The sequence below is a fragment of the Perca fluviatilis genome, chromosome 8, assembly GCF_010015445.1.
Source record: "Perca fluviatilis chromosome 8, GENO_Pfluv_1.0, whole genome shotgun sequence".
In the NCBI taxonomy this organism is placed as follows: domain Eukaryota; kingdom Metazoa; phylum Chordata; class Actinopteri; order Perciformes; family Percidae; genus Perca; species Perca fluviatilis.
In genome coordinates this window covers 29,487,994-29,541,882 of record NC_053119.1, presented here as the reverse complement: position 1 = coordinate 29,541,882, position 53,889 = coordinate 29,487,994, and the positions used below count along the sequence as shown (strand labels likewise).

The 53,889-nt window shown below is 39.7% G+C and overlaps 2 protein-coding genes across 6 annotated transcripts in view; both read right to left on the bottom strand.

The window, feature by feature from the left end:
- Positions 1-11,553: 11,553 nt before the first annotated feature.
- On the bottom strand, positions 11,554-49,457 carry LOC120563327 (aminopeptidase N-like). Of its 4 annotated transcripts, none has more exons than XM_039807424.1 (24): positions 49,432-49,457; positions 49,081-49,220; positions 45,899-45,996; positions 44,509-44,625; positions 41,861-42,047; positions 41,594-41,736; positions 35,142-35,278; positions 33,558-33,684; positions 32,515-32,669; positions 32,305-32,418; positions 32,049-32,192; positions 31,720-31,785; positions 31,500-31,565; positions 25,647-25,819; positions 24,735-24,814; positions 24,403-24,533; positions 24,249-24,304; positions 20,192-20,339; positions 19,884-19,975; positions 17,479-17,589; positions 17,234-17,401; positions 16,204-16,344; positions 14,825-14,906; positions 11,554-12,662 (listed from the first exon to the last, which is right to left on the bottom strand). In XM_039807424.1, exons 2-24 carry the CDS (start codon positions 49,212-49,214, stop codon positions 12,507-12,509), a joined length of 2,826 nt encoding a protein of 941 aa, XP_039663358.1. In that variant the 5' UTR covers positions 49,215-49,220; positions 49,432-49,457; the 3' UTR covers positions 11,554-12,506. The 4 variants fall into 4 exon arrangements, with proteins under 4 accessions (XP_039663358.1, XP_039663356.1, XP_039663359.1 ...); XM_039807422.1 differs by lacking the exon at positions 49,432-49,457 and adding an exon at positions 49,364-49,431; XM_039807425.1 differs by lacking the exons at positions 41,594-41,736; positions 41,861-42,047 and having other exon boundaries at positions 49,081-49,455.
- Positions 49,458-52,589: 3,132 nt separating this feature from the next.
- Positions 52,590-53,889, bottom strand: part of LOC120564649 (aminopeptidase N-like) — a 21,199-nt gene continuing 19,899 nt past the window's right edge. For both annotated transcript variants that reach the window (XM_039809810.1, XM_039809809.1), the window contains one exon: positions 52,590-53,195. In XM_039809810.1, coding sequence (XP_039665744.1) covers positions 53,037-53,195 — 159 coding nt within the window. In that variant the 3' untranslated portion in view covers positions 52,590-53,036. The remainder of the gene's footprint in view (positions 53,196-53,889) is intronic.

The window sequence follows — 53,889 nt, the reverse complement described above, 5'->3', positions numbered from 1 at the left end:
AACCCAACAATTTATAATAACCTAACAATTCCAGTGATTCCCCTCAAGAGCATGCATAAATGCGTAAAAGTGACAGTAGTGAGGAAAAACTCCCTTTTTAGGAAGAAACCTTGGACAGACCCAGGCTCTTGGTAAGTGTGTGTGTGTGTGTGTGTGTGTGTGTGTGTGTGTGTGTGTGTGTGTGTGTGTGTGTGTGTGTGTGTGTGTGTGTGTTGCTGCACATACTTGTAAATATGTATGTGTCCTATGTGTTTATCTTCTGTAAACCTCAATAGTGCCCTATTGCACTACCAGGTTAAAATCCGCCCGGGAAGACCATAACTGCTATAAAATTGAATAAAACACCCCAAATTGTATGAAATGTGTGAATATTAATTTACTTGCAAAGAGCATGGAAGGGAACAATGCATTTTATTTTTGGTTAATTTGGTTGAAAGAAACCCATATTTCTTATAAGAAACTTTGAAAACATGACACATTTAACACGAAGACAACACAAGTGTTAGATGCCTTTTACTGGCTGGTGTAAGATTAGAGTAACTAGTCAATAACTGCCACACAGGCTAATAATAGATGAATGTAGATTTCATGTGATTTTAAAATTATTATTAAATAATTAAATACTTTATATAACCCTAAATAGCTAACTTTAGCCTAATCTGACAAGCTACAGGCAAACAATGTATTCATAAAAAGCCTCGTTCTTCTGGCAGTTATTACAGCTCTCATGCTTTTATTTTGACACGTTAATGTTACTTCCTGTCCAGAGCGCATGGGTTTTAGTCAACTTTTGACTTAACACGTAAGACCAAAATAACATTATAAACGAGACCTGTGTTCCATCAGATTTTCAATGATTATGCAAATTATAAAAATGAGCCCATATTCTCGCTCTTGGGTTAAAACGGAAAAATGAATAACAAAAAAACAACAGTTCAAAAACGAGCAGTTTTCCAGTTAATTTTTAATTTGTATGGACATTGGAAAAACGAGAAAACGGAGCTCATAGTTTTGTTTTTCCATTTTTGGTTTGAAACCAAAAACGAAACATCGACCCGTTTTTTTGTTTTTTCGTTTTTGGTTTAAAACGAAAAACGGATTATACTTTAGGGCCCTGACCTAGGTACAGACTAGTGTTAGCCTACATTTAATCACCATGGTCCAGGTACCGTTCGTTCATTTGTTTTTGCTGTCACATATGAAATCGAAAAAACAAGAAAACAACTCCTTTTTCCGTTTTTCCGTTTTTTTAGAAAAACGAAAAATCGAAATTATGACTTGATTTTTGGTTTTCCCGTTCTTGCATGGAAATCAGAAAAACCACTTGATATTCCGATTTTCCCCTGTGGGTGGTGCTAAATCTGATTGGCAGGATATGCATTTATTGTTTTTCAAATTAAGAGTTTACTCACACTTTATTTGTTAGCCTGTAAAATTAATAGTCTATATGCATGCTTTTTGTCACCCAATTATTTGGATTAACTGACTGAAAACATCTATTGAAATAGCCTAAATGTAAACATGTTCACGCAGTGACAGACAAAAGGCACAATCTATTTTTGTGTAAGATAGATAGATAGATAGATAGATAGATAGATAGATAGATAGATAGATAGATAGATAGATAGGATAGATACTTTATTGATCCCCAAGGGGAAATTCAAGTTTCCAGTAGCTTAAAGACATCACACACAACATACACATACATCACTAACAGGATCATAAAAAAAGCAACTCCACATGAATAGCATGGACAATGAAATAAAAAATACTAAATAAATAAAAAAAATCCACACGAATGTACTAAGGGATGAATAAGCATGAGACGCTTGCAGTGATAGGGCAGGGACTGACCCTGTGATTCAGTATGAGAGTGTGTGTCATGGTGGTAGTGCAAATAGGTCCAATAGTGCAAGGATAAAGTCTAGAGACCAGCATTAAATATGGACAATATAAGAGATCAAAAGTCAATATTAGAGGTTTGAAGTAATAGGGTTACAGCCATTGTTCATGTATTAAGTTATGTTAGACCTCAGTCCAGGCTGGCGGGAGGAGGGAGGGAGGGATTGTGCATATATGGGCTAATATAGCCAGTAAACAGTGTAAACAGTAAACAGTGGGCCAGTGGACAGTCAGTACATAACTGTTATTGTAGGAGGTAGTGGAAGTGGTGGAGAGGGAGGAGAGGCAGACAGACTATGCAGAGAAGTCTCTCTCTCCTCTTCTCTTTAGTGAAGCATTGTAGAGTTGTCTGGCCCTGGGGACAAATTACTTTAATGCGTTAGCATACAGCTACATAATAGTTATAATAGAGTATGTTAGATTGTAGTGGAACAAAGCAGCACTTTCTAAGGTCAAAAATCACAGATAAAGGGTTCTGAACCAAACACTACACAATCGGACATGTTTCAGCAGGAATGTGACCCGGAATTGGGGAGAATTTAACAACACTACCAGCTAAGATGACATGTTTACTGTAGCATGTAGCTACTATAGTGGTATACAGCAGTGGTCGTTGGAAGAGCTGTCATTCCGTCTTCGAAAGGACACTTATGTACGTTTACACTTCATCGCATTAATAATATACAGTCTATGGTTAATAGTCTTGATTGTTTGTATGACTATTGTATAAGAAAGATTTAATAAAAAAATAAAGTTGTGATGTTTGCTCGCTGTTGGTCGTCAAGTGTTTCAACGCATGCGTGGTAAAGTCAAAGTCAAGTTTATTTCATCCATAAAAATGGAAATTACAGTGCTCACACCCGCCTAATACAATACAATAAATACAATATAATACAATACAAAATTTATAAAAATGTATGTTTAAAGTGCTTGTTGTGCTGTCTGATAGCCTGAGGTATAAAAGAGAGAGCATACCGCTTAGTTTGTGTCACGGGAGGTCTTAGCCTACCACTACGTTCTATAACCCTAACAGTCAGATTATCATGAAGAGGGTGACCCGGTTCCCTCATTATTTTCTGTGTCATTTTTGCCAGACGGTCTTCATATACTTGATCCACTGTATTTAACTCTCCTACCATTTTTCCAGCCCTTTTAGTCACTCTATCAATCCTGGCCTTCTCGGTTATCCCAGCATTCCCCCCCCAACCCACCACACAGTAGCTCCAAACACTACATATAACTGACATAAAAAACATTCTCACCACATCTGTATTCACCTTAAAGGACTGCAACTTCAAATTGTACAAATTGCACAGGGACTGAGCCCTGTTCCACGCAAGCCCAACACAGTCCAACTTTTTCCTGAATGCAGATACTTTATCATGTACCAAAAAGACATAGATCATTTTATTATTTTTAATATTTTGTAAATATTTCCCTGCTTTTTTCACGCCTACTACACTAACCTTTTCTCAGAGTCTCTCTCTTTTTCCAAAGTGACAGATAAAATCTCTTACTTTTGACCTAAACAGGTTTTACTTTATGTGAATGTATACATTTTTAAATGGTTTCTTAACAAATGTCCTTGGTAACTTTGGCCCAAAGTAATCTGTGATAAACAGTATTAGGTTTCATCTGATTATTTATTATCGTCAAATTAATCCAGCAATTATGTTTTTTAGTTCTCGATCGAATTTAAGATGTATAAGCTCAGATCAATGAGGCATGTGGGCCATAAATAACAAATAGACAAAACAATTGTATTATTCATAAGAATTTAAGTTAATAAAAACATCTAAAACAAAGAATAAATGTATTATTTAAATTGGTATATGAGTATTAATGGAACGGTCATTTTGTCAGTCATGACAGACTGAGAAAGTAATTTGTCCCCAGGGCCAGACAACTCTACAATGCTTCACTAAAGAGAAGAGGAGAGAGATACTTCTCTGCATAGTCTGTCTGCCTCTCCTCCCTCTCCACCACTTCCACTACCTCCTACAATAACAGTTATGTACTGACTGTCCACTGGCCCACTGTTTACTGTTTACTGGCTATATTAGCCCATATATGCACAATCCCTCCCTCCCTCCTCCCGCCAGCCTGGACTGAGGTCTAACATAACTTAATACATGAACAATGGCTGTCACCCTATTACTTCAAACCTCTAATATTGACTTTTGATCTCTTGTCCATATTTAATGCTGGTCTCTAGACTTTATCCTTGCACTACTGGACCTATTTGCACTACCACCATGACACACACTCTCATACTGAATCACAGGGTCAGTCCCTGCCCTATCACTGCAAGCGTCTCATGCTTATACATCCCTTAGTACATTCATGTGGATTTTTTTAATTTATTTAGTATTTTTTATTTCATTATGCTATTCATGTGGTGTTGCTTTTTTTATGATCCTGTTAGTGATGTATGTGTATGTTGTGTGTGATGTCTTTAAGCTACTGGAACCTTGAATTTCCCCTTGGGGATCAATAAAGTATCTATCTATCTATCTATCTATCTATCTATCTATCTATCTATCTATCTATCTATCTATCTATCTATCTATCTATCCTACAAAAATAGATTGTGCCTTTTACATTTAGGCTATTTCAATAGATTTTTTCAGTCAGTTAAGCCAAATAATTGGGTGACAAAAAGCATGTATATAGACTATTCATTTTACATATAGACTATTCATTTTACAGGCTAATAAATACAGTGTGGGTAAACTCGTAATTTGAAAAACAATGAATGCATATCCTGCCAATCAGATTTAGCACCACCCACAGGCGAAAATCGGAATATCAAGTGTTTTTTCTGATTTCCATGCAAGAACGGGAAAACCAAAAATCAAGTCATAATTTCGTTTTTTCGTTTTTCAAAAAAACGGAAAAACGGAAAAAGGAGTTGTTTTCTCGTTTTTTCGATTTCATATGTGACAGCAAAAACAAATGAACGAACGGTACCTGGACCCACCATTTAATCAGTGAAGGGAAACGTTTAGCAAGATTTTCATATTCAATCATTGTCCCTGCCCCTTTTAGCAGACTTAACAACAGATGAGTCAGCAGCACCCCAGTCCCCCCCTAACTGCCCCTCCCTTTCCCAGTGAAGAAGGCAGTGACATTAGCCAGTTAGCATCATTGCGGAGTCTGTGGGGATTTCTCTGTATCTCTTGCTCTTTTACCATTAACAAAAGAAAATGAAATATTTGTTAATGAAAAAATTCAAACACATTAATAACAATTATTTTATCACATAATGATCATTATGAAATAAAATTAAAAACAACAACCTACTGTCTGTACTGGATGCTGGACTGTTGGAAACAGTGAGTAGCTTACCTGAGCCTGCATGTAAGATACAGACAATATTAAAATAATCCAGTTTGATAAGTTCATTTAGATTGAATTATGGAATAGACATCTATAGATACAGACTTTATTATTCCCATCATGAAGGACAAGTTATTTGAGAAGCTTGCACACACACACACACACACACACACACACACACAAACACAAAATAATCTACGTGATCTAATGTATGTAATAAAGTGGTGGTGATACAGAACTAGGTAATTTGGGTCAATGTTCTGTAGTGTTAGTGTTATTTATTAGTATATGGCAATCTTGCATCAAATAGTAAATACATACTAGACTTGCATGCAGGGTTAAGTTGGGCGGGCTGGGGCTCAGCCCCAGCACATAAGCCTACTGGTCTGGATGTGCGCGCTTGCAGTCTAAATATGTCACAAAAAATATGATGAAAGTGATGCTTTTGAAAACATGATATTTCTGACACTAAATGAAAGATGTTTGAAGATGCATGTCTATTTTGTCCCTAATGCCCTAATACCTGATGATACTACAACAACGCAAAATGTAGACTCTTAACCTTGAAGTTTTGCACATATCATGTAAGACTCTATTTCTATTTCTTTGCACAAAACTCTCCAGAAAGTGCCATTTAATGGTTTATTTTTCAATTTTTTTTGAAGGGAGAGCCCGCCCACATAACAAATTCCAATTTAACCCCTGCTTGCATGCATGTACAAATCACCAGCAGCAAATATTGTGCTAGTACTAGTATTGAACTACAAAAAGCAAGACAGTTGCAAGCCTTTAATTAGAGTTATGTAAAGCTTTTGATGGGACAGTTAGGTCCTAGAGATGTGGTGACAACAGCTGCGCAGAGGGGGCCCAATTAGATTTTTTGTCATGGGGGCCAAAATTCCTGGCGGCGCCCCTGGACATACATATAAGCTCAAAATCCCATTGACACCCCTTTACTATGAAAATCATATTTTGAAACTGCCGCTGAAAACGGGCGAATCTCAACAAAGCTAGTTGCTTGCGTAAGCATCTCAAAATCGGAACCTTTGTACAGCCATGGGTGTATTAAGAGCAGCCCCAAAACATTTGCATAGGCTACACAACTGACCTGAGATCAGTTAGTTCTATTAGTGTGCAGATTCAAATGTATACATTGTCTATGCTATTTTACATTAAATTCACTTCTGAGACTTTTTCAGAAAAACTACTAGAGGTCATGCGTTTTGAAAATTATGTCTATTAAAGTCCTGTGTGTCATGTGTTGCTGCCTCGCCGCCTGGCCTGCCTTCCTCCACCCACGCTTGCTGTGAGCTCGATTGAGCTCCGGCCCGCTGCAAGCCCACAGCACCTCATACCAGCGCAAAGTCACCGTTTGGGCTATTGGACTACTATCAAACGCGGCTCTGACAGAGCTCCAGGGCCTGCAACTCCCCTTCCTGCTAGCTAGCTAAATGCCCGGTGTATGTGAGTGAAAGCGCGGTCAGCGAGCTTGTTACGCCAGCATTCTCTTACCACAGATTCTAGTTAATCTTATAATGTGTGTAATTATAATGTGTTGAGTTATTTAAACAAACGATTGGGAAAATAAATGCCGCTTGTCCATGAGTCTCATTGATAGAGCCTGCGGCTGGATGGAGCTCTATCAATGAGAGCTAGCTAGCCTCCTCTTAGAATTCCTCTGGAATTCACAAATATTCTAGCCTGACGTGGTCATACTCAGATTATAGTCAGAATGTGAGTCTGAAACCGCTCCATTGGGCTGCGATTATGGGGCGTGTTCCAACCGAACCAGGAAAAAAAATGCCTCTGCATTCATTGGATAGACCTACAACCAATCAGAGCAACGGAACTCAACTCAGCTGTCAACAGAACTCAACACTGTGTATCGTCTCCATAGCAACCACTCTTTGCACAATGCATTCGTTCTAACTTCCGACTTTTAGACCTTTTTGAAGCTGGATATATCATTTGTTGCGTGTAAATATAAATGTGGATAACGTTAGTGATAGTGACATGCTCGCTACAGTCGCATTTCTAGAGATGAATCGGCCAAAACACCGCGTTTTATTTCTCTGATTCACGGCTTTGTTCTACCGCCGGGCGCTCCCTCTCTTCAGTCTCTCTCTATGTCTCTCCACCATATAACGCTCTCTCTCTCTTCAGTCTCTCTCTATCTCTCTCCCACCATATAACGCTCTCTCTCTCTTCAGTCTCTCTCTATCTGCTCTCCACCATAAATAACGCTTCACCTTGCTTTCGGGCAGTTGTTGAGGCGCCTCGCTGAGGATTTTAAAATTAATGCGCTGTCGATATCTTCTGTAACAGACCGATGGTGGAATCTACACATCTCAACAAATTCAACCCAAGCGTTCTTTGGTGACGTGGTTGATTCTGTTACTGTTGATCATCTGTCCGACAATCTGATTGGTCCGAACAGATCCTGTTCGGGCAATAATTTCTTCTCAACGGAGCGACTCCAGACCGAACTTCCCGACCTCGAATTTTGTGGGCGGGGCTAAGTTCGGCTGGCATCCAGGCTACAAATATTCATTAACTTGAAATCGGACACCGTTGTTAGCTTTATAAAACATATAGTTAGATGTTGTATAAGTGGCGTGACGAAATTCAAACTGTAAATATACTCGAATTACGACCAAAAATGAAGCTAACTAGCCGCAATCTGTACACATAGGATTGAAGGGTCAGTCGCAGCTAACGAAACCCTTACAGCTCACAAATATTCATTAACTTGAAATCAGACACCGTTGTTAGCTTTATAAAACATATAGTTAGATGTTGTATAAGTGGCGTGACGAAATTCAAACTGTAAATATACTCGAATTACGACCAAAAATGAAGCTAACTAGCCGCAATCTGTACACATAGGATTGAAGGGTCAGTCGCAGCTAACGAAACCCTTACAGCTCACAAATATTCATTAACTTGAAATCGGACACCGTTGTTAGCTTTATAAAACATATAGTTAGATGTTGTATAAGTGGCGTGACGAAATTCAAACTGTAAATATACTCAAATTACGACCAAAAATGAAGCTAACTAGCCGCAATCTGTACACATAGGATTGCAGGGACAGTCGCAGCTAACGAAACCCGTACAGCTCACAAATATTCATTAACTTGAAATCGGACACCGTTGTTAGCTTTATAAAACATATAGTTATATTTTGTATAGCTAAGTGGCGTGACATGTGTGTAACATGTGGTAAGAGATTGCTGGTGTAACAAGCTCGCTGACCGCGCTCTCACACACGGGCCATTTAGCTAGCAGGAAGAGAGGAGATGCAGGCCCTGGGGCTTTGTCAGGGCAGCGTTTTGGTAGTAGTCCAGCAAGCCCAAACGGTGACTTTGGCGTGGTATGAGGTGCTGTGGGCTGCAGCAGCGTGCGGAGCTCAATCGAGAGCTCACAGCAAGCCGGGGTCTGTGGAGGAAGGCAGACCGGGCGGCGAGGCAGCAACACAGGCAGCTGAACTCTGACACACAGTTTTACCAAATTTGCAATTAGCCATCCATTTTCATAAAACGGCCCATATTTGAGCTTTATATAGTTGATTTCTCGCATAAAAAAGTCTCAGAAGTGAATTTGGTAAGGAAACATTGCAGTGTCTTGAATATGAGATTCTGTCGCGTTTCTAATGTCTGTGTATTGGGGATTCGCTCAACCAATCAGCACACGACCTCTAATGCGTGTGTACGTGCGAATGCGCAACTCAACCAATGCGGCGTCTATGTGTGTGTGTACGGGGCTAAGGCTCAACCAAGCAGCGCGCAGCTCATCTAAATATTCATGACCATACCATATTTGGAAGAAAAGCCCTTGTTACAAATAGGGCCAAAACACAGGGATGCATAAGGGCCAATAAAATATCAACCAGGCCATTTTCTTTCTTCATCCTCTAGCTAACTTTCTTCTCGGTTCTTGAACGTGCAGTACCGACCGGAGCCTCTTCCAGCTTAACAGACTGTTATGCTACCTGGCTAGCTAGGCTAACAGCTGTAATGTTACCCAGCATGCCGTTCGGCGGTGTAGCTACATTTGTAAATGTAAAATTATTAGTGTTAGAAACGGTTTAAGTCACAAATTGTTATATGCTATGGTGTTTTATCCTTTTAAAGAGAGTTAGTTGTGGGTTATTAATTGTTGTGTTATAAAGTTACTACCATGAGTGAGAAGGGTACACAGTTAACAGGGGTCCCGGTGCTGCGACGGAGGAAAAACAAAACAAAACTCTGGATCTGTTAATTTTTCCGATCCCCGATCCAGTTATTTTTTCAATATCGGGGCCAATATCTGATGTTTCATTAGCAAATTGTCAGTAGTAGCGCGTTACACACAACACTGCTTAGGACTGTAGGGTCTGGACTAGATGGGGTTGTGGTTGGGATTAGTGGGTAGGATGAGGGTGGTGTGGGAAGTAAGGTGGGTGGGTGGTTTGATTACTGTTATACCACTTATACTACACTTTTGTACAACTAAGATTTAAACAATTTTTTATTGGCAAAAATCAATAAAATGTGTTAAAAAAAGTAACATACACAATATCATTATCACGTTATAACTAGTGCTGTCAAACGATTAAAATATTTAACCGTGATTAATCGCATTAATGTCATAGTTAACTCGCAATTAATCGCACATTTTTACCTATTCTAAATGTCCCATGATTTATTTTTGTCCCATTATTTTTTCTCATTTTAATGCTCTTATCAACATGGAATAGTGGATTGGCTCGCTTTGTGCTTTTGTCACCTGGCTTTGACGAGGGGGCGGAGAATTCACATCAGCTGTGTGCTTGGCCATAAGTGGTATTTCAGACTGGATGTGCTGCGATGATAGCTCATAGCTCAACGACAAAACACACAGATCACTTTGGTCTTGTCAATGGAACCATTTGGCAACTTTTTAAAAGTAAACTTTACATTCAGAATCTTATTGGCATCCATTTCGGCGTCTTGTGCTCGCCATCCGCTCAAAACATAACGTTAGCCTACTACTCTTTGGCCGGCTCACAAGCCCAAACAAGTGTGTGCCTGTTGTTTTGTTTCCGGTCTAGCTAGATCCGGTGTGGTGTTGTAGTTTTTCTAACGTTACTAGTTGTTGCAACAGCATGTGAAAAAAACTACAAAGTTTGCTAGGCCAAAAAGAACATTAATCTCACGATAAAACAATTGACGCCGTTAAAATGGGTTTGCATTAACGCCGTTAATAATGTGTTTAACTGACAGCACTAGTTAAAACGTGAAATGTTTCGTGAAATAACGTGATCATTTATTGTTATAACATAAAACTTCACGTTATAACATAATAAAAAGTATATGGTAATACTTGATCCGTTTTTAAGTTGTAATAATGTAGAAATATACAATAAACTTTTTTACATAATAACGTAATACTGATCTGTTTTTGTTTTGGGGCGGGGCAGCAATACGCTTCCGTATCATACTGTAGTTCTTCCAAAATATTAAAATACAATGTAGCTATTTAAAAACCACAAGTGTAACACAATACCACATTCACTTTGGAAGGACAGACCTTTGTATTGATCATAGTCAGCAATCACTCCCTCTGACAGATGAAGAAGGTTAGATGTTTATGAATGGATGTTAATTAGTCTCAGAGTAATAGTCGGAAATCAGTTATTATGACATGCTTTGGGGAAAAAAAATACATGTATGTATAACTTCAGCTACAGGATGTGTGAAGCATTGGTGTTCAAGGAAAACAATGATTTATTACAACGCTTTAATTTTAGTAGCTCTGGCCATTGTAGAACTCACAACTATAAATTAGGATCTGGGACATCACTAAAAATAGGTCCAACTGAGCAAGAAACATTAGTGGTTTTAGGTATTACCAAATTGCTTATGAATGACCAATTTCTTAAGTCATTAAGTCGGTATCACTAGGCATTTTTTAATTAACGTTAACCACATAAAACTGACGAGGTGGTTATGAGCGTTAAATTAATCATTGTATATCGTACGAAAACTTATGCACAACAAGTCGTATGATATCCTGCAAAATTAGGCAACCACCTGATTGTCATGTGACAACTGGTCACATGACCGTTAGGTTTTGTGGTCTTTACAGTTAAATTTAGGCGAGAAAAGGTTGCTGTGAGCCACATATAGATCACTGTGAAGTGCTGGTTGTTTCAGAGGCCGTTGCAGTTGAGTTAAGCAGACAAAACGTGACTGTGACCCGGCTACAGAGCACAGCGAGCTGACGTTCATTGAGTTTTGTGTCACGGGAGAGGGGAGGCTTGGACCCAAATGCAGAGAAGACGGAGCAGAGTAGAGTTCAAAGATTTAATAAAGCAAAGGCTACAACAAAAAGAGTCCTGAAGAAACAGGCAAAATATTTCCAAATATACTGAGGATAACAAAAGACCAGGAACACGGAACAAACTGGAACACCGACAACATACCATACCAGACAAGAGAAGCAGGAAACGACAGTACACGACAGAACAGAACAATGATCCGACAAGACACAAAGAAAACACAGAGACTAAATACACAGGGTAAGAGGGTTAAACAAGGGACAAGTTACACAAGGAATGAGGAACAGGTGTAACACATCAGGGTGGGGCAGACAATCATACAGGAGGGAAAACGAGACATAACTAGAGAGAAAACAGATACTACAAAATAAAACAGGAAACACTACAACAGACACTCACAATCGTGACATTTAGCCTACACACAACAGTTAGATATATTTTAATAGATATTATTGCAACAACTGACAGCTGAATAGCCGAGTGAGATTGTTTTAGTTATATGTAGGTGCAAAAATGTCTAGGAGTTTGGTTTGGTTAAAAATTTTTGTCACATTTTAACAATTGGTAAAATGGCATTTCAATCTCTATACATTTTAAAATACAGTGTAGCAGGTTATACAGGATGTCATGGCAAAAGTTGCACAAAAGTGTTTAAAAAATGAAAATCTTACATACACTGCATGGCAGAATGTTATTGTGTGAGTTTTCAAGTGGCATAGTTATAGCAGCTTTTTTACTTCCTCATACAAACTAGGTTAGTCCAAATTTTTTCACATCTGACTATTCTACATAAATGTAGCTGCTTAACTACTCTAAGTTCTAGTTTATTTTTTTTCATAATTCCTCTAATCTGGTTTCTCTGTAGTATTTGTTTTTTTTGATCAGGAAAAAACAAACATAAAAACACTTGGGAGATGAGACACAGCTCCACAGCTTTTTGGCTATGCCAGTGTTTTTAGTGAATCTAATGTCTAGTCTGACTGTTGAACCAGTCCAAGATCTCCTGTTTGTTCTTTTGCAGCCAGTTGATGTTAGCCCTGGTCCTTTCCAAGGCTTGCTCCACAGCCAGTGTGGCAGATCCAAACCCTGCTGCTCTGTGCTTCTCCTCAAACTCCACCAGCTTGCAGAGGAAACATTAGAAACAGTTGAGACAACAGTTAGCTTTTTATAATTTCACTAGGAATTACTTAAAGGAGAATTCCGGTCTATTTCAACCCTTAGCTCTGTTGTTTGTGGTCCGGGAGTGCAGTCAGTAGCGAGAAAAATTAAAATCATCGGTGTTGCCTACACCAAGATATGCTACTGCTAGCTTTCGCATCCAGGCGGCTGAAACGGGACAGGTTTTAAACATGCTTTTAGACTCTTAAAGGAGAATTCCGGTCGATTTCAACCCTTAGCTCTGTTGTTTGTAAATCAGGAGTACTGTCAGTAGCGAGAAAAACAAAAACAAACGGTGCCGCCTACACCGAGTTATCCTCCTGCTAGATTTTGCACCCAACAGTCTTAAACAAGGCTTAAACAGGGCAAGTTTTAAACATGTTTTTAGCCTCTAAACATGTTCGAAATGCCATTACAAGTACTTAGCCATGTGCAGTTATTCCTTCCAAGGGAACACAGCGAATTTGACTGCAGTAGATGTGACAGAAAGGCATAAAAGTTGTGTTAATCCATACCTCTGTTGATTTCCTTCTTTCTGGTCAAGTCCACAGTAATCGAGTGCCGATCTCATACAATCCAATATTCCAAAATGCCTTTTTTCCACAAAAAAAAGATTTTGCCGAGGTTCTCTCCATAGTAATGAGTATGTATCAACAGGCTGTAACCTGACACCACAGTGAAGCGAGCAGGGCTGCAGTTCAAAAGTTCAACAGCTCATTTGCATAGGTAGCCTAGCAACGGCGTAGCCTGTCGTCAGAAGCAGGGAGGAGCTCACAGAGCTGACAGACGGAGCTTGGAGTTAGATCAGGACTAATATGAGAAAATGGTTCGAGTTTGTGCCTTTCCAAATTGCGGCAACCAAATTAAGAGATATTTGAGCTTGAGCTTTCACCGTCTACCCATCCGTAGCCGGGAGATTTTACAGTGTAGGCGCCACCGTTTGTTTTCGTTTTTCTCGCTACTGACAGTACTCCTGATTTACAAACAACAGAGCTATGGGTTGAAATCGACCGGAATTCTCCTTTAACATGTTCGAGATGTCTTTAAAATTGCCTTGCCATGTGAACTGATTCCTTCTGAGTGAACACAGTGAATATAGCTAAGTTTCCATCCACTTGTCAATCGAATTATCTGAAGTTCGGTAAAAAAACTCATGCGAATAAAGCTGGTGAAAGTGTGTTTCCATCCAACAGCTTTAAAGCGAATAAAAACCTGTGCGTAATGACGTCACATGCTGTTTTGCGATTAAATTGGTATATAGAATTGATTTGAGACATTTTAAGGTGTTTCCATTCATTTTTGCACTGAATCGCACAACATTCAAGCGAACTTTTGCGAACAAAGTTTTGCCAGACAAAAGTAGTTGTTGTTAATAGGCTATTAGAAGCCAAGCTAAGCTCCGATGGGCCTTTGGCTGAGGATCTGATCCAGCTCATCAAAAAGGTGGAACTTGCCTTTTATTTTCCCTCCGGCACCGCTGCGAGACAACTCTTTTTTTGCGTAGTCTCTGGTAAAGTCAGTTGAAGTCAGGTGAAGTTAATGTTGGTAAGTGACTGACACGGTAACGGGCTGCAGCTGCTTTTCTTACAGACATGTGAACTCACCACAGACAGTTTGGTTCATGGACTTGCTGTGCTGCTGAGAGTGAATATGGGAAACGCTGGAATGATTATTTAGTGTTATTTTACCACGTTTATTTATTACCATGTTTATTTATTAAATTATTAATTATTATTATTATTAATTATTAATTCGTGACCATCACATTTTTTGGTGGAAAAAATAAGTTTTGGAATATTGGATTGTATGAGTTCGACAGTTGACTTGTGTGGACTTCACCGGAACTAAACAGAAGTATGTGCACTGGATGAACTTTTATGCATTTCTTTCACATCTACTGCAGTCATATTCACTGTGTTCACTCGGAAGGAATCAGTTCACATGGCAAGGCACTTGTAATGACATCTCGAACATATTAAGAGGCTAAAAGCTGGAAGTAGCATATCTCTGTGTAGGCAACACCGATTATTTTCATTTTTCTCGCTACTGACAGCACTCCGGGACCACAAACAACAGAGCTACGTGTTGAAATAGACCGGAATTCTCCTTTTAATGAGTACATACCTGTTGTAGTTCAGCAGGAGTAGAGAACCTTGCAGTGACCCCACTTATCATAGAGGCAAAGGAGAAAGAGCCAACGCCATATCTGGAGAAAAATTAAATTAACTGAAACAAGAACTGATCCTAACTAAAAAGCAGCTTACTCCCTGTTTTAGCGTAAACAATTTGTTTTGTTTTTTTAATTGAAAGTGTATAAAACTCTTGGCAATATAATCTCTACTGGACCTAACAATAATATTTACAAAATACTAGGGCTATCAAAATTAACGCAACAATAACGAGTTTATGCAAATTCCTTTAAACGCCACAAATTGTTTTCTTGAACAATTAACGCATTTTGTGATTTGGGCCATGGACCGCTCTGTAGTTTGGAAAATCAGGAAGCGTTGCAGCAGTAACGTTGGGTAGATGCTAGATTGCACCCAATAATTGTGTAGACGTCAACACTTGGGCTTCCCTCCCACCAATGTGATCCGAATTAGGGAGAACAGCGACCCAGATTACAGTTTTCCCTGACGTTAGCATGTAGCTAACGTTACATGTAGCAGTGGAATGACCATTACGGAGTATAGCAGCAAAATCACCATTAACGTTTCTAAACCAAAAACTACACAATAAAAAGTGTTTCAACAGGAATCGGATCCGAAATTGGGGAGAAATTATTAACATTGGTAAACAAGAGTGTAAGTAAAATGTAAATTTTCGTCCGTAGGGAGTTGGGTTAGGAACCAGAGGGTGGGGAAGGTGCTCTTGAGCAAGGCACCGAACCCCCAACTGCTCGGGGTGCTCCTCCAAGGAGCAGCCCCCTCACTCTGACATCTCCTATTAGTGTGTGTAGCATGTTTAGGTCGGTGTTTGGTGTTTTAAGCCCCCAATGTCGTCTTCCAGGCATCGCTACATGGAAGGCACTAGGGCTAGGCAAGGGTTACGGTTAGGGTTAGGGTTAGTAATTGAGAAAAATATTTTTTAGAATATATGGACCAAACTTCTTATGCTTTATAAGAGTCCAGGCCTGAGGACATCTACATGCCAGTATTGACTCATAGTTATAGTGCCCCCTACACCAGGAAGTTCCAATTGTTATACTTTGATGTGCTCCTCCTAACAGGTTCACCAGATCCATCTGTTCAACGCTGCTTGCAGCTTTAGCTTTGTTTTTAAGTTTACTTAAAAATTAATTAAATGTATTACTAAAATAATTTTAACTTTTTTGCTGGTTCTTTTTACTGTTTTTGAGTCTTATTTTTTATTTATTTTTTTAATCTTGTGAAGCACTTTGTGACTTTGTTCTATTAAATGTGCTATATTAAATAAACTTATTATTTTCTCACATATAGCTAGACACAAATTCATTAATTCATCTTTATGAGTGTAATACTCACTGTGTGAACATGTATTCCCACTGTTCCCTGACAAAGTCCCATGCCAGACTCTGTCCCAAGCTGTTGCTGGCGACAGATGTGATGACGGAAGTAGCGTCCTGCTTACGGATCATAGTGGAGTTTAAGGTATAGGACAGATACCTGTGACAACAGAGAAGACAGGCATGACAGTTGCATTCTTTCCATCATTACATTTTTCCACTGGCTTGTTCCAACTGATTTTTAGATTTTGCTTTTAAGACAACCCATAGTTATATATTGTTGAAATGTTATCATGACTAAATGAGATGGCAACCGTTGAGTGTGGGTAGTGCTCAGTGATCCACACTCAACGTTTTGACCGCTTTGAGTGCAGCATCCGGGTACTCGTAGTGTACTGCATGTGGCCACACTTCGTCAGCGTGAATGCACTGTTCACTCAAAACAGCAAGTGTAAGTACAGAAGTGCGCGTTTTGAGACACACCACCAAACTGTGTGAAAATAGTCAGTAACAGCGAGTCTGTTGTGTTAGCTCCGCCTACTCTCTCTGGCGGACCAACCACAACTGGTTGATGGAACTGTGCTTCGCTTGTGATTTTTACAGGGAATGTCGCCACAGACAACCAGTTCGTAATACTGGAAATGCAAGGGTTTTCATCAGTGGGCCATGGGCTCAATCACCAGTGTGTTACCTAATTTGGCGATAGATAGCGACTTAACAGACATTTATTTAAATGATAATCTTTGAGATTATTACTTTAAGTTGTCTTTATCCCGTTTTGGTTTTTATACTCATTGTTTTACAGTTTTATTGTAAACTCTGCTTTTAAATTCTGATTGCAGTCAATTTCTTTTTTCAAGTTTTGCTGTTAAGCACTTTGTAACTGTGTTTAGAAAAGTCAGATATAAATGTGTTATTATTATTATTATTTTTATTATTATTATGACTTCGATAACACATACTTGGATCATACTTGAGGGCATGAGCACTTTCAGTTTTCAACATTACATACATTTTCAACTTCATTATTACATAACAAGAATTCACACCTTTCCAGAAGTTGTGTGTTGTTGGTACAGGCCAGTGCCGACATGAGTTTGCTGGCCTCGCTGGCTACAGTAGCGTTTTTGAACTGTAACCAGCCAAATTCCCACTCTTCCTCATCACCTGCTGCCATGGCACTGCAGTACACTGCTGAACGCAGGTTGGGTTCAATCCTGACAAGAGAGTTGGATTTAACAAATTGATTAACTTAAAAAGGGACATGGCTAAATGATATATAAAATAGACCAACAAATTGTGTTGAGGGGTCTCCATCCATTGTTTGAACCATTTGGTGGTCAGGTTCTGGCATTCTGTTACTCCAGTCTTGCAGGCCATACGGATGGCGTTCACCTGGTTATACCTGCAGGAAGAGACAAATATGTTAAAACATGATATGTTGGTACATTTTGCAGGATTTTATTAAAAACAGTAAATATAGAAATAAAGTTTGCAAGTATGACCAAAGGGCCATAATTTCAACTGGTGTGGGTTGTAACGGTGGTTAAGGACATTTTCACACCTCTAGACAGTTTGCTCGGTCCGAATTAGTTGATGAGTTTGCAAACTTTGTTGGGTTTCTTTTCACACAGAGAAAGGTTTCTGTGTTTTGGATTATGCATATTTCTAACCATGGTCCACCATTTATTTTATTAATAATTTTCCAGAATTGCTTCAGCACTCCAAACTGTTCTATCTCTACTCTGTGTTCATCTCATATTGTTGCTGGTTTGATCAATTTACATATGCTCAGCCATGCCGAGATTGAAAGTAGACCTGACTACAGGAGCCGTTTAGCTCAAACCTGCGGAGTACACTTTGTAGTTGGGTCGGATTGAGGTCTGCTCACATTATCACCGCAAACAAGGTGTACTAAAGCGTTCCAGAGTTCCTTTGTCACCGGACAGGTGGCAACATATATGACTTAATTACTAAACAAGATTTTACTCTGTAAAACCAGCAAAATACCATCCTTAATGTAGCTAAGTGTTGGCTGGCTCCAAAATAATAAATTATTCAATTAAAGGTGCAATATGTAATATATTTACTGTATTAAATCCAAAAATGACCACAATATGTCATCAGATATTAAGGAAACATGTTAAGTTGAAATACTATCTTTTCTGACAACAATGCTAATGCCAGTATTTTCTCCTTTGAAATTTCTGTTTAATGATGGAATGTCTGTTTGTGTTTTGCCTGTGTGTTATTATCAACTGCCCATTTTGACAGCCAGGCCGGGTTGCCAGATATAACGCAAAGCCAGCACGCTTCAGCCATGGAAGCAGCAAACAAACGAACGGGATCAATGTGGACAGATTCTACCAGACCTAAAAAAAAAACTCATGCAACTGTTTCTAAACAGTTGCATGAACAGAGACATAATAAAACTTGGGTAAATATCGGAAATGTATTTCAAATGTATTTGAAAGATGGAGACCGCTTACTGAGTTGGCTCATTTCCTCCTGAACAGGTAAGTATTAAGCTTTAGGCTAATTTATCATGGCTACTAGGGACAGGCATTTTCAGTCATTTCAAAATGTGTGTACTCACATTTAATTATATAGAGTGGCCTTCTCGAGTAAAACATGCAATTTAACTTTGGCAAAACAACCGTGTTCAGCGGCCGTAACCGACAAACAGTGATTCATTTTAAGCCAAGATAGTGTGTCTGACAGTCGGGTAGAGAGGCCAGTGAGTTTGCAATGTTTCTAGCGATTGTTGCTGTAATTTTAAGCCGAGATAAGGTGGCTGTCAGTAGGGTACAGAGCTCCGCATGAGCACAGGCTTTAATTATCAACCTGGCAACCCCTGTGAACTTTCAGTCTGGGGAGGAGGCGCCGGGGGAGATGACTCTCTCCAGTATTTTGAATTTGGACAGCAGTAACTATTTTATTTTAGCTATCAGTATTAAATATTGCACCTTTAACTTTAAACAACCTACAGTAAATACAAATTAATGTGAGGTTGTAGATGCCTATGCTTCTCTGTTTTATTTAGCAAACCTGCCAATGACTCCGAAATGCCAGAGGCCAATGACTTTTTTTTCTTCGGGTAAGTAAAAGTAGCCTTTGTAGACTGTAGCACAGTGGAACCAATTATTATTATTTTAAAAATTAATTCAAAAGACTAAATTACAAAGTCCATCAAAACAGCAAAGCAAAATTTAGGTCAGGGGGCACCATTTACCAGGTTTACCAGACAGACAACACTGTGGTAACCAGACAGAAAAGAGGGGGAGAGTAAAACAGTAGATGCACAGCCCAATGCAATATATTTAATCAGGTCTTTAAAAGTATTTTGCCTCACAGAATAATAAAAGCTACAGAAGCCCTGAAAGGCAAGGTTAAAAAAAGTTTTTTCAGGAATAAAACCTAATTTTATCTCATACGTTAGTGATAAACGTAGGTTTTGTCTACGGATTGTAATATGTATGTAGGATGTTATTGAAGCTAAATAGCCCCAAAAAAATAAAACTTGTAAAAACATGTTTGCCTGTAGTGTATCCCTGTAATGTGCTAATCTTATCAGCACTGATATTATCTTAACCTTAAAGAATAGTAAATAATATACCCATGTGCAAATAGTATAGTATATACAGTATACATACTGTATACATGTAAACTTTTGTTTGATATCCAGGTGAGTATACTCACTGGTCAGTGTGTCTGTCAGGAACACGGGTCCAGTCGGATGTCATGTTTTTGTAGTACAGGAAGAGTGGAGTCACTAGCTTTTTTATGTAGTCCTAGAAGTTACAGAGACGTGATTAAAGTATGCTGGTTTATCTACAGAACCTGCTTTGCATCTTAACAGCCACCAGGGAGGATAAAGACCAACCATGGTTGTGTAAATAAACGTACTGTAGGATCCAAGAGGTGCTTTGCTTTGAAGGATCTAAATCCTACATTAGCAAAACTTTGAAAAATCTTTGTCACTGACATACACCAATAATGTATTGTACCTGCATAGGCTGATAGACTTCAGTACGGTCCAGCATGAGGTAATAATAGTCCAGATTATCCAGAGCAGACTGCCAGGGAATGTATTCTGTCTCCACAGACAGATAGAGGGTTGTGTTCAGAGCAAGAGGAGAAGAGACCATCTGAGCTCTGTAGAGAGAAGAGATGCATGTGCTTAAAATGATTTAATATTAAGTTGGGATATTTGTCTCTAAGATTTCTGCCTCTACGGAGGTAAATTAGTTTTTTATTGTTTTGTTTTGTAGATTGTTTTTGTACGTTTCGTAATATAATGACGAATACCGCTGTTTTGTGCACTTAGGCCTAGTCTAGCGTTGCCAGACCTATCTCTACAGCGGTGTCAGGCAAGGAGTAAGGTTCGGCTTAGTCTCGCTTTGCCAGAGCCTCCTCCAAAGCGCGCTGAAGGAGAGTCTGGCTACTCCACATAGCATTTGGGGATGGGAGGAAAATGTGCTCTGGTTTAATGGCATTTCTTTAAACCAATCAGAATAGTCATGGGTGGTGCTAAACTCCACACAGAGCCGCTGCAAAATAGTTGTGCGAGAGAAAACTCAGATTGGACAGATAGTCTAGCTAGCTGTCTCAATTTACCCTTCAGAGATCTGAGGAGCAGTCAACAATAGTCCTCATCAATCCACCAAATTTAAAATTCTATCAAAAAGAAAGCGGAAGGAAACAGAAAATATATGCAGCCGGCAGAATTTCCTGCAGCACTGGAGCAATCCCGGAAGTGGGACACAAATGATATAGACTAGGTCTGGCTACACTGGCTATCTATTCTGTGATATGGAAAAAGCTCTGGCTTGTTGGTATTTCTTTAAACTAATCACACCTGACCTAATGTGACATTTTTGTTGTTGTTTCAACACACGTGTTATTATTGGTTGCATGTGAGGTGTTTTAGGGCAGAGATCCTTTCACACAATAAACACACTGATATGGGAAATATGGGTCACTTCAAACATGAATGTGAACAGTCTAGGCACAAAGATTGGATTTGGGGGGAATTCAGCATCAAGCCCTGTTTCTGAACGTAGCTTAACTCTCATGTCATTTAATGGCGTTTTCACACCTGTAGTTAGGTTTGCTTTGGTCCGAATGAGTTGGTGAGTTTCTAAACTTAAAGTGATTTACCCTTGGTTTGGTTTGGTTTTACACCTGGAGAAATCGAAGCGTACTAAAATGTGTCATTAAAAATCACGTAAGAATGTTGACTCCTCTTATTGGTCGGGTGTATATGGGGCGGGAGCAAGAAACTAAATAAAGGAACTGTTCTGGACTAGTGCATATTTCTTGCATGTCATGGTCAACCTAGCTCATTTCATTTAAATAATCAGACATTGTTTCGGGAGCATCGTTGCTACGTCTGCTCAGGTCACCGAGACTTCGCTCTGCTCTGCCGGTGTCTGTCTCCAACTTTAATGGCAGCTGGTTTGACCGCGGAGATGCGAGTGACGGACGGCAAGCTTGACCGCTGTCTATTTCTGTGAGAGAAACATTGCATGCTGCTCTGCCGCACCGCAGATTGCAAAGCACACCTGACTACAGGAGACATTAGCTCAGACCTGCGGAGTAAATAGTTGGTGCAGTTCGAGGTTGGATCACATTCACACCACAAACAAACCGCACCAGAGTTTGTTTGAAAGCTGACAAAGGGCAAGCAAGGAAATCCCAAATCTACGGGTCAGGCAATAAGGTCTAAAACAGGCAAACATGTAAAAAGAAGGCTGGAAAGCTAGGTAATGGACCTGGGCGATCTGGCAGAGGAACGATTGATCTGGGTCAGTATAGTATAAAGTAGGGAATAGGGTTCAGGTGGGGAGATGGGGCAGCAGGGCAGGTGGCAGGATCTTATGGTTAGGTTGAATCGCACTAGAGTTTGTTTGCCCCGCTGGTGCGGTTCGTTTGGGCAGGTGAGAACGCAGCAATCACACTCGGGTGCGCACTGAATTAATTTATAGTAAAAATGTGACCGATGACCAGTCTGGCCCTAAAAAAGGCCGACTTAATCTGACTCCAATTCTATGGTCACTACACCCTGAATAGTGTTCGTTTACTGGTAGATCAGAGAAATAAAACTCTGTTAAAGTTAAAGTTATAACAAGCTTTAGTGAAGAATGATATTGCAAAATACAAAAGCGTAGGCATACGGATTCAAGATGAGTCTACCTCTCCCTGGCCAAACAGACAGAGGTTTCCCCAGCATGAGATGCTGCTAAGTTAGGATACTGTCTATTTATCCATTTCTGTCCCATCTTCTGGTGATGCTGTCATCAGTTTGGATACAGTCCAGATCTTCTGGCTCCAGCCGGCTCCTAACGATATGTAACACACTGTATGAAAATGGCTTCTCCCATTCTCAGGTCAAAAGAGACAAGCTGTTATTGTTGGATTTGAATACCTGTGTGTTCTTAATCTTCTGCAGACTCAAGGAGTTGCATGAGAGCCGAGGCCATTTCCATACTTTGCGCCACACATCTCGCGCTTGCAAAACACTGCACCATTGTTGTCTCCATCCCCTCCGATCAGAGAAGACCTTTTCTCAGGCAATATCCCACACTCCCTTTATAATGTCTTATCACTTTAAAACCAGATGGCCTCTCATAACCCAGAGAAATGGAGACAACAAGGTCAGCTTCATGAACTCTAAAAACCTCTTACCTTATTCTCACAAAATATATTCTAACAGCACCAAAAGCAGACCAAACGCCTGTTTTGGACCTTATTGCCTGACCCTTAGATTTGGGATTTCCTTGCTTGCTCTTTGTCAGATTTGTTTGCCTGTGCTGCTTGATCTCCTGTTTTTGACCCCTGCTAGCTTTTTTTGACTGAGTAAACCAAACTTTCTTTTGACAATGATTGCTCTCTGTGTCGTACTTCTGGGTTCTAGTTTGCTATTTATCCACAGACATTACATAGTCATTGAGCCTGTGGCTCAGAAGGTAGAGCACGTCGTCCCTTTTAATCACAAAGTTGATGGTTCTTGAGTAAGACACTGAACCCAGAGATTCTCCCGATAGGAAGGCCAGCGCCTTGCATGGCAGCTCCAGCCACCATTGGTGGCATATTGTAAAGCGTTTTGTCCAGTAAGGTAGAAAGATGCTATATAAATGCAGTCCATTACAAAAAGACAGTATGCCCTTAAATTTGCTCAGCATATTCATGCTTTCAACATGATCAAACCTTTTGATTTTACTGACTCAATAGTCTGGATCAACGGAAGTACATTTCCAAGATAAAAACTGACATGCCTGGATGTCCCTCACCTTCTGCTCTGTGTGTGTTGTTGTTCTCAAAATCCTTTAACAAAACAACTACAAACTTCAAGCAAGTTTTGGAGAAAATTTTGATCGTGCAAAAAGGCAAGCCTGCCTGATTCTTTTGAGGAATTATTGTAAACATTTACAAAGAATACGTTTACATCATTTACTGTTTAACTGGGACAGTGTGGGACCGATTGGTGGGGATTGCTATAGATAAAGTACACTCTGCGATCATCGCCAGCTAATTTAAATGCCTCACGTTACTGTACTGTGTGAACAGTTAACTACAGTTAACAACCTTTAATATTTAAATGTCACCGTCTCAACGTTCAAAGCTTAACGCCGCCCAAGATGATTGCTTTAAAGAAATGCAAACAACCTAGAGCATTTTTTTCTCCTATCCTAGAACGTATGTGTCGTGTAGCCAGACCTTACTCCACAGCACTGTGGAGATAGGTCTGGCAATGCAAGACTACTGACTCAATGACCTTTCATCTACTTTAGCCCCATTACTAGTTACACTCTCAATATAGCAACATGTACAATGTGTGTTTTCTAATTTAATTGCTTAGCCCACATATTTCATAACATTTTCCTTTTATAGGGCAGGTATACTGATGGTAGGCATTTATAGTTATTCACCATGATAACAAGTAGTAAGAAATATGTTTCTTGGTTTTCCATGGGTTCTAACTCATTTACACTAATAAGACCAGGCCTGGAAATGGGATGAAAAACTGCAGCATAACCTCTAAGCAGCCAAACTGACACCCACCTGGCTAAATTGAAAGCATCATCCACAAGCTGGGCTCTGTTTATCACTGGTATAACCTGCACAACAGATTTTATATGTCAAACAGGATATGAAATACATCCACATCTATCAGATAGTAAAATCTGAAACATGTCAGAGCAGCCTGACTATGTACCTGGTGCTCTGAATTAAGCTGAGCGAAGAGGCTTTCCCAGTTTCCATGGTCATAGTTTACCCGGTAATATCCAGTTATATTGACGTTGGCCAGAACCCACAAACCACCTCTCCTCATCTCCAAGTTTACCGCTAAGAAAAAGGGGTAGCAGTAAAACATTAAATAGCTTTAATAAAATATTCATTTAAATACATTAATAAAAAAACACTGTAAAATCATTTACAGTATTTTGCAAATAGCGTATGTAACTGACTGGCACTGCATCAGTACAATTACCATAATTATAAACAAGTTTTATCAGGATTACGTATTACTAGCGTATTCTTACAAACCTTCTTTTTCCATCAGCCACCAGATATCTCTCTGGACTTCACTGCTTTTCATCCACCTAACAGGAATCAGCCACTCATAGCTAGGGGAGGCAATACATTACAGTTTTATTCATGATTGAAGCAAGTTAAGGTGGGAGGTTAACAAGAAAGCAAAGAGGAAAACAAGTCAAATACGTATTTCTTATTATTATAATAAATATTATATTATATTATAAACCAGCTGTTTTACAACATCTGTGCATTTTGGATTTAAGAATAATGGGAGTTTGAGTCACTTAAAGGGTAATTTTGTAATTTTGTAATAAAGTTATCTCTCATTCCGTTCACTGTTCATGTTGCTACTTCAGGCTGCGGCCGACAGTACACATGGCGGATAATTTGTTTGTGAGTTGTTTTGGGGACAATGATATGGCTAGAAAGCTAGCTTGTCTTGTTGTTAAACATACTGTCAAATTATACTTACTTACTTTATTCTTTATTTCAGACCGAGGGGGATCCATATCACAATAAGAAAAACACAGAGTAAAACATAACTAACATTACTGATTGTCAACTGTACACAATGTTATTGACTTTGATTCTTGCGAGCATTAGGTTAGCTTTCTTGCTCATAGCTGTCTGAGCTGAATAGTTCTACGAACTGAGCGGATGATATAAATATCTCCCGTTGCTGAGGGTGGCAAGTCATATCGAAGGCAAGTGACCATGGTACTGTATAAGCATGTTAATGCCCTTCAAGGTGTCCATTGTCAGGTATTAATGATTCACGCCTCGCCGTCGTCCATTAATACCTGACAATAGACACCTTGTCAGGCATTAACCCTTTCGTAACTCATAAGGGAGGATCAATACTTTTAAGGAAAATATAATCCCTCCAAATATTTTGTTGAGAAATGCTGTAGTGTTGCATACTTGTAAGGTGATTCGACTGTGACAGAAGACTCTGGATCCAGCAGAAAGTGCTTCTGGGATACCTTTCCTGTGATAGTGTCTATGGTAACCACAGGGAAGCCCATCTGGAGCACCCAGCGGTTCATGATTTCACGTACTGGACAAGGAAGTGAAACATTATTGGCTTTCACCGCCTGTGGATAGAGGTGACAAGAAGCATTTATTTAAACAAAAAGATCTAAAAAGTAAAACATTTCAAACACTTCAATGTGTCTAGTTTAGGCTTTTTTTCTATTACATAAGAAACTCAACAGTGAATATTTAAACTACAAATTACAGGTTGAAGGACACCCCTCAAGCTTTGTGGTTTTTTGTAACTATTTTTTCTGCCTCAAAGAGGATCTGTGGGCAACGGACAGTACATTGGACTTTTTGTTAATCTCTAAAAGTGATTCAAAGGTTGGAGGTTCGAGTCCCACCAGAATCAAACTTTAGATATAGCAATTAATGACAAAAGGCAAACCTGTAGGATTCATGTTGAATTAATGACTTCATGCTAAAATAATGAACTTACATTGAGTTAAACTCATAGATTTGGGTTTCGAGTCCCACCACAGTTGAGTCTCACTTGCAGCAGTGTGATTTAATGGAAGGGTTTGAGTGTCTCAGAAGAAGAAAAGTGTCGTTTATAGATTCAGTAATATGTAAATGAAACATTCTGGTGCCAAAATTTAAAGATTGTCGGTTTAGTTCCACTTAAGTTACGTTTTAGAGCTGATAAAAGACAGCAGTAACATTTAAACTATAAGATTACAGGTTGAATGAATCCCCTGAAGTTTTGTTTTCTTTTTGTGACTATTATTTTCTGGTCAAGGAGGCTCTGTGGTGCAATGGACAGCGCATTGGCCTTCTAGTTAATCTCTAAAGAAGTGATTCAAAGGTTGTGGGTTCGAATCCCATCAGAGTTGACCTTTAGATACTGCAATTAATGACAAAAAGTAGCAGTGAACATTCAATCTGTAGGATTCCTGTTGAATAAATTACTTCATGCTTATATAATGAACATATATTGAGTTCAACTCAGAGATTTGAGGTTCATGTCCCACCAGAGTTTCACATGCAGCATTGAGATTTAATGGACGTGTTTGAGCGTTTTAGAAGAAGAAAAGTGCCGTTTATAGTTTCAGTAATATGTAAATGAAACATTCTGGTGCAGAAATTTTTAGTTTTTGGTTTAAGTTCCATGGAAGTTAAAAAAAAAGACAGCAGTGAACATTCAACCTATAAGATTATAGGTGGAATCGATCCCTTCATGCTTGTGTTTTTGACTGATAATTTTTTTAAGGTTGGAACAAGCTATGTGATGCAAAGGACAGCATGTTGCAGTTCTAGTCCATCTCTAAAGAAGTGATTCAAAGGTTGTGGGTTTGATTCCCACCAGAGTTGACCTTTTAGTAATTAATGACAATAAGCAACAGTGAACCTTTAACCTGTAGGATTCCTGTTGAATTAATGACTTCATGCTAAAATAATGAACATACATTGAGTTAAACTCAGAGATTTGGGTATTATAAGATTACAGGTTGAATGAATTCCGTCAAGCTTTGTGTTTTTTTGTGACTATTTTTTCTGGCTCAAAGAGGCTCTGAGGCAAGCGGACAGCACATTGGACTTGTAGATAATCTCTAAAGAAGTGATTCAAAGGTTGTAGGTTCGATTCCCACCAGAGTTGACCTTTAGATATAGCAATTAATGACATAAGGCAGCAGTGAACCTTTAAGTTCAGTTCAGACCAAAGATTTGCGACGAGACGAAACCACTTTAAAAAGTTGTAGGGAAAAGTGGCCGCAGTCTGAACTGTCCCAACTCAGCTCGACTTAAGCTGGTTGATGGTGGCACCTGCGACCTAGCTTGTCATGTCGCCACTGGCTGGTTTTAGAACGAAAGGCATGCAACCTGTTTCAACAGCCAATAGCGTCAGCTGGTCAAGTCAGTTACAACTAACTGTTTTATATCTGAGTTACACACTGTCAACTGGTCGAAATGGCAGAGTTTGTATGGAGGCTCAAGAAGCGCCTGCGAGCACGGTATATGGTTGAGCAAGCTAGAGAGTAACTGAAAAGATGTAGCAAGGTTAGAACAAAGCAGTGAATCAGAGAAATAAATCCTTAGTCGTTTCATTACTATTAGGAATGCAACTGTAGCATGTATCTCACTATCACTATCCTCATTCATTTTTAAGATGCTACAAATTATATCCAGCTACAAAAAAGCCTGAAAACTTGGTAGTTAGAACAAAAGTACAGAGAGTTGTTGCTATGGAGATGATACATGGTCTCGTCTAGTTGCATTGTTGTAAACTGGCAGGTTGTGGAGTGTTGCAGAGTATTTATATTTAGGGCCAGAGCACCGACAGCGGCAAAGGCCCTATTGAAACTGAAGGAATTCTTTTTCCGGCAAATGAATTGCCTTTTTGAGGGTCTTAACATACTCAAAAACTCACCAAAATTGCCGGTCGCATCAAGCCTGGTGAAAATGTACGTATTTTACAAGTTTCGCCAAAAGGCGACAAAAATGGCTCGCTAGCACCCCCTACAAAATAATTTTTTTTTTTCCCCTGCAGTTCGTTTAACGTAGACTAACGAAACGCGTACACATATGTAGCATGTCAAGACGTACAAAAAAGCTCATTGGAGCCATACCCTTAACGCAACAAGAAGTCCTCCATTTTGAAATGCGCAAGTTAGGAGGACCAACTTCCTGTAGGTGGCCATCGAAACAGGAAGTGGGTGTAACGTGAGTGTACAATACAGGCCGATATTGACTCAAAGTTATAGTGGCAACAGAAAGTAGGCCCAAACTATACTTTAACGAACTTCTCTGAGATATTTCATCCGATCAACTTCAAATGCGGTCTGTGTCATCTAAAGACCTCAATGATGAAAAGTTCTCAAAAGCAAAACTTTTCGTCCAACGGTGTGCGTGTGGCAGCCATTTTGAGCATTTATCGATGTAAGAAGAAGTTGTTGTAACTTTAGTGTACATTGTCATATCTGCCCGAAATTTCTCACGATTGACAAAGGTCCAAGCCTGAGGACATCTATTGGCCAAAACTGACTTTTGGTCATTGCGCAACAGGAAATCTGCCTTATATGACAAACATCATCTGATTTACATGAAACTTACAATGTGTGGTCTACATGTGATACTGAGCCGCCACCTATACTTTAACCACACCCATGTATTCAGGCCATGCCCCCTTTTATGGCTTTTGAACCGTTGATGTAGACTATTGTGTGAGGTATCATTGAACTCTGTAGACAGTTCCCTTTTCATTGGTGACCGTTTGCGATGACTGATGGTCGCGCAAATACACAGGCGCATGGAGCGGCGTCTGCCAGTAACCCAGACACGCAAGGAGGTGCGAGGGCCCGTCCAACGCTGCTTGCAGCTTTTATATTTGCATTACATTTGCAGCATCAGGTGAAACAGACTAACTTTTTTGAAAGAGGAAAAAAAATAACTTTCACCTTCTTGAAGCAACAAAGAAAATATAAATACACAACACCCCAATATTAATATACACTACAGGTCAAAAGTTTTAGAACACCCCAATTTTTCTATTTTTTTATTGAAATTTTAGCAGTTCAAGTCCAATGAATAGCTTGAAATGTTACAAAGGTAAGTGGTGAACTGCCTGAGGTTAAAAAAAAGTAAGGTTACCTAAAACTGAAAAATAATGTACATTTCAGAATTTTACAAAAAGGCCTTTTTCAGGGAACAAGAAATGGGTAAACAACGTAAAGCTGTTCTACCGCAATGGAGGTTGATCAAGCTTTGAAAGTTGGTGCTACCAATTCCCACAGGTGTACCAATTTGTCTGGATTACTTACAACCCCCTCTGTTTGTATAAAAGTATTGTTGGAACACACTGTGGTACCATACCCTCGTGAGCATTATATGAACAGTATTGTACTTCAGAAAGTAGTGTGTTGCTATAAAAATGGTGGGAAAAAGGCAATTAACAATGGAAGAGAGACAGACCATCATAACACTTAAGAATGTTGGTCTTCCCTACAGAGAAATTGCGAATAAAGTCAAGGTGTCAGTGAGTACAGTATTCTTCACCATCAAAAGGCACTTAGAAACTGGGGGAAACTCTAACAGGAAGAGGTCTGGCAGACCCAAAGCCACAACAGAATCAGAAGACAAGTTTCTGAGAGTCAACAGCTTGCGTGATAGGCGGCTCACAGGACAACAGCTTCAAGCACAGCTTATTAGTGGTCGTAATAAGCAAGTCTCAGTTTCAACTTTAAAGAGAAGACTTCAAGCTGCAGGTTTGATAGGTCGAGTTGCAGCAAGAAAGCCATTGCTAGGATATCAGAATAAGAAAAAGAGGCTGGGCCAAGAAAGATTGTCAATGGACTACTGAAGACTGGAAGAAGGTGTTATGGACTGATGAATCAAAATTTGAAATCTTCAGTTCATCACGCAGGATTTTTGTACGCCGTTGAGTAGGCGAAAAGATGGTTCCTTGGTGTGTGAAATCAACTGTCAAACATGGAGGAGGAATCATGATGGTCTGGGGCCGTTTTGCTGGATCCAGGGTCGGTGATTCGTACAGCGTGAAAGGCACCCTGAACCAAAACGGCTACCACAGCATTTTGCAGCGCCATGCAGTACCCTCTGGTATGCGCCTAGTTGGTCAGGGGTTCATCCTACAGAAAGATAATGACCCAAAACATAAGTCCAAGCTATGCCAGAACTACCTTAGCAAAAAAGAACAAGATGGTGGGCTTAAAAACATGGAGTGGCCAGCACAGTCACCAGACTTAAACCCCATTGAGCTGGTTTGGGATGAACTGGACAGAAAAGTGAAAGCAAAGCAACCTACAAGTGCCACACATTTATGGGAACTTCTGCAACAGAGTTGGGAAGAACTTTCTGAAGAATATTTGATTTCCATTGTAGAAAGAATGCCACGAGTGTGTTCAGCTGTTATATCTGCCAAAGGGGGCTACTTTGATGAGTCAAAAATATAGAATACATTTTGGTTCATACATTTTTGATTTCTTTTTTAACTTAAATTATTTATTTGTTCTATTCTTTCATTTCAGATTACAATAAGAAATTGAACTGCATGAATTTCAATAAAAACCTGGAAAAATTGGGGTGTTCTAAAACTTTTGACCAGTAGTGTACATCGCCCCATATAAGCTGTCATTCGTAGAATGACATATTCTGTGATATATGTTGGCGCTGCAGCCACTGGGACATCCGCCGATTATAGCGCATATCAGCCAAAGGAAACTATTAATATTTGAAAAGAATTTTTGAAGGCTTTAAAGTCCAATAAACATAAACAAGTCCATATGCTAAATATTAGTCCTAAAGATTAACAGTCCATATGTCATTATACAAACAAATACAAAATGGGATTTGGATATTTACTGGTAAGTGTAGAAAAACATGCTAGATCAGTAACCAGTAAACCTGGTGTCATGTTTGAAGAATTAGATAATTAATGACCGAATTGGATGATATTTCCAATACTCTTCCTCAGGTAAGTTCTATGTACATGCCTTGAGGTGTTTTGAACAGGTTTGTACGCAAATAAAATTTTATACCAAAATAAGCAAAAAAATAGCACTGCCATTAGCATAAGCATAAACACATCCTGTTACCCCTCCTGGCAGAAACATGTTAGCTTGGAGCCTGGAAATTACCATAAAAACTGCATTTGCCCTGGTACAGGCTTCGCGCCGGCAGGAAAATAGTAGCACCACATGTTGCAATTGCAGCTAAATATAAAAATTATATTATATATAATTTTTTTTTTTTTATAAAATATGATGGTAGGATCTTCCCTCTTACCATTTGTAGATGGTGCCACAAGTCATCTCCTACTGTGTTACTGTAGGCAAAGTGTTTGAGGTAACTCTGAAGACAAAATAAATCCACAATCAATTTCCTCATCCTGTCATAATTACTTTTTTCCTGTGGCTCAATAATGGATGATACGGTCATTTATCTCAACACCAAGATGTACATACAGTATTATGTTATTATGCCAAAAAAATACAGAGAAACATACATTAAGTCCCTGGACAAAGACTTGTTCTGAGAGGAAATCGGACAGCATCCTCAACACTGCTGCACCCTGAGGAGCACAAGGAAACACAAACAGAGGCAAGGGATCAATCTATTGATCAATCAATCAGTTTATGTATAGCAGAATATATACAATACCATGTACAGTAGTTGAACAATACTAGGGCTACTTTGATGATTACTTTGCCAGTTGCTGTAATTTCAGGTTTTCAAAGTTCATTTTCTGGCCTCTGTTGCACACTGTGACAGGCAATGTAGACATGTTAATGCTGTAATGTATTATGTAAGAACATTTTGTTCATGTCTGTGTACCTTGCTGTAAGATATGGCATCAAACTGCTCACTGATCTGGCCTGGTAGGATAATACTGTCTTCTTTAGAAGACAGAGGATGAGAGGAGGTCAAGGCATCGACTTCAAACACCCTGTGGACGTCATCAAGTATTATCAAGTCTTTCTGGAGCAAAAAGATAGACAGAAAATGTATTAAGATTTCATATGATGAGCAAAGGTTGTGACAGAAATGTATGTAGTGTCAAGTCCAAGTGCACAGAACATTGTGTTCTCACCAAGTTCCATGCAGGCTCAGCGTGGTCTGCTCCTAGGTAAGACACATATGAAGCAAAGCCCTCGTTCAGCCAGACCTCATTCCACCAGCGTAGAGTCACCAGGTTACCAAACCACTGCACCAGAGAGGACATCATTCCATTTGTAGATTCATTGAGTAAATCAATCAATAGATGCAATTCAAAATAAAATTCAAAGAAATTATTTTTTACCATGTGTGCTAGTTCATGAGCAATGATGGTGGCAGTGGTCTCCTTATTTCTGTTGGAGGAGGTCACAGGGTCATAGAGAAGGTTGGTTTCTCTGTATGTCACCAAACCCCAGTTCTCCATTGCACCAAAATAGAAGTCTGGCAGAGCGATTTGATCTGTAGAGAGCAGGTTAAAGAAACTGAACTTAAAGTCACGGCAATGTACATGTACCCCATGTAAAACTTAAAAAATGTGGTTCATCCATACCTAATGGTGCAACGCCTATGAGCAAGTTCAGGCAGTCAACTCGAGCTGCACTGCTGTATACATACGTGACATGCTTCACTCTCCGTATCATTTACCAAACACACCCCATCAATTTGGCGGTCTATTTAAGCTGCACAATTTCCACATCTCTGCCTTCTGAATGCTGCTGGTGTCCTGCACCTGAATTGCTGCCTCCTTTCAACCCCACCACCACCCCAGCATCCACCTGCAGGCTCCGGTCAGGGTGAAGCTACTTTATTATCACTCCCCAGTATCTCATGTTAACTCAGTCTGCGGGGAGTGATAAATTCGGAGTCTGGCCGCCAAACACAATGTTCTGCTGTTATAATAAACATTTCAAATGTGAGTTGTCTGACTGAAATTACAAAAAACCTTTACTCACTTCCCTCTAGCTACGCAGGGAGAGCAGAGCAGTATTCCAACAACCCTGCCATTCTGGGATGGCAGCAGGAATCGCAGTGAAGCATATCTCAAATCAAGGTGTTTTGTAATATGAGTAAACAAGACCCATAAAAGCTGGAGTGACATTCCAGCAAATTTTTAATCCACGATAAAATATGGAACATATTGCCTATTTCATGAGATTTACCTGTCTCTTGAAGAAGGTGAGATATGTTGCAGTAAAGACTTTTTGTTAAAAGTGTAAATGGATGAGAGTTCAGGGAGAGTTGTTGTATTTGATAGTAGATGTTGGCAAATCTATGATTTTTCTTTTTTTAACAATTGCAGTTACAACATCAGATAACAATTAACCAAGATTATAAAAGCAGGCTCACCTGACTTGTTCAGAGGGTAGGAGATATTATAGTACAACTGGAAGAAGTCCAGTATGGGTCCAGTCACATTGAGGGCATAGTTTGCCTGTCCTTGCTCAATGGCTGTCCTGCGAGCCCAGATACGGATCTGTACAAAAAAGACCGATGTGTAAATACGTTCGTAAAACTAATACAAAATATTAGTTTAATGATACATTGATCTAGATCGATATATAACAATCCAATATCATCAATGCAAAGTTAAAAGTTAAAATAAATCTTCCTCCTCTCATTTTTCTCCTTATGCCTGGCCCTAATACTCCGTTGAACAAAACAATTCATCCGGTTCATTCATCATTTGAAATTAATCAACAAATTATTGATAGTAAAAATAGTCATTGCTTGTAATTGCTTCTACCCTAATCATGACAGATATATAATTTTTCTTTTTAATGGGAATTCCTGTTAATTTTACAAATTCAATCTACTCTGTCCCCCACTGCCAAAATCCCTTTCACAATTCTTATGGCCAATGATGTTTCTTCCAACCTTCCTCAAGCCAATCAGTCCCCAGACGCTGCTTTTCTGTCATTCTGTCTTTCAGACCTATGATTGCGCAACTCACTACCTCCCCATCACCACCTTATTCCTCAGGATTATCCAGGAGATTCAACTGGTTTCATCTCTTGTCTGCTGGGTTTACTCCACCACCACCACCACCAGCGTCTAGACCCGGGGGATTCTATCTTCTATCTTCATTAGCCTATATTAAGACATTACGCTGAAGGGGTCTAATCACTGTTGCTAACCTCAAGAAATGTTATAAACTTCCAATTGATCTCTACTTATTGAACTATTAATCTTAAAGCTGGTGCTGATTGTCAGCTGACTGGCTGGTATATCCATTCTGACATTCATTACTTTGTTCCAGACAAGATATGTCAACAACTACTGGCTGGCCAGATAGACGTTAAATTAAAATTTGGTATAAATAGTTGAGGAGGATTCCTAATGATTCTGGTCATGATATCAGCCAATATATCAACATTGTACACACACAAACACAAGATTGCACATTAATGCTCCCTTTGGATTTTAATAAGCACATTTACACTGGACTAAATCCTGCTCCAGGTTGCTGTATGCCAGTTAATTTGTGATTTCTGCATGTTTCTTTTAGGTTTCTAGTGAAAATGCAGGTTAACTTTGCCTGAACTACCAATTTCACAAGTAAAAGACAAAAGGTGAACTTTTGAGCAAGATACTTGACCAATGTGTTTTCTTAGTGAGCATCATTAGTTTTTTATTTACTCCCTGTCAGACATTTCTTCATCGTGTACATGACGTTTGCTAACCAGAATTTTGATAGCCTTACTAATGTTTTTGTTTTTCATGGCAGACACTTTGACTAGTCATTGCAGAAAAATATCAGTGGGATTTTTAACAAAAAGTGATGGCTCTGCTTCAGCAATTATTGCAAGAAAAAAACATATGTCTTCTGTGTAAGGGATCTATTTAACTTTAGGTAAGCACCATTAAAGCACCCCCAGTTTGAGAGCTACTGCATAAGTGATGAAAATGATATATCAGTAATGTCATAGTTACCAGAGTTTCTCCTTGTGTAGCACTGAGGTGTGCGTAGTCAGAGACGACAATGGCCAGTAGATAGGTGGACATTTTCTTGGTGGGCTCAAACTTGGTCTTTGTCACAGCTACTCCATCAATAGTGGTGTTAACAATATCTGAAAAGACACATACACACAGTAAAACAGACTATTCAACTATATATTTATTTAAATAGCATTTGGATGTACATTAAAGTAGCACATTTCCATTTTGCAGAAAACATTTTTTTGGAGAATGCTGTATCATCTGAATAAACTGAACCTGAATCTGCAAGTGAAGTTTATACTGCCTGACATTTGGTCAGACGCATCTTCAAAAGGTAGAGCTCACACATTGTTTTCCTCCTTGAAGACAAATGGAGAAGCAACTGGGGTCCACCCTATGCAACACTGATTGAGCAATTTTTGAGAACAGATCATGCAACCTGCAGTGAAAATGGGCTACAAGCTATGTTTCCATCCACACTTTTTTATCCGAATTAAGTGATATCGAATGAAAAATGCCTTATGGAAACAGTAAAATTCAATAGAATTTCATGAATATCGACTCAAAGGAAATACGTTCGGTCTCATCAGATTTTCTCTTGATCGATATACGGCTTATGCGATAAACGCTGATGGAAACGTTATTTGCCGAATAAATTAATGAATTGCGATTAAGTTTTAGGTCATTTTATGGTTACAACCCGCCACAAAACGAAGTTTTAGTTCATTTCCGCCCAGTATTTCCGCTCTGTTTGCACACATGACAGGTGTCAACAAAGACAGATGTAAGTGGACGAACGAGGAGACAAGAGACTTTTTGAATTTAATTTACGAGCAAAATATAATGGCTATTTTAGATAGAAACAATCTAAGAAATGCCATAATTTATCAGGAACTCACGAAGGAAATGACCGACAAAGGTTACGACAAGCCGTGGGACGTCCTTCGGAGTAAATGGAAGGCGCTCAAACAGCAATACATGTCTCAAAAAAAGAGAGTTGTCTCGCAGCGGTGCCGGAGGGAAAATAAAAGGCAAGTTGCACCTTTTTGATGAGCTGGATCAGATCCTCGGCCAAAGGCCCAACTACTTTTGTCTCGCAAAACTTTGTTCGCAAATGTTTGCTTGAATCTTGTGCGATTCAGTGCAAAAATGAATGGAAACACCTTAAAATGTCTCAAATCAATTTGATATACCAATTTAATCGCAAAACAGCATGTGACGTCATTACGCACAGGTTTGTATTCGCTTTAAAGCTGTTGGATGGAAACATACTTTCACCAGCTTTATTCGCATGAGTTTTTTTTACGGAACTTCAGATAATTCGATTGACAAGTGGATGGAAACTTAGCTACAGATCACATTCTTCATCACCCTCTTACTGTTAAATCGGACTGTTTGAAAGCCCCTTTAGTGGCAGATGAAGCAGCGCCACAGTTGGAGAGCTTTCTGAGGATGACAGACTTAAAGGAGAATTCCGGTCAATTTCAACATGTAGCTCTGTTGCTTGTAAATTTGGAGTGCTGTCAGTAGCGAAAAAAACTAAAACAATCGGTGCTGCCTACACCATGTTATCCTCCTGTTACAGTTTGCACCCAGGAGACTGAAACAGGGCAAACTTTAAGCCTGCTTTTAGCATCTTAACATTTGTATCAGAAGAAACACGGTAGTATTTTCCGGTAACCCGTTAGTATTTTCAAATGACCGTGCTTTCCTCCCTGAGACGAGAGATCTCTGTATTGTGGGTCTGGAAAAAATTGCCCAGAGGCAATGGACTACAGCCAGTGGTAGGAGCTACTTCCGCATGTTTTCAACCCACCCATAGGGGGTTGGAATGTCGTCTTTACCCGAACCTTGCCGAAGCAAAACGAGTGTCAGCCATTTTGAAGCTTCACTAAACAGGCTTCTCAGCAGAAAACTTTTCCAACAATTATGTGCATTCAAACTACCGCTCATGTGTACCACCGGGATACATTGGTATAGATCGGAGAATATGCAAGAAACTTTATTACAGTCAGAATACTCAACACACTACGCGAGCTTCGCCTGCTACGGAGACCAACACCTCAGCCTGCGGCCTCGCTCTATGCCGCTAGCCAGTAAGGTGACATGCTCAGCGTTGAAACGCGGAGCGAGGGCTGGACGGGGCTGGACTATGAGCTAGCTAGGTGGAAAGCTAACGCTAGCCGGCCACCTGTTCCATCAATCCTGCTTGCAAGTGTCCGCTCATTAGACAACAAACTGGACTACATCCAACTTCAGCAAAACTCCCAACGCGAGTTCAGAGACTGCTTTGTTTTTGTTGTTGTGGAAACATGGCTGAACAACAGTGTACCGGACTATCCAGCTATCAGGCCTGCTGCTCTGTCACTGGGTAAGACTAGTGGAGGTGGGCTGTGTTAACACGGACTGGTGCTTGTATCCAACTGAGGCCCTGTTTGTAAACACGATGACGCTCTCGGGTGAAAACGAAAAAATATTTTATCGGATGTGCCTTTCGTTTATACGGCGACGGCGTTTTTGGGGCTTAAAAACGCAAAAAAGTGAAATCACCCTCCAGAGTGGAAATCTTAAAAACGCTCCACTGTCGCGTTACCGTCTAAAGGGTAAAAACGCAAAAGTCTGAAGACAGAGGTGTGGAGAGAGACGAGAAAAAGGCGTCTGTTGTTACGGAGTAGGCTACAGAAATTATAGGCTCAAGCAGCGGCTGAAGGGCCGCGAGGCTCAGGGTATTGGTAGTGCTCCCGTGGGTGCTGTGTGTTGTGGCTTATCACGGTCAACTGTGACGGTCATCATCAGACAAACATGCAACTCCACCTCCTCGTCTTTCCAGACAAGCTTTTATTGTTCCTTCAACATGTTTTGGTTTTGCGCTACTAACCAGAGAAGTAGAAGGAAGGTTCTACGCAGGCGGGTACCTTGGAGGTGTTGTGTGGCAGTGCCACCTAGTCACCTGGAGTGTATACTACATCGAATTTCACACACTTTTGCGTCACCATATGCACGCAGATTTCCCCCCATAACGCTCGTCTAAACGCAGAATAAAAAGTGATAACGTAACGCCACTTTTGCGTTTTCTCTTCAGATCGTTTCCGTCTAAACATAGCCTAACTGCTAACTGCTGGTGGAGTTTGTGACTGTTAAATGCCGACCATTCTACATTCCACGCAAATGTACGGCTGTGTTTATACTCGGTGTTTACAGCCAACCAAGCGCTAGCCTAATGCTAGTATGCGTTAGCTAAACTTTACGGAGCCTATAATGTATGTGCACTAAATGTAGCCTGTTTCGTATGTCGTTTTTATATAATGTCGTTTTTATATATTTTAAATGTGTAACACCACTTGAGCCACGGTGAAACGTTGTTTTGTGTATATGGTTGAATTGACAATAAAACACACTTGAGTTGAGTTGACTGTCTCACTGTCTGTCTGTCTGTCTGTAAGCGGTAAGCGTGGCTTGGGAGTAAATTCTAAAGCAGCGACGCAAGTGCATTCCGGGATTTGGTGTTTTTCACATGAGCCAAAAACACATTTTCTGGCTTTTCTCTGCCTAGAAGCCAAGTCCAATTTAAAAGGGGTTATGGAATGATTATATAGGGTATTTCACTCTGTTCCTTAAGGTCTCCTAATGGGGTATGTAACATTGGTTGGGCTGAAAATGGCCTGGTTGATATTTTATTGTCCCTTATGCATCCCTGTGTTTTGGCCCTATTTGTAACAAGAGCTTTTCTTCCAAATATGGTATGCTCATGAATATTTAGATGAGCTGTGCGCTGATTGGTTGAGCGAATCCCCATACACACACATTAGAGACGAGACAGCAGGTCTCATATTCCAGACACTGCAATGTTTCGTTAACAAATTCACTTCTGAGACTTTTTTATGCGAGAAATCAACTATATAAAGCTCAAATATGGGCCGTTTTACGAAAATGTATGGCTAATTGCAAATTTGGTAAGACGTGTTGGACTGTAGGAGCACCACACAGTCTGACGAAAAAGCGGCAACCTGCTGGGCTCCATACCCAGGGCAAAGTCACCGTTTGGGCTCGAGGCTCTGCGGAGCTGGGCGGCTGCCAGCATAACTATAATTTACAGTTTGAATTTCGTCACAGCTACCCCAAGGTCTTACAAAGCTAACAGTTGTGTCCGATTTCAATTTAAGGCATTTTTGTGAATGTGAGGGGTCTTGTTAGGAGGCGCAGCTAGCTAGCTAGCTAGCTATGTGTCCCATTCAATACAATGAGAAAAGATCGCAGCTAGCTAGCTACACTTTCGGCATAACTATAGTATATTTACAGTTTGAATTTCGTCACGCCACTTATATTACAGGTTCCCCAAAGTCTTATAAAGCTAACAGTTGTGTCCGATTTCAATTTAATGCATTTTTGTGAATATGAGAGGTTTCGTTAGCTGCTAGTGTCCCTTCAATCCAATGGGTAAAGATAGTGGCTAGCTAGCTACACTTTCGGCATAACTATAGTATATTTACACTTTGAATTTCGTCACGGCATGTATATCACAGCTACCAAAAGGTCTTACAAAGCTTAACTAACACTACGATTTCAATTTAATGCCTTTTTGTGAATTTCAGAAGTCTCGTTGGGAGGAGGCTAGCTAGCTCTCTTTGATGGACTCCAGCTCACCGCGGGCTCTATCGATGAGACTCTCGGACAAGAGGCATTTATTTCCCCGATCGTTTGTTTAAATAACTCAACACACACATCCATTATAAGATTAACTGGAACCTGCGGTAAGAGATTGCGGGCGTAACAAGCTCGCTGACCGCACTGTCACTCACACACACCGGCCATTTAGCAGGAAGGGGGGAGGGAGAACATTGAGCTGCAGGCCCTGGAGCTCTGTCAGGGCAGCAGCATTTGGTAGTCCAGTAACCCAGAAAGGGTGACTTTGCGCGGGTATTGAGCATTGCGGGCTGCCGGCCGTGACGGAGCTCCATCTAGCTCACAGCGGGCCGAGGTCTGTGAAGGAGGACAGGCCGGGCGGCGATGTAGCAACCCAGGCAGCACCCGTTGCTGAACTCTGACACACAGTCGGACAAAATTTGCAATTAGTCATCAATTTTCGTAAAACGACCCATTTTTGAGCTTTACATAGTTGATTTCTCGCATAAAAAAGTCTCAGAAGTGAATTTTGTAATGGAATAGCAGAGATCTGCACAACCTAGATTCAGAAGACTACCTGATCTCAGGTCAGTTGTGTAGCCTTTGTAAATGTTGGGGTGTGACAAAGAATAGAGACTAGAGCCAAATGAGGAAGAAGAGATCTGCCAGTTTTCAGAGGCAGTTTCAAATTGTGAGATTTGCAGAGGAAAGAGGTGTCAATGGGATTTTGAGGTTCTATGTATGTCCTATTAACCCACCAAACTGTCACTTTTCAACTATGACAAGGTAAAATCGGTTTTGCATTCTATCACCCCTTTAAGGATATATTCATCTTTCCATTGGTGAAATATCCCTTTAAAAGTGCCTACCCATGTGAAGTGATTCTTTCCGAGTGAACACAGTGAATCTGGCTGCAGTAGATGTGAAAGAAATGCATTAAAGTTGTGCTAATTCATACCTCTGTTTAGTTCCGGTGTTGAGACGGCACAACACATTCTCACACCCAACTCGTAAAATAAGGACGTTCGGTCAGGAGCCTTTCTCGTTCTTATTTGACGTTAAAAGTCTCCTTTAGCGTCTCATGTAAACGTGCTTGGTCGCCACTATTGCCGTCCCTTTTTCGGAGAAAAAGCGGGAGAAAGACGCCATCTAAAAGCGGGAAACACACCGCGGGTGAAGCGCGACAATAACGGAATCGCGGAGGTTGGGTTTAGGAGAAAAACAACGGGGAAAGGACGCCTCAAAAGCCGGGAAACACACCGCGGGTGAAGCGCGACAATAACGGAATCGCGGAGGTTGGGTTTAGGAGAAAAACAACGGGGAAAGGACGCCTCAAAAGCCGGGAAACACACGCCGTAGACGGGGGAAACAAAAGAAAAACAACAGGGGAAAGGACGCCTCAAAAGCCGGGAAACAAAACGCCACACGCAGGGCGCGAACCCGAGTCTCCTGAGTGAAAGTCCGCCACCCCAACCACCGTCCTTACCCAGCAATTTCCCCTTACATACCACTCGCTAAGTCTCATCCAATTGCGGCTCTCCCCAGTACGTTACAAAAATACGCCGAAGGGTGCCTTTTTCGTCGCATCAGACGCTGAAGGACACTGACCAAACGTACTTATTTTACGAGTTCGGAATGAGAACGGGTTGCAGTAAGACGAGTGCTTAGGGACCGTCTACAAACTACAACACTGCCTGAAATGAGCATAACTGGGTATGGAACTTTAAAAACTCTGTAGACCAAGTTACTTGCTGCATATCTATCATATACGTGTTGTTTTATGAAAATACAGCTCTGTTTTGATACATGTAGACTGTACTGACCTCCTTCCATGCCATTGGACAGGGCTACAGTTCCAGGGGGGTGGATTAGAGTTATATAAAAAACAGCTTTCATTGCTGGTTCATCAAAACAGGGAAAGGTCTTTCTTGCATGAGTTGGATGCATCTGAGAAGTGGCAACAATCCTGAGAATGAAAAAAAGATTCTGAACACAATGCCTATTACTGTAACACAATGTAGAGATTTTAAATTAGCTCACCAAAACACATCTAAATATAGATATCGCGCGACACAGAATAGAGAACTTACTTTCGGATTCCATCTTCTTCATATTCACTCCTGTAAAAGCCAGCCAAGTCATCAGCTAGTTCTCCAGTGAAATTAGTGTACAGCTGATACTTGTGTTTCTGAGTTAATTTACTATTCAGCTGGATAACCAGATACTGGGTCTCAGGCTGCAGCCAGGTAGACTTAATACTGGGAGCAGACCCACCGCCTGGGGAAAAAATAGAATTGATGGGGAGGAAAGTGACATGGGAATATTGTGACAAAAATGTAAATTATTATTAATAATAATAAATAAATAAATAATAATTGTTTCAATGAGTCTTGCACATATTCATTACTAGCAGCAACATGTTTTAAGCTGTATTCATCACAGATTCACCATCAAATGCTGTGAACTTGCAGCTTGCGTTGTGCAGCATGAATACAGTTTTAGATGTGAGACATAAAATCTAGTTTGAAAATTAAAGAGCATATTTAAAAAAAAAAATTAAATTGGTCAAATGTGGAGGCAATTAGGCCTGGGCGAAAAATCGATTAAATGAATTAATTCGAATTTTTTGTTGCGGGCGATTTAAAAAATAAGTAAATCGAGTTTTTGTGTAATGGCGCATTTTTGGCTCCCCGGAGCTTTCGTAGCGTTAGTTTCACCAAAGCCGGTCTACGGAAAGCCGTTCCACTCCCTATCCAGCCCCATTGTACCGGATTTTGGTTGCAGTTCCACCAGAGTTCCACTGGGGGTGATCGCGGTCCAGTGCAAAATGAATGGGACTCTATGGAGCTAGACGGCTAAATTTGTCTCTTTCGCCTGATTGTCGTTGAGAAACCTCAGATTTGATTGTAGTTTTTGCAAGTTCAACATGGGTTATAGGTCGAAAGTTGAATGACCAAAGTACTTATGTCCTTTTGATTTCTTACAGGGTGAGTCGTTGTAGCGCCCATAACGACGCAGCATTCTGCTAATGAATGCTGATTGGTCAGTGAAGGAGTGATTACGATCGGAGATCCCGCTTGACGGCATCCGAAGCAGAGCCTGAATATCAGAGTGAATATTTCGGTGTGGTCTTTAAAACATTAGCAAACCTCTTTCTAGCACATGTATTAACAGGAAGAGCCGAACCTGTTAGCTGTGTTGTCAATGCCTCGAGAGAACAAAGGAAGCGACTCAGAGCTTGCCGTAAAGCAGTATCTCTGGCCGTATATGTGTATGACGTCATTGACATTTTAAACTTTTAAAGAACAAAAAAGTTACTTTAAAAAAATCTAACACACAGCATTGTGTATTTTTTTAGCCTCCCCTTTCGAATGCAACATTCAAATTACTAGACAAAAAATTATATCCTGAGAAAAGTGGGTTTTGAGGGGTATAGCTCCATAGAGCCCCATTCATTCTGCACTGGCCTGTGAGCGCCCCCTATATGGAACTCTGGTGGAACTGCAACCAGTTCAGAACCCGGAAGTAACGAGGGAGTGGCACTTCTTGATATATTAGAAGTTCTTTGGTTTCACATAGCAGTATGGAAAGCGACAACAACAACATCATAGCACACACGAAACAGCAACAGCAAGTGACAACATGGCTACCGGTGAGAGTGGGAAATTTGTTGCCAAGAAAGAAATAAAATCATCTGTTGTGAGACACAAACAACATGGCAGCGACAGGGACTAACATTAATTATTTTCTTAACCAGTCGTTTCATTACTTACTTATCCGTAATCTCCGCCGAAATGACCGGCAGCTCGCGGTGCACTGTCCCCGGCTGACAGTCACCTATTCTGGGATAACTGAACAACCAGCTACAGTTGACCTGAAGGAGCACCATGCGGGGCACCAGAGGCGGTGTTGCAGAACTCTGTTGCGGCTCAACGCTACTAAATGCCGCTGATACAACCGAGCTGTGACGGAGGTCTGTAGCGGCTTAAACAACTTGCAATCGCCGCTCTGTAGCACGGAGCTCCGCTTCGACGTTTGTTTTTATCGCTACGAAGGAGCTTGCTACAGGTATGCTACATTCAAGAGACCATGGGATGTTAACGTACGTTACTCAGCAACAGATGGAAATTGGGGCAATGTTGCGCAATAACGTTAAAATGATTTGAACTTTTAGCGAGGAACGAGAAGTGAATTACCTGTAGTCCTATGTGTGAAAACAGCTTTATCTCACGCATCCGTTTTGTTGTTGTTGAATATATAGCCCCCCCCCAAAAAAAACAAAACTGGTAGGGAAAACACTCAAACCAATTTATATTTCCACAAAATTGGCATGAATAAACATAATGGTACGTGCCCCGTGTGTGTGTATGAGTCAAAACAAAATAAAACTTGTTTTGAACAATTTCTTTGTCATCTGCAGATTGATTTTAAGTAGAGGGAGAAAAAAATCGATTTAAATCTTAAATCGGAATTTTTTTTGAAAAAATCTGGGATTTTATTTTTAGGCCATATCGCCCAGCCCTAGAGGCAATACGCCTAAATGAGGTGATCTGTTTTTTCTATTTCATCCATCCATCCATTTTCAGCATATATAGCACTTTTCATATATAAAAATCATACCCCCTCTCCATCTGAATGTGTGTGTGTGTGTGTGTGTGTGTGTGTGTGTGTGTGTGTGTGTGTGTGTGTGTGTGTGTGTGTGTGTGTGTGTGTGTGTGTGTGTTTGCTTGCACTGTACCTGAAGCGATGAGCCTAGCAATGTGCATGTTGTCCAGCTTGGTGTAATTGAGTTTGTTGGAGTGGATTAGGATCAGATTTGTTTCTTTCACACACTCAAACTCCATAGTGCATTGGCCTGGTGAATGCATGGAAATATCAGACATTAAAAGGGGACATATTATGCAAAACACACTTTTTGATGGCTTTTTAACATAACATGTCAAGAGAACCCCATAGTGTGAGAAAAGAATATCCTTTCTCTTTTCTTCCTGCTCCATCTATCAGAAAATGTGTGTAACAACGAGCTAGTCAGATTTAAAGCTGGATATGATGTCCTATGGGGTTGTTTTGCCATAGAACCACCTCCAGCTATGTTACAGTTATTGGTATGTTGTTGGCTGCAATAACCAACAGAAAAGCTTTTATGTACTCAAACTTTCTTTGTATGTGAAGACTGTGGATGTAAGTTTTCTTTATTATGTGGGACTTTTGACTGTAATGTCCCCACAACAATTTCAAAACTCCAGACCCTTCTTAACCCTTGTGTTGTCTTCCTGTCGAACATACAACTTTTTGTTTTTCTGGGTCAAAATTTTTAATTAAACATTTCTTTTCTTTTGTTGCTATACCCAATGTTTTTGTCAAAGCATTTTACACGTTTTTTGTCACTTTTTACAATATTTTTGTTGATTTTTTTTCTGCACTTTTAAAAATGTTTTAGTTTTTTTTCAATGTTCTTTTATCCATTTTTTTTCTTCAAATGCTATAAAAAAGAATAAAACACCAAAATTAAATGAAAGTAGTGAACTGATCATTTATTTTACTTGTGAAGAGCGTTTTATTGAACCATCCACGTTTTTTTTTGGACAATTTGGTCAAATGAAACCTAAATTTCTGATATAGAAACTTTTTGAAAATGAGTCAAATTTGACCCGAGGACAACAGGAGGGTTAACTTCACACAACAGGGTCAGTACACAGCATGGGTGTCCCCGACTTTGAATTTATTTAACATTAAGATAACTATTGGTCTGTTTCACCAACAGATGGCGCTCTGTGTGTGTGTGTGTGTGTGTGTGTGTGTGTGTGTGTGTGTGTGTGGGTGTGTGTGTGTGTGTGTGTGTGTGCTCGCACGCGCGTGTGTGTTTGGGGAGCAGCGCTTTCAACGTAAAGGAGTGGACTCAGTGGAGATTGATAGACTGACAGAAAAGAGTGACCCTGCTGCAGAGTTAAGGATGTACAGCTGCTGTATAAGTCACACTGTTTGGTTCCAGTTGACAAATTTGTGAATGAATTCCTAACAATAAATTCACTACAGCAGCAGCTGCATGAAGTAGTTAGTCATTTACTCTGCAGCATTGCACAGAAAATTAACAAGATCTGTTATAAATGGGAAGCACCATTAATCACCTGTAAAAATGTAGAGGCCAGTGTTTGGGTCACAGCTGAGACGAGGCCACAGGGTGATGTTGTAGTAGTCGGGGACCAAAGCATTGGAGAGACGATAGCTGAGGGGAATAAACACTAAGATCACTCAACTAAATAAAATTATGCATTTACTATGCTCATTTAGGGCTTAATATCATAACGCTAAAGTAGCACTGCAGGAAATGAAAAAGATGAGAAGCAGATCACATTGTTATTAACTGTCATCATTATAACACATCTGGAGATTCTCAGATTATATGGGACTGCATTCATAATGTTTTATGTTTTACAACATTTGAAAAAAATCCCATAGTATGGTTAAAGTATTATTGATTAAGAATAAATATTGATATATATACAGAATGTATATATATCAATACAGAATTCACATATACAAAATTCATAACCTATTAAAAAAATCTCATTTGTCATTGCCTTTCAAAACAACCCACATGAGCATTTTCCAATAAAGATTGTCGTCATGGGTTAAAAAATACTCTTAGGTTAGGAAACAGTTGTGTTCTGGGTTAAAAGAAGACACACCGTGGCCGGTTAGCTCAGTTGGTAGAGCGGGCACACATATGCAGAGGACCTGTGACGGTTTTCCTGCATGTCTTCCACCGTCTCTCTCCTCTTTCATGTCTCAGCTTTCCTATCTAATAAAGCCCCAAAAAAAAAAAAGAAGACAACACTGGCTGTTAGTAGTTCACGGGATGGAAAATTTAAGTCTGTGAAATCCAAGTCACATGCTTTGTGTTATAACAACATCATGCAGTTTCCCCTTTGCAACCCACAAGCAACAGTCATAATTTATACAACCATAATGTTGTGTCATTTATCTCACAAGTTTGATCGTGGAATCATATGGACATCATTTGTGTTTACTTTGTGTTAAGGCCTTTACACACTGGGGGTGTGACTAATAAACGTCACGAAAATGCAAAATACTTGCCTGTGCAAGGATGCTAATTTGCAGCAGTTGTTGGATTAAAGTTTTGAAAATTAGTTCTGATTCCTTTATACAGGCAGAAATTTAAACTTTTTAAACCTGTTCCTGTGAGAAAATCTAAGAAGTGGACCAGTGAAGCTGTAGCCGATCTTCGGGTGTGGTTGAACTGTACAGACTGGAATGTTTTCAGGACTGCAACCAACAGCCTGGATGAGTACACAGAGGCTGTGACATCATACATCAGCTTCTGTGTGGACAGCTGTGTACCATCACGCACCACAGTGAGGTACAATAATGACAAGCTCCAGTTCACAGCCAAACTAAGACAAGTGGGGACAGGGACTGGTTTAAAGAGTCAAAGTACAGGTTTAGCAAGGTGGTGAGAGATGCTAAAAGACTGTACTTTGAGGAACTCCAACAACAGTTCTTCGCCAATGACAATGACTATTCTCTGTCTGGAGGGGCCTCAGACAGATCACCAACTACAAATCAAAGGCCCCCCATTCCATCAACAACTTGCACTGGCAAACAACCACAACAACTTCTACTATAATTTTGAAAAACAATGGGATAGTCCTTGTACCACCCCCCTTGACTCCATTAACCAGCTCCAGCCCTCCAGCCCCACTTCCCCTACCTCAGCAGGAGCCAGGGCCTCTTCATCACTGTCCACCCCAGAGCAGACCACTGACCTGTGCCCTGACTTCTGTGGTTATGAAGCGTTTCTTTGTCTGGACCAAGGACTGGACTTTGAGAACATCTGCACCGAATGATAAGTCAATCCGGACCTAACCCCTACCTTGTTTTATGTATACAATAGTTTATTAATGCTTTAGTGCGTAACTTTTTGATGTTAATGAACATCTGTTACATTCAAGCCATTGCCAAATGAGTTGCTACAAAGCTAATTAAAGGCTCTGACACACCAACCCGACGGCCGACCGTCAGCAGAAAAGGCAGTCGGACTGACTGCCTCCCCAAGTTGGTCAAAAAAGTGCCTCTGAATACACCGAAGCGACGCCAACTTGAGAGTACATTCTGTGTAATGATACGTTGGTGGAATATCACCTGATCGGACGAACGTGTCACGTGGGTCAGCCAGGCAATATGATCTCATATTTTACGAAGATAGTTCACCGAAACGTGTTTCTAAAAACATTTTGAGCGAGAAATAGGCCATGCAGTGGCTGAATCTGTCTTCATTTCAGATCGACAAAGGTCAGTTTAAAAGATTTTCGTCAGATTTTGAGAGGCGTTCGTCAGGTTCATCCCGCTCGTCATTTCCGGCGGCTGACGACGACACGGAACACACCGAACAGACTCGAGTCACTGACCTCGCCAGACTGTCCAAAGGCCGAAAATCAGTTTGGTGGGTTAGGGCCATAAGACTATCAGCTCCACACAACTCTCTCTGTATTTCTCAGTATGGTTATGTTCTGAAGATTGTGTCGTCTGGTGGGTTTCCCGCGCAGAAATTCGAGTGAAGATAATTACCTCTTCTGAAGAGTCCATCATGTTTTTTTAATCCTCTGTGTCCTCCTTGGCTCCTAGCAACTGCGTGGAGGAGGGGTGGGGGCGCGTGCGCGATCACAGAAGGCTTGTATCATGTGGAAACACCAAGAGTGTTGTTGTCATCACTTAGAATTCCTCATAGGGGGAGACAGAAGCTACGCACTATAGCTTTAAGTGTAATGTTTTCTATTTAAAAAAAATTCAGACAGTTGTGTTGTGGACCATAGTTGACTCCTGAGCTGAATCTCTGACTCTGATGTCTTTTACAGAGATAAAGTAGGCTGCCGAAAAAGGTCACGTTGGGTACCGGTGCCAAAGTTTAGGTGCCTAAATGTTATTTTGTTATCACCACGTATACCACGTATTTTAGAACCAATAGGTGCAATTTCATTGGTTGATTGAGAGAGTGCTTCACAGGAGAAAGTTTTAAAAATAAGACCCAATAACAGTAAAGTGAACAAGCAAAAAAGAAATAAAGTAACAATGAAAATAAAAATTTGAAAACTTAAAATTAAAAACATAAGACAAAAGCCAGTTTACAAATAAAATTACAAACATAAGACAAAAGCCAATTTAAATTGGTGAGTCTTCAGCTGCTTTTTAATGCGTCAACAGAGATCAAAGATCGCATGCATGCAGATTTGCATTATCATCGCTCGAGGATACAGAAGTATCAAACTTTTTCCAGAACCAATGTCCTTACCTGTCCCAAGGAGCTGGGACATCATCTCCTCCTGTCAGGGCAATAGTCCACAATGTGACAATGGTTGCTATGGAGACCAGGGCTAAGACCACGGACAGAATGCACAGCCTGCTAACGCTGCAGCTTTTCCCCATGTCCTTCTAAACAGCAGATAAAGTCACACAGTTAAATCTAAACTGAATAACCGAGAGGAAAGCAGACTAAAACTACTTCTTCACCCTTTAGTGTCACTTAAAATACCGCTATAATGTAAATGGTAAAAGGTCTGATTAAAACTAAGTACGTCTGGTTTGCAGAGTCTCAGATCGCATGCAGAATGACCAACAAAAGTGAATGCATTTAACTGCTGACCTCCTCTCCCTCTCTCTCAAATGAGTCTCTCCCCATTACTAGATGATATATTGGACTGAACAGCACTCATGGGAATGTTGAAAGTTAAAACTGTCGATAAACATCTTGCGCAGAAGTGAGTGATAAGAATGATTTATCTACAATAATGTTTTAGTGGGTGTTCATAAAACACTGCATGTCTGATGGGAATTGTGTGTGTATGACGCAAAGATTTTATTGTCTTTATCTCACAGTGTTTATAGTCAAACATTTAAACTGTCTGTTAGCAATTTCAGAAAAAAACTAACACACATACTGTGAGGTCTTCTGGAGTGTCATAGAATCTAGGTGGCAGCTTCATTCAAAGACATATTTACATTTTTATGTTTCTGCTGTTAGTGAAAGAGTAGCTAAGTGACTAAACAGACATTTTGGGGTGTGGGTGCTCCTTGTGAGATTCATTTAAAAAAAAAAGACTAGGTCAAAACCTACTATGAGCTAGGCTATGTATGCTCAATGTGATAACTAAATGTAACAAATTGTTACATTGATACAAAGATTTTTATTGAATACAGTACAAAAGTCATTTTCTATGATGAAATTTTAAAATAGTTGTTTTAAAACTTGAAATTTACTGTCATAATCTGGCTCACGACCCATGACAAAAGACATGAGATACACAATTTGCAACTAAAATGTATAAAATGTGTTTACTGAATATACAAGAAAATCATAGTGATGTTATGAGGAATGTTAATCAATGGTATCAGTGTGTCAGCAGCAGATGGATGAGTGGTAAGATGATGAGAGAAAGTGTTGTGAAGTGTAAACCCAAACTATTAACCAGGCCGAACCCAAACAAACAGAACCATGGTCTTGGGACGGAACTTGTTTTGGTGAAACATTTACACTCATGAATAAAGGAAAATGCCAAATATAACATTAAATGAAGTTAACTGTTACTACAGTAATGTCAGCTATTTAAATTAGCTGGATACATGGTTAAACGTAATTTGCTCTTACCAGCAAATTGCCATGTGTAACGTTAGTTCGTCCACAGCCATCCTGCCACAATTGGTTCCAAAACGCCCAGTTAGAGAGCAAATGCCATAATGTTAAAGATTTTCTTTTTTTAACATCTTTACAATCATTCCCTGAAAGAACCAAGCAGACCCGCCTTATAGCACAATCCAAATTTTCTTTAAAACTTTTTCAACTTTTTCAGTCATTTTCAGTGTGTAGCTTGCTAGCTCGAAGTTTGTTTTTATGTCCCGGAGTGAAGGAAGTTTGAGAATGGCACAACACAGAATGGAAGGTGAGTCGAATGTAAGGCAATTATCCTGGAAATGTACTGTTGTTGATCCAAACTTTAAGACAACTGATCAAGGTGATTGATCCTGTAGCTGTAGAGCTTACGCTGAGGCACGTGAGCCTAAGTACTAAAAGATTATTTAATCTTTTAACAATATGATTATTGTTATTTTTTATGTGAAAGGAGGATATACAGTACAGGCCAAAAGTTTGGACACACTTTCTCATTCAATGCGTTTCCTTTTTATTTTCAAGACTATTTACATTGTAGATTCTCACTGAAGGCATCAAAACTATGAATGAACACATATGGAATTATGTACTTAACAAAAAAGTGTGAAATAACTGAAAACATGTCTTATATTTTAGATTCTTCAAAGTAGCCACCCTTTGCTTTTTATTTATAAAGGAAAAAATTTCCAATTAATTAACCCTGACAAAGCACACCTGTGAAGTGAAAACCATTTCAGGTGACTACCTCATGAAGCTCATTGAGAGAACACCAAGGGTTTGCAGCGCTATCAAAAAAAGCAAAGGGTGGCTACTTTGAAGAATCTAAAATATAAGACATGTTTTCAGTTATTTCACACTTTTTTGTTAAATACATAATTCCATATGTGTTCATTCATAGTTTTGATGCCTTCAGTGAGAATCTACAATGTAAATAGTCATGAAAATAAAGAAACACATTGAATGAGAAGGTGTGTCCAAACTTTTGGCCTGTACTGTATATTAAAGGTTGTTTCATAAATTTGTATGATTGAATTTGTGCTCATTCAAATACAGTGCAATGAAGGGATGAATGGCCCAGGCAGTTGCCTACCTTGGCTAATGGTGAAGTCTGCTCTTGGTGTTTTTTTCTGTGAACCAGAGTGTATTTCACTGGTGTGACGCAATTATGTCGTGGCAGGTGTGTTGCTCAGGACACATGGAATTGCAATGTCAAGTGTAAATTTTTTTGATCATGGCATGTTTTCAACAGGCACTGCACTAGTTGGCTTTAAATCCGAAATATTGGCAACTAGGTGTTAGTAATATTTAGTGTGTTTAAAGTCTGTTGCCATCTATTTACGATACGCTGAAAAAACTTGGCTGCGACCATTCCGACCTGAACTTTTGGGTCATTTCTAACCCTCCTAGAGTTCCCTTTAACATGTGGCATTTAACACTTCAATTTCTGATAAATGTCTATAAGTGAAGCATTTCCCTTCATCTAGTTATTTCAGTCACCGTACATCAAAAATGTAATGTAATTGTTTTGATAATGACCGACAGTCAGATAGATATAGAGATAAAGATCTATGATATAAGCGGTACACAATGAATAATAATAATATACTGTACCAGAAATACTGTATTTTTAGACAAACAAAGCACAACAGTATACATTTTTAACAAATGTGTTTATTTTCCTTTCCAGAATAGAGTAGAATCATTGCCTTCAAATACCAAAAAAAAATATGCAGTGTCAGCATAAGATGGTAATAAATAGCTTTTTCTTGTTTTCCTAACTGTGTCGCAAGTTATAGGATCATCATGTTATCATGGTGGCTAACACTAAAGAATCTAGAAACTAAAGTGAATCCATTAATGACCTTTCAGCTGTGTTTTCTAACATGCCAAGCAACGTTAGACTTTACAACAGAGCCGCTTCAATATATATATATATATATATATATATATATATATATATATATATATATATATATATATATATATATATATAAAATAATAATATATATATATAATATAATAGATAATATTTCATTACAGCATGCTCTGTTCGTCGCTTTGTGCTGGTGGTTGAAAATAAATGTAAATAGAGCAGGGTGAAAGTATGCAAAAATAATAACACAAACTCTTTTCTGTATAATCATAAAATTATAATTTCTGGAATACAATTAGATTATTGAAAACTGTGATTAAAGTAATATAAAGTATAAAACAAATAACATCCTTTCCTAAGACCTCTCTGGCCCATTGTCTAACTTAATGTATCAACATGTACTGTGTAATTAGTACTTCTACTTTCAAGGATTCAAAATAAACCGCAAGTCCCTTTTTCAGTTCAACCAAACCGAGGTACAACAAAGGCTCAGCAAGCAAATTTGGGTCCCATTAATTTTTTACAGATGATGTGATGTGATAATTTTGCAGATGTAAATGATTTTTCAGGACCATACAAACAAGCAGAGCTAGAGAACATTTGCTTTTAAATGAACTTGTGTGACATCTCCTTCTCCAAGCAAGATTTATTTTGATCAAAAAAAAGAACCTTTAAAACTCTGTAAAAGTACACAGAGCTGGTACAAGGCTTAGTTAGCGTTTCCTTCGGTTTTGAACCAATCCAGAACATTCTGTTTGTTCTCTGTGATCCATTTTATGTTGCTCATGGTTCTCTCAATGGACTGATCCACTGCCAGGGTCCCAGAGCCGAATCCAATCTCAGAGTTGTCTGCCTTGAACTGTTTCAGCTGTCAAAACAAACAAAACATAAAATTATTGTGTTGTTTAGGGAGGTGATGCAACCATTTCAAGTCAGGCAGCAACAAACACAGAGACCATCAAAAAGTGCAGTTGTCATCCTAAACCCCCACCTCGGATTCCAAATAGTAAATCTTTATATGAATTAGATCTGATGGTGTTTCCTGAGATCAGGGGCCTCTCTCAATCTGCGTTCTTGTGTATACGTGTGTTCCGATCCTTTTGTCCTTGTGTCCTTGGGGCTAAAGTACTGGCCCAGTACACAAATTCGCATTTCGCCAATAACAGTAACAGAAATGTTTTTGACGATTTTTATAATTTGTGTCCGTCAATTCGCCACTAAATTCACTTCTGAGATCTTTTATGCAAGAAATCAACTGTGTAGATTTTCAATATACAGTAAGCAGTTTTACGAAAATCGATAGTGAATTAAAAAGTTTCTCCCAATTTGCTTCGGAATATAGAAGCTCCACAACCAGCTATAGTGCCTGCCAGGGCTGCTGGTTAGTCACACTCACAGACCCCGACTGTCAGCTGGCTGGAGCTCTGTCAGGACAACAAGACTGCTTTTATTTCCCTGTTGACGGATCATTTGTTTAAATAACACAACGCAAATGTCCATTAGATTAATGAGAACCTTTGGTAATCTGCTTTTTGGGAGCTCCACAAGCAGATGAGCTCGCC

Excerpts from the sequence above, each read along its gene's own strand:
- LOC120563327 (XM_039807424.1), bottom strand. The coding sequence starts at position 49,214 with ATGGGGAAAAGCTGCAGCGTTAGCAGGCTGTGCATTCTGTCCGTGGTC. Across the intron at positions 35,279-41,593 it reads GTCCAATGGCATGGAAGGAG|ATATTGTTAACACCACTATT; the intron begins GTCAGTACAGTC and ends GTGTCTTTTCAG. Across the intron at positions 32,419-32,514 it reads CTCATGAACTAGCACACATG|TGGTTTGGTAACCTGGTGAC; the intron begins GTAAAAAATAAT and ends TCTCTGGTGCAG.